Here is a 72,089-nt window from a genome sequence, read left to right on the forward strand (position 1 = left end):
TTCAGGTGTGCCGCCTCACCTCTCTTCCCATAAAGGACGAGCCACAGACACACAGGGTGACAGGCGGGAGAGAACAACAGACACACAGAGGAGCTGAAAGAGGCAGTGGCGTCTGAGGGTGAGATTTTGATTTACTTTAATGAAAGAATGGATTCGGAAAGCCTTGACTCTGCACCTCTGTGGGTGAACCCGGCAGTGGCATGCACAACTGCTACAATCGTCTTGTCACCAGTTTCTTTATTTCCAAAGTGGGATGGTCCAAAAAGAATGAGCACGGGCCCACAAAGTCCGCTTCACTAAAGGAAAACAAAACTCCGTTACCGAGTCGATTATTAAAAATTAAACTGTATTCCTCCCATTGGAGCAACACAGTTATGAGGATAACATGTTATAAAGTATATATTGTCATTCTAAGTTTGGAAGTGAGAACTTAAAGAATGACTACAGTTTAAAATAGTAACACAATTTCAATGACAGCATTTTGCAGTAACTCTGATCAGCCATGAAAACTGTTGGAAAGCTGCAGAGATGTTTCTTTCTGTTCTCAACATGTTTGCCTGAGCATGAAGCTCAGTTTACTGTTTACTATGTTACTGTGGCACTAAACTCCTGTTTACAGAAGTAGGTGCGCCTCATTCTGTGCTGACATACATACATAGGGAGAACGTGCAAACTCGACCCGAACTCTGGCTACGAGGCGGCGGTGCGAACCACCACGTCAGTGTGCAGTCTTTGATTTACTAATTACTTACAGTGACGAGTTGGAGCTGTATTCAAGAAGGTTTGTGCAAAAAATACACAACAGCAAAGGCTACATGGTTTTCAGATTTAAATAAATGGGCTCCTTTTCATCACAATTTATTTATAAGTTGGCAGATTACTGGAAATTATTCTAAAACTCAAAGAGACATTCTTTTGATTAAAATTATGAAAATAAAATGTTTAAAATCTTTATCATTTACATTAAGTTTTTAATAAGTGCGCAACATTTTGCTCATGTGCTGAAGTTTGACCCACCAAAAACAACAACAAACAAACCTATATATTAGCCACAGTTTGTGTCACAGGAATTTACTTCATCTGCATTTCAGTCTCAAGCTCTTCAACGTGAACGTTGCACAAAGTGCCCCAAAACCCCCATTGAGTCAAAACTTAGTTTCTTTCTTAACTAAAGAGCCATCTGGGTTGTGTATGGATTAAAAGCAAAATGCATAAAGTGGATCAACTGTCATAACCGCTATGCAGGCAAAATAAGCTTATTTATTAATGAAAGGTTTTGATATGTTGGGAGCCTTAAAGGATTATGAATACAGCTCGAAACAATAAAATCTGTTTAAAAGATGAGCTCTGAAGGATTGCAGTGTGTGTGTGTGTGTGTGTGTGTGTGTGTGTGTGTGCGCGCATGCTGGGTAGTGAGTCCTCTGTTGGGAAGGGCACAGTCCATTCCTCCTGTGTGCAGGTGTCATGGCTGGACCTCTTCATTTGCATAAATTTGCATGCTGTCAAACGGAACGGCCGCTGACAGCTTCCAGAGCCGACTGTCTTCCTGGACCGCGGCCCAATCCTGTCGGCATGGTTACACGGCTCGGCAAAATGTGGTGCGGCAGCCAGATCAGCCTTGACGAGCGCGTCAGCAAGTCTTTTAGTGGACAGGCATCAACTCCAACGACCTCCAAATGTCAGCGAGTGAGAGTCGACCAACAGGATGCACGTGTATGTATCCCAGTGTCCAGCAATATAGAGGCAGAGTTGACCCTTTGTGACCCGTTTGGACCGTTCTGATTATTTCTAAACCCTTAAAATTACTGAGATAATTCCATCCATCTTTCTATTTTCTCATTCGTCCAGGTAGGATGTGTCTCTGAACTTGGTCGCATGTGAAAGATCCAGTATGTCCAGTCAACTCAAATTTCTATTTTCTTCTTCATATAAGACAGCAAATAGATGAAAACACAAAGTGTCGCCATCTCGAAGCAAAACCCTGATTGTTTAGCCCAGTGTTACGTTCATATTCACCCCAGGAGCAAACAACACACATGAGAACAACAACAGGAGAAAGACGAGAAGAGGATGCACGCTTTCTCTGAGACACAGAGACAATTTATATCAAAGAACCACAAGTTCTTTGATAATATTTCTGTTCGGGAAGGGGTTTTCTCACCAGTTTGTACATCACACATAATGATCATCACACCATAAAAAAAAAAAAAATCTAAATTCTTCAAACTCTTCAGTGTCTCAATATCTTGTATTTTTGGCGTCACCTTATAGAAGCACTATGGAAGCGACCCTTCGGCCCCTGAAGGACTTGGCCACAGGTCTTTAGTCATGCTTTAAACATATAAACAAAACCTCTTGCTATTTGAAATGACATGTTAAATATACTGTACACTCAAAATCATCATTGCTTCAAAATATGTGACTTTTATTTTCCAAGTTTCAGTTCAGAAACAGTGACAAAGCCACTCAGCTGATCTCAGCTAACTATGGTTATAAGAGGACATCACAGGACAAATACAGAGACAAACATTCAATTTATGGTCCCCAATTCACCCCACATGTACGGAAAGTATGCACAGGAAGAACATGCAAATATTGCTGTGCTAAACACTACACCACCTCAATAAACATCTTTTGTCTGAATTATGAACCCAAAGAAAAGTGATTTCCTGATTAAACTTCCCCAACCCCCCCCCCCCAAATATATAGTATGTCCAAAAAAAACAACTCAAGGTCATTCCAGTCTCTCTCAAATGAGCCCCCCCCCCCCCCCCCCCCCCCCAAGGTGAGTCCAGTTTTTAACAAATGAACTTCCCTTTCCCCCCCACCAACCTCCTTCTGGCCCCACACACACTGCTGGCAGTCCTGCCGGGACCTTTCTGAAAGACTTGTTTAGTCCCAGATTTCTGGACAGAGGCGTCAAGAGACACAGAAGCCAAAGAGTCAAAACGGGCTCTCTCTTCAGCTCCTCCCGCCCTCTCATCTCGGCCTCCTCGGCGGGTGTTTGTCATCCCCCGCTGAGCCAAACAGACGTGTGTTTACCAGTTTACTGTAGCTGGCCAGGGAGGCTTGTCGGTGTGGCGGCCAGCGCTTTGTCTCTCACACTGTGAAACACAACAGCAGTTAGACTTCTCCCTGACAGCATGCTAATCGTCTGATTTAACTCTCCCATGTTTAATCATGAGGAGAAACGAAGAGAGAGAGAGAGAGAGAGAGAGAGAGAGAGAGAGAGATTATGATAATTGGTTCAAAGTTCTTTTGTGCTGGATCCCATCTGCACACTTCTACAATGAGGTGTCACTTTCACTGTGTCTGTTTCTTCTCAGGAAAGAAAAATACCACTGATATTTATGGAATTTGGGAAATGAAAATTACATTTCTTTCTTTTGCATTCCTTACAGCTGGAGTCAAATCATAGATCACCAATTTTCTACATAGTTTTAACCTTCTAGGACCAAAAGCCTTGTGTAGTGGACTAAATTCTTCTGAATACTGTACTTTAAGAATTATATTCTAGGCTCCTGGGCGAGATGGTTGTATACTGTTTAGCACTCTTGTTGGTTGTGAGTTGTCCTCCTTGACCAAGCCTTCCTGTGTGGACTTTATCCCCCAGTTTCATCCCACAGTCCAAAAACATGAATGTGAGCTTAACAGATGATTTCAGATCGGTGTGAAATAGTTTGAATGAGAGAGAGAGTGTGTGTGTGTGTGTGTGTGTGTGTGTGGTGTGTGTGTGTGTGTGTGTGTGTGTGTGTGTGTGTGTGTGTGTGTGTGTGTGTGTGTGTGTGTGTGTGTGTGTGTGTGTGTGTGTGTGTGTGTGTGTGATGTTTGGCTGGCGATCTGTCTGCCTTTCCTTCACCCATTGTCGTCTTTGATGACCTGAGGTCCAACTGGACTGGATGGATCAGTCTGATGGACAGATCCTGGTCTTGATAGACGGAAGGTAAGAACTTGGGATTTTCACAACTGGTCTGTAAAACACGTGGAAATCCGGTTTAATTCAGATTGCCAGTATTTTTTATGTAGAAAATGAAAACAAGTATAAAACCTGTAAAACGTCTCCAATGGGACAGAAACACACTGACGTCACCCTGGAATGACGGAGGGAACGCAGCTCGACATGACAACGACCAAAGATTCTCTTCAGCTTGACTTTGTTTAAAGTAAAAAACTTTATGAAATGAATGAGATACGATGAGGCTGACAGCACTGGGCTCACCTGAACGGCTCAAACTTCAGCTGCATTTAAAATACAATATTTAGGCTTAAAGATTCAAAGGCCTCTTATACACAGTATTTTAGAATTTTACATTCTCCAACTAAGTTCTGACTGTTTTGATTTCTTTTTTTAGACTACACAACTGATCTGGTGGTTTGAGTCCAGGTTGGGATTAAGTGATGGACCGGTGACCCGTCCCTGCAAGCTGCACAAGCAGTATAAAGGAGGGACGGTGTCTTCATGTGTTAAATTGTACTGCTGGACACCCCCAAAAAAAACTAAATCCCAAACAACAAAATGGAAAGAAAGAAATGAAAGGAAATAGAATTTTTACCGCTGAAGTCAGAGAACCATGATATCGTTTTCACTCTGGATGAATTAAAAAAATCCCTTACAGGATCCAATAGTTGCTTTCTGGAGTTGCGGCTTCCTTTAACTTATCATTCTGGTAATTGTTAAATACTGAAATAATAATGAATGCATGAATGTGCATGATTACATGAGGCAGAAGCCTTTTTTCTTGAATTTAGGCTCACTTCATAGTATTTTATGTTGTTTTTGTGGAGACAGCTCTTTATATAACAGCAACAATAGTGATTTTCTTTCTTTTTCCACAATCATAGATCATGTTGATGTATCAAGTCCTCATTGACCCTCCCATCACCATAGATAATATACGTTACATTTACATACGCTGTAAATATCATCCTCTCAGACTTAATTCCTAATCTCACTTGGACACTTTAACTCGCTATGTTTTGCACAGTTTTTTCATCTTGTTGCTCTATTTTACCGTGTTTACTGTTTTACTATGTTGCACCAATCTCATCAAAACAAATTCTTTATATTGTGTAAACTGTACCTGGAAATAAACCCCTTTCTTATTCTGATTCTGAAGAGACATCATTTTTTCCAATTGTGGTACTTTGCCAATCACTGACATATGATCAGTTCACTGAACATTCCAACACTTGGATGTTATCATTCAGAAAATGCTGTACACTTAACCTGAGCTCTTTCTACATTCTGGTGAAGAAGTGCCTGGCTAAATAAGTTAATAAAACCATGTTTGGGAAGCACAGTGAGTAGCAGGGAAGGTAGGAGGTCAGCCAAGTCGTGCATGACAAAAGATGCAGCAACAATGAGGATGTTAGTGTGAAAACCGGGTCGCGTTTGGAGTCTTTGGGGTCTTAAATCTGTCCTGAAAGCCGCGCTTGTAGATAAATTATGAGTTGGGATGAGTTGACGTAATTGTTCAGGGGGTGGCGGCGTCAGTCCGGGTTTGCAGGCAAGTTTTGGTGTGAGATTTACAGACACTACAGTGTGACCATCGGCCACAACAGTCCACACTCTTTGCCACGCAGACAATGGTGGGACTGTTCAGCCACAGACATACAAGTGTCCCGGCCATCTGTCTGCGTACCCCCACAGTACAAACATTGTGCTGCATGCAGACACACACACACACACACACACACACACACACACACACACACACACACACACACACACACACACACACACACACACACACACACACACACACGCACACACACACACACACACACACACACACACACACACTGCTGTCACCCCGCACAGAAAACTACCCCCACCCTGCCCTAAATGTTAACTTTACACACTCCAGAACCGGCAATCTGAATAGGTGATTTTATTGTTAGGATTTTAATTCATCTCAGAATAATTAGAACAAACATCTTTCTTGTTGCACTGCCGACTTGTTAGAGATCCACTTTGATTAACGCCGAGACTGAGGCTCCGTTTCCACGACGTTTCAAGTGAAAACGCATCATTTTTGCATTTTGGTTTGATAAATGTTTTGTGTTTACGCAGCAACATTTTGAAAACTATGTCTGTTTTCATGAAAACAGCAGAAACTGTGAAAATGTAGTTTTCATGTTGGGCCACAAGTTCTTGCTTTTGGTTGCTTTTATAATGAAAACACACACACACACACACACACACACACACACACACACACACACACACACACACACACACACACACACACACACACACACACACACACACACACACACACACACGCACACACACACACACACACACACACACACACACACACACACACACACACACACACACACACATGCCTGCAGAGAACAAAACACTGTAAACATTAACAATGGCAGAACATGAACATTCCAATGGTTCAGCTGATGAAGTTGGATTCTATTACAGTGACTGTCGACAATAAAACTACCAAGTATGAGGAGAATGTGGACCGAGGGCCATGACTGTTATTCATCCATCCATCCATCAATCCATTTTCTCCAGCTTATCCATTTCCGGGTGGTGGGGGTGTCAGTCTGAGCACCGTCACCCAGATCACATTGACCCATTAAGAACCTTCCTGCAGGTGGAGAGCCCACAGGAATGTCTGTTTTTCAATTCAACTTTATTTATATACCACCAAATACAAGACAGTCCCTTCTAGGTGCTTTATACAGAGATCCATCTACTGAGCGTGTGCAGAAGAACTATTTAATGTGACTGTGGTCCACCGAGCAGCAAGTAAGAAGAGTTGCATTTCCCCCGTTTCCATGAAGACAGAGTCAGAGTGTCTCCGAAAAGTTGTGTTGTCGGTGACGCCGAGCACCGATCCGCCAAATCCAACAAGTGAGGAAGATTTCTTATATAAAATCTACAGGAGTTATGAGTGAAATTCCCATTTTTGATCAAAGAAGAAAGTTTCTATACTGCGTACAAAACATTTTCATTATATTTGGCATTAACTGCAAAACCTCTAAATTACAGACTATTCTTTATTACTCTGGGCATTCCGTAGAAAGCTTTGTGGCTACTTCATGACAAGGCTGCAGGATCCTTCTTATGTTACTGGATGATGAGTCCAACTATGAGAAGCATTAATTCAGCCTGAACAGCTCTTCCTTTTTCTTTCTGTATTATCTTTATGGATATTTTCCCAGTATAGACAAAGGGTAGTGGGCAGCATGGCTCGGTTGGTAGAGCGGTCGTCTCCCAATCGGAAGGTTGCAGGTTTGATACCCATCACTTCTTGGCCGCATGCCAAAGTGTCCTTGTGTAAGACACTGAACCCAAACTGCTCCTGCCTTGCACGGCTGCAGCCTCCTTTGGTGTGTGAATGTGATGAACTCAGTAAAGTGCTTTGTTGCTGCTCACACAGATAAAGGTTTCTATATCAGTGAAGTCCAGGTTTGGGGTTTTTTGGCAGCAGCAAAGTCTGTATTTCTGTACATCTGTATAACTCACAATGAGCCCCAACAAGGCTGGACGAACTTAGTATGAGAGAGAGATGGATGGAGCAGATCCTGGGGCTTAGATGGCAAAAATGATGAAATATATGATAGTAAGAAAAATAGATGCATACAATAAATACACAAACACATCTCTCTGAGCTTTACAAATATGAGAACAATACATTAGCAGTTGTTTCAGCAGGTTGTTTGTGGAAGAGCTGTGAAAACACACATTAATTCCTCTACCAACAATCGTATGCTGAAAATCAGTGGACACACACACACACACACACACACACACACACACACACACACACACACACACACAAAGCGCTTTACATCTTAAGAGACTATTTACAGAGTTGAGACAAAGGACGAGTGTGTTTGTGTGAGCATGCATGTGTGCACCAGCAGAATACGATCGGGTCACCATACAGTCGTGGTGACAGTTGAGTATTGAAAAGGTTTCTGCAGAAGAGAGATGCCTCTGTTTCTGTGTGTGTGTGTGTGTGTGTGTGTGTGTGTGTGTGTGTGTGTGTGTGTGTGTGTGTGTGTGTGTGTGTGTGTGTGTGTGTGTGTGTGTGTGTGTGTGTGTGTGTGTGTGTGTGTGTGTGTGTGTGTGTGTGAGGTCTGTCACCTTCAGATGAATCCTCCGTCTCTGTCGGAGGCGTCACGTTGTGTTCGAGTCTTCTTCTTCTGCTTCCCTTTGAAGGACACACATCATTCATTCTAACACTCCAAGTCAGGAGAGACTGAAATAACAACATTTAACCTGGTTGTTCTCCCAAAAACTAGAGTCATGTGTGTTAGTTTGACTGGTGAAACAGCCAACAGGTGTAAATGTGTGTATCAACCTGCCTTGAGCCCAGTCGGCTGCCAGCAGCTGGGTTCCTGCATAACGTGCTTAAGGACCGTCCATTTCTGTGATTCTAAATCTAAATGCTACAGCGACAGTATGAGATGGACAACATGTTGTAGAATTCTTATTTGGTGGATTATTGCAAACATATTCAGCACAAGAAGCCCTAAACTAGAGTCGTACTGCATCGAGAGAAAGGCAGGCAGTGCTAGAATCGTGGTTTGCTTTTTACACAGTATTACTTCAGGAGCTGTTTTTTTTGTCATAAACTGAACCTGGTATTCATTCTGTAGAGAAAGCTTACAAACAAGGTATAATATGCGTGTAGTGAAAAATATGAAAACCTGTGGAATTCTCTGTTTTCAAAATAAACTACAAACCCTCCAGATCGAGGGCACCAATTTAATAAATGTTACAGGTTGCAGATTTTACTCACAAAGGAAAAGTCTGAACTCGTACCTCTCAATAAACGTAACTTATTCTCCATAAATCAGCCATTTGAAATTTTGTCTTTCAGTTGGAACTCTCAGGCTGTCCAAGTTCCAACTAAAACGACAACGTTATGTGAAGCAAACACTGTGCTGCCGAGATTTACCTGGATTTTAATATGTTTTGTTTTTATAATCCCGAAGAAAAGCTTAATTGCATGTTTTCTGATTTAAAAGTATTGAAATAGAAGGGGGGGGGGGGATATCTCACCCACACCTCCTGGGAGATAATGAAAGCTTTCAGAGTCTTCTGCTGTCTGAACGTTAGTTTAAATCATTTTTCTGTCACTTTCACCTGCACAGGATCTAACACACACACACACACACACACACACACACACACACACACACACACACACACACACACGCACACAAACACACACACACGCACACGCACTTGCACACGCACTTGCACACGCACACACACACGCACGCACACGCACGCACACGCACACACACACACACACACACGCACACCCGCACACACACGCACACACACGCACACACACACACACATGCACACCCGCACACACACGCACACGCACATGCACACGCACACACACACACACACACACACACAGTAAACATAGGCAGGTCTTGTTTTAAATGTGCTTTTTCACTCTTATTCCTCCATCATATAAAAACAAAGCAGCAGAGGCTGCCGGGGGGTCGACTCCACAGAGGAGACACTCATGTGATGACCTGAATAGGTCCACTTCTTTCTTTGTGTCTCTTTATTTTCTTTATCTTCTCCTGACTTTCTTTATTTCTTTCACTCTTGCAGCGACAGGCGGACCACTATAATCAGTGTACCGTCAGCACGGAGGAGTATACAGAGGAGTCCCTGTTTTCAGTATGCGAGGCAGTTGGCGGTAACAGTGTAATTCACAGCGAGTGCTGTCACAGTGAGGGAAGCAGAGGCACATTCACTGTGTAACAGATGGCTCATACACGCTGCCGAGGCTGAAAACCTTCTATTCTCTCACTCAGATGTTTTGAGGAGCAGCAACTGCTTCAATGCTTGTTTGTTTCACACAGAAATGACAGAAAACATGTTTATTCCTGGAAAGTTCAGACACTTTGTCGCTAATAAATGCATTTTCTTGTGAATTTAACTCCTGTGATTGTTGGAAAAATCTCATTTTGATGGTGGATTTAATCATTTTAAGCCACTCTTTTGTTCACGATGTCATCTTTGCGACATTTTGGATGATTACTGTTGCTCCTTTAACACCTGAAAACTGTCTAAAATTCACAGAACGTTGTGGAGGGCTGTGCTGTGCTCCATGTGATGCTGTTCAATGAGAAAACGTACACATCCAATCTGTATGATGAGGTGATATGATTAACATGCTTTGTGGGTATATAAACAAAAAACCACCTCTTGGGTTTAATGATGCAAATATAACATGTGAGCTGAGGACCAAACCACTTTCCCAAGCTTCAACATATATCAGTAGAAATATAATTTATTAAATGTAACTCAATGAATTTGTCGCCCTAAAGGATTCCCTTTCAAACTGTATTGAAGTAAAGTCAGTACTATTCTTTGGATTAAGACCATACAGTAGATGGTAAACCAGACCTACAAAACCGACATTAGTTTGTCTCGTATTGATGAACAATCAAACCCAGAGGTTTTAGCTGTGAGGACAGGTCTAGTCCAAAACTAGTCCAAAACACAAAACGTGTGGAAATCAGCTGATGTAGAACTTTCTGAAAACGCTGCTACTGCGCACGCACACCATAGCTGTAGTAAATACTTCTTTTGTACATGCAGAGAGCAGGATTTCTACGTCAACAATGCATCACAGTAGGATAAAACTAACCTCAGGAGTCTCCAGAGTGTCATGACTCCCAGTCCATATTCTCCTGGGACTTGGTGGTTTTATTTTGACAGTCACTGTAATAACAATCCAACTTGGTTCTTTTATTTTGACAGTCACCGTAATAACAATCCAACTTGGTGGTTTTATTTTGACAGTCACCGTAATAACAATCCAACTTGGCAGTTTATTTTGACAGTCACCATTATAACAATCCAACTTGGTGGTTTTATTTTGACAGTCACCATATTAACTATCCAACTTTGTGGTTTTATTTTGACAGTCACCGTAATAACAATCCAACTTGGTAGTTTTATTCTGACAGTCACCGTAATAACAATCCAACTTGGTGGTTTTACTTTGACAGTCACCATTATAACAATCCAATTTGGTAGTTTTATTTTGACAGTGACCATAATAACAATCCAACTTGGTGGTTTTATTTTGACAGTCACCATAATAACAATCCAACTTGGTGGTTTTATTTTGACAGTCACCATAATAACAATGCAACTGAGTGGTTTTATTTTGACAGTCACCATATTAACAATCCAACTTGGTGGTTTGTCCACTAGAATGTTATGTTCTCCTGTTGTTAATGTTTAGAGCTCATTGTTCTCTGCTGCATGTGGCCCAACATGAAAACTACATATGTTTTCAACATTTCTGCCATTTCCGTGTAAACAGACATTGTTTTCAAGGGAGTGGTTGGTGGTGGTCAGAGGGTGAATGTAGTGAGAGAGTGAGTGGTTGGTGGTGGTCAGAGGGTGAATGTAGTGAGAGAGTGAGTGGTTGGTGGTGGTCAGAGGGTGAATGTAGTGAGAGAGTGAGTGGTTGGTGGTGGTCAGAGGGTGAATGTAGTGAGAGAGTGAGTGAGTGGTTGGTGGTGGTCAGAGGGTGAATGTAGTGAGAGAGTGAGTGGTTGGTGGTGGTCAGAGGGTGCATGTAGTGAGAGAGTGAGTGGTTGGTGGTGGTCAGAGGGTGAATGTAGTGAGAGAGTGAGTGAGTGGTTGGTGGTGGTCAGAGGGTGAATGTAGTGAGAGAGTGAGTGAGTGGTTGGTGGTGGTCAGAGGGTGAATGTAGTGAGAGAGTGAGTGAGTGGTTGGTGGTGGTCAGAGGGTGAATGTAGTGAGAGAGTGAGTGAGTGGTTGGTGGTGGTCAGATGGTGAATGTAGTGAGAGAGTGAGTGAGTGGTTGGTGGTGGTCAGAGGGTGAATGTAGTGAGAGAGTGAGTGGTTGGTGGTGGTCAGAGGGTGAATGAAGTGAGAGAGTGAGTGAGTGGTTGGTGGTGGTCAGAGGGTGAATGAAGTGAGAGAGTGAGTGAGTGGTTGGTGGTGGTCAGAGGGTGAATGTAGTGAGAGAGTGAGTGGTTGGTGGTGGTCAGAGGGTGAATGTAGTGAGAGAGTGAGTGGTTGGTGGTGGTCAGAGGGTGAATGAAGTGAGAGAGTGAGTGGTTGGTGGTGGTCAGAGGGTGAATGTAGTGAGAGAGTGAGTGAGTGGTTGGTGGTGGTCAGAGGGTGAATGTAGTGAGAGAGTGAGTGGTTGGTGGTGGTCAGAGGGTGAATGTAGTGAGAGAGTGAGTGGTTGGTGGTGGTCAGAGGGTGAATGTAGTGAGAGAGTGAGTGAGTGGTTGGTGGTGGTCAGAGGGTGAATGTAGTGAGAGAGTGAGTGGTTGGTGGTGGTCAGAGGGTGCATGTAGTGAGAGAGTGAGTGGTTGGTGGTGGTCAGAGGGTGAATGTAGTGAGAGAGTGAGTGAGTGGTTGGTGGTGGTCAGAGGGTGAATGTAGTGAGAGAGTGAGTGAGTGGTTGGTGGTGGTCAGAGGGTGAATGTAGTGAGAGAGTGAGTGAGTGGTTGGTGGTGGTCAGAGGGTGAATGTAGTGAGAGAGTGAGTGAGTGGTTGGTGGTGGTCAGAGGGTGAATGTAGTGAGAGAGTGAGTGAGTGGTTGGTGGTGGTCAGAGGGTGAATGAAGTGAGAGAGTGAGTGAGTGGTTGGTGGTGGTCAGAGGGTGAATGAAGTGAGAGAGTGAGTGAGTGGTTGGTGGTGGTCAGAGGGTGAATGTAGTGAGAGAGTGAGTGGTTGGTGGTGGTCAGAGGGTGAATGAAGTGAGAGAGTGAGTGGTTGGTGGTGGTCAGAGGGTGAATGTAGTGAGAGAGTGAGTGAGTGGTTGGTGGTGGTCAGAGGGTGAATGTAGTGAGAGAGTGAGTGGTTGGTGGTGGTCAGAGGGTGAATGTAGTGAGAGAGTGAGTGGTTGGTGGTGGTCAGAGGGTGAATGTAGTGAGAGAGTGAGTGGTTGGTGGTGGTCAGAGGGTGAATGAAGTGAGAGAGTGAGTGGTTGGTGGTGGTCAGAGGGTGAATGTAGTGAGAGAGTGAGTGGTTGGTGGTGGTCAGAGGGTGCATGTAGTGAGAGAGTGAGTGGTTGGTGGTGGTCAGAGGGTGAATGTAGTGAGAGAGTGAGTGAGTGGTTGGTGGTGGTCAGAGGGTGAATGTAGTGAGAGAGTGAGTGAGTGGTTGGTGGTGGTCAGAGGGTGAATGTAGTGAGAGAGTGAGTGAGTGGTTGGTGGTGGTCAGAGGGTGAATGTAGTGAGAGAGTGAGTGAGTGGTTGGTGGTGGTCAGAGGGTGAATGTAGTGAGAGAGTGAGTGAGTGGTTGGTGGTGGTCAGAGGGTGAATGAAGTGAGAGAGTGAGTGAGTGGTTGGTGGTGGTCAGAGGGTGAATGTAGTGAGAGAGTGAGTGGTTGGTGGTGGTCAGAGGGTGAATGAAGTGAGAGAGTGAGTGAGTGGTTGGTGGTGGTCAGAGGGTGAATGTAGTGAGAGAGTGAGTGGTTGGTGGTGGTCAGAGGGTGAATGTAGTGAGAGAGTGAGTGGTTGGTGGTGGTCAGAGGGTGAATGTAGTGAGAGAGTGAGTGGTTGGTGGTGGTCAGAGGGTGAATGAAGTGAGAGAGTGAGTGGTTGGTGGTGGTCAGAGGGTGAATGAAGTGAGAGAGTGAGTGAGTGGTTGGTGGTGGTCAGAGGGTGAATGAAGTGAGAGAGTGAGTGGTTGGTGGTGGTCAGAGGGCTGATGGTGCAGATGAGCAGCCTCTCCTCAGTCAGTGTGCCCCAGAGCAGCTGAGGCTACATACGAGGTTTACCACCATCCAGTATGGAGGGAATGAATAATGTAATTTAAAGCATTATAAAGTTATATAAAACCTTTGCATCATTATTATTATGTTGACTTTAATATAATGAATGACTAAAACTAAAGATAAGCTTTCAGTTACTTTGAGTACTGCAAAATGAACAAGTTACCGTGATCTAAATTCTTTAATTTGTTTGAATACTGCAAACTCAAAAGAGGTAATTTAATAAAATTTAACTGAGCTAAGTTAACATTAACTAGTTTTTGTAAGGCAATGAGTTTGCAATTTGTTTTTATTAAAGTCAACAGTATTTTTTACAGTGCACTTTGAGTGATCGCCGGTCCAACACAGGGAGGTGGACGATGAGACAGACAGACACCTCCAACCGAGTATGGACGGGAACCGATACCTGGGAGTCAGTATCGGTGCCCAACAGTACCAGTTTCAGTACTTTGTGTGTGTTTATGTGGTAATAAATGTTTGTTTGTTTAATGATAAAATCTTTTTTTTTAATTCAACACTTTTCTATCTCAATATATAAACTTTAACAAATATATCAGAACAACATTCAACTGCTTGTACTGTAGCATCACTGTTGTTTCACAGATTCCTGCAACATGAAAACCTTTAACTACAACGGCAGTGTTTTTTCTTAATAATGCTCAGATTAAAAGCCAGCTCCACCTCCTCCTATTCCTCCACCCTGTGGAAACATTGTGTGACGAGGCTCCAGGGACACAAACTTAAAACAAATGAGAATTTCTTCAGCCTGGAGGAAAATCTACTGCCTCACCAGGAGCTTCCTCAGATTAGAAGTATTCTTGCCGCTGGCCTTGCATTTCATCTCACAAATACTGCAGTGAGCTTAATCTGCATCACAGTTTGAAAAGTGGAGCCGTCCCGTCGAGGGGTTTTTATCAGCCACGCTTGCTTTGTTGACTGAACCTGCAGCTACTAACGTTATTAAGCTCATTACACTCCTGCGCATGCAATGTTGTGTTCAGGTCCGGCTCGGAATAACGCCTACTTTTCCACTATCACAGTCATGATGATGTACTTAATTACCGAAACATGCTGCTGTGTGATTTTATGAGAATTTGTGCACGTATCAGTAATAATAATAATAGTAATAAAGCTTTCTAGTTATTTAGTACGGTGCATCCTCAAGTCAAACAATTTAAAATCATAACCCCTCCAGCATCGATCGTCCAAACCAACACTATGTTAATGTGATTAAAGCGAGGACACAGACCAACGCTTGTTCTGTAACTATAAATCTGAGAGTTATCCACGTCTGGATCCTGTTTCCCAATCAGCCAGAACAGCAGTGATTTCTACAGAGACTGGCAGCAGAATCTGAAACAACAGCCACTGTATTTAGCAATTAGCCTCGGTGTGGCCCAATGGGAGTGGGAGTGTCCTGGCAGAGAGAGCAAACATCAGGGGTGAACCTGGAGACTGAGCAGGGTAGAGGCGACTAATTTCCCTCAGGAGGACTCGGATGAGCACAAATGCATGAATACCGAATGCAGACACACATATACAACATATGCACACAGACATGCATTCAGCCAGCAACACATACACACATCACCCCTTTATGTCTTTGAAAGGATCCCCGGGGAGCTCGGGGCCTGTGGCTGCACACCGACCGTCCACCAGTGGGTTTTTACTGTGTCTTGTATCTCTTGTCTAATGAGGAGGAGGAGGAGGAGGAGGAGCCAACTCCACCAGTTCATTTAGCAGAAGACAGTGGCACACTGACATTTATAGGCAATTAGAACCTGCAGGAGAAAAGTGTGTGTGTGTGTGTGTGTGTGTGTGTGTGTGTGTGTGTGTGTGTGTGTGTGTGTGTGTGTGTGTGTGTGTGTGTGTGTGTGTGTGTGTGTGTGTGTAAAATGCAGCAGCCATCAGCTCAAAACTGACAGAAGAGCCTCGGAGCTCATTTTGCTATCAGCTCCGAGGTAAATAATGTTTGTAAATAATGGGGAGACGATATTTTAATTGCATTATGTATTTTACAAGACTTGGGAAATGGAAATGTAGAATTGTTTTAGACAAATTTTCTGTCATGAAGTTTTCTTTTGTCTATTTCCATGAAAAGTGACTATTATGTGTAAATATAGTTGTGATGTTGAGGGCTGCACTGTGGTGCTGGGTTAACATCATAGTAACACGGTTAGTCACTTCAATCTGACAGTTCTGTGTGGAGACTGCATGTTCTCCCTGTGCATGTGCATGTCTTCCCTGTACATGTGCATGTCCTCCCTGTGCATGTGCATGTCCTCCCTGTACATGTGCATGTCCTCCCTGTACATGTGTGTGTCCTCCCTGTACATGTGCATGTCCTCCCTGTGCATGTGCATGTCCTCCCTGTGCATGTGCATGTCCTCCCTGTACATGTGCATGTCTTCCCTGTACATGTGCATGTCCTCCCTGTACATGTGCATGTCCTCCCTGTGCATGTGCATTTCCTCCCTGTACATGTGCATGTCTTCCCTGTACATGTGCATGTCCTCCCTGTGCATGTGCATGTCCTCCCTGTGCATGTGCATGTCCTCCCTGTGCATGTGCATTTCCTCCCTGTACATGTGCATGTCCTCCCTGTACATGTGCGTGTCCTCCCTGTGCATGTGCATGTCCTCCCTGTGCATGTGCATGTCCTCCCTGTACATGTGCATGTCCTCCCTGTGCATGTGTTTTCTCCAAGTCTCTTTTCTCCAAAAACAGGCATGTGAGGTGTCTTTATGACTCTAAATTACCCTCAAGTGGGAACATGAGAGGGAGGTTGTCTTTCTCACTGTGCTTGCCCTGTGATGGACTGAAGACCTGTCCAGGAGGAGAACTGTCCTCAGGGAGAACCTGCAAACTCCAACACAGAAGGGCCCAGGACTCAGAACCATGACTTACACCAGGATTAAGCTTGGACTTTTATAAGGCCAACGTTTTCAAGTGAAAATAGAAAACTTTCAATGTGTTTTTATGCCCGTCTACACAACTCTGCTTGGAGCCACTTTTCAAAAAAGTTTGTCAGTTTCTCTCCATGTAGAAAAGGGAAAACGCAATCTTGATAGAGCTTCTGTCTCTCTTGGTCCTGCTGTTAAATTCAGCATTACCCAGAGATCAGGCGAGGACATCGTTTTTTGCAGCGACCCTCCAGTCGTCATTTGGACGGTCAGTTTTCAGAAGAGACAGATGAAGAAATAGCACACGTGTTGCTCAAAGCCTCTAACATACTCTATGTGTATAATGTCCATCACTACTTGTCACCCTCTAATTTTATCCAATGAATCTTTTTTCACCAAAATATAGTGAATTATCGTCTCAAGTAAACAACGAGCAAATGATTCCCGGTTTGTATTACGCCCAGTAAGGAGCAACGTGATTGGTCAATTGATTCCTTGTGGTCTATACTTTTTGAAAGGTGGCTTCTGATTGGTTCATAATTCTCTGACTCATCGTGATGCGTTCAAATGCTGAAGCAGAGAGGAGGAATTTCCTTTCCACGATGCTGAGGAATTCTATCTGCAGAATATCTATGGACCTATGATCGATCAAATTTTTCTTTTCCAAAATGTTGACACACGTTTGGATACCTGCACATCATTCATGTTTTTCATTGAAGAATACAATTTTCTTGATTATGCGCTTGTTCCATCACCAAATGTGTGACTGTGACGTTGTAAAGTGTTGGACTGAGCTATAGGAGGCCTGCAGAGAACAAATAAGATCTAATATTCTATTAAAAACTAATAAGAGGAGAAGAGAAACTACTTCACAGTTCAGAGTCTCCAGCTGCTCAGGTTAGGCTGCAGAGAGAAGCAACGTGAAACTACAGGGGGAATAAACAAGGACATGTAGTGAAGTTTGGAGTGAGGGGAGACAGGTACAGGGACAGGGACAGGGACAGGGACAGGGACAGGGACAGGGACAGATACAGGGACAGATACAGGTACAGGGACAGGTAAAGGTAAAGGTAAAGGTAAAGGTAAAGGTAAAGGTAAAGGTAAAGGTAAAGGTAAAGGGACAGGGACAGAGACAGGGACAGGGACAGGGACAGGGACAGGGACAGGGACAGGGACAGGGACACAGACAAGGACAGGTTCATGGATAGGGACAGGGACAGGGACAGGGACAGGGACAGGGACAGGGACAGGTAGAAACCATCACCAATAAAAATTACCCATTACCTTAATAGAATAAAAAGACAACACTTTAAGAAAGCAAGAAAGGATATAGGCTGCATCAATAAAAATGAGAGACAATAATAAATATCTTACTGTTAAGAAGCATGAGTCACAGACCAAATACATTTTGAACACCCAGATTTTTTGTATGGACACCCAAAACACCAATATCTGCCTAAAGCCATGTGCTAGGGAGAACCCCCAGGACACACGGCTTTGCTACTAGTTATACTGAAGGTCTTGATGGTTGTTAAACTACGAAATGTTTTTCAGATTAAAATACATTGCAATTGGCGCAAAAATCACGAAGAAATCAACTGAATTACATTTAATTTCTTTTATTTGATACCTAAAATTAACCACTGCTCCAAAATTAGACACAGAAACAATTAGTGAAAATATTTCTTCATGTTTTGGCTGACAGTTTATACGACAACGGTGCTCCAAGCCCTGAAAATACAACTTTTTGAAATTTCATACGAATGTCTATGTACTTGCTTGTTAACATTTATGACATATAGTTGTCTGTATATATGTGTGTGTGGTTATTGTCATTACAAAAACAAACAACAGCACCAACTTGTGGTCAAATGACTACATTGTTGTCGTGTAAACATAAAACTTTTCTAAAAAGAAAATGCAAAAACTGCATCTTGACTGGAACTGTTGTATAAACGGGCCACATTGTCATCAATATCTCTGCTTAACGTTCGCGTTCTCAGAAACTTCTTCAGGTGGCTTTTAAACAAAGTTGCGGTTTGTACTTTTAGTCTGCAAACGACCCCATCAGCTCTGTTACAACCGGTCAGAGCTCGGCCGAATGGAGCTGAGCGGCGCGGTGGCATTTGCCTGGAGGATCGTATGTGATGTAATGCTGCTTGCATCACACTGTATCTCCCCCAGCTGATGACAGTCAGGCCTGTTTCCCCTGCCAGAACATCCCAGCTGCTATGAGGCAATGGAGTCTGCCAGGCACAATACGGTGTGTCAGCCCTCAACAATGGAGGACTTGTGCTCCCTGGATGGCATCATTGTCACAGCTTTTTTTTTGTTGTCTTCTTTTAGGAAGGAGGGCTTTGTTGGGTTGTTGTTGTTTTGTTATTGTTATTTTATACGTCTCTCTCTCTCTCCAGGATAAGCAGCCATTGACGCTTTGCATTGTTGACTGGGAGACAATCCCTGTTGCACGTAGCCTGGATGTGGGTCATGGGAAGAATCTCTTCTTCTATGGTATGATGATGATGATGTTGTGTGATTGTAGAAACTCTGAACTGGACGTTTTAAGAGTGTCAAACAAGGTCAGCAGAGATTCTGGTGGAGCTGAGGGGGATTCCTCTGGTCCAGGTTTCTGCTGAACTATTTTTAGCACCAGTGGATGCAAAATAAATTCCTCACTTATAATGATGGATAGAATATTATGTGCAGACCAGATAAAACATGTAGGTCCTGATCACTGGCGGAACAAATCAGAGCCGGGCCGGGGGCGGGCCACATGACCCGGTCCTTTAAACCCAAATAATAAAGATCATCATAACATCATTTTACAACAAACACATTCCCTCAACAGCTTCAGCACCACGAACAGCAACTACGTCATTTTGAAGTCCATCAAACAGACATGAAGTAGAACAAACCAAGAGAAGAACAAAAACATTAGGCTCCATGGCCTCTAATAATAAAACAAGACAAACTCAAAGCAGTTCAGCACCACGGATAGCGACTACATCACTTTAACTAGTCCAACTAATGAGAACACCGTCGGCTCCAGCCTCGATCAATCGCTATAAAGTTTAATACAACTGGCCCACATGTTCATGAACAAACACAATTTTAACATGAAGTACTATAAGCCTACTCACCACTATTTGAAGGACACACGACGAGCTTTGAGCACCGCGAACTCGTCCACGATGCTCTGTATGTCCATTTTCTGTGCTCTCTCATTGGACAACATGGCAAGTCCACTCAGTGTCTCCTGTCCCATTGTGCTCTTCAAGTGGTTTTTAATGAGTTTTAACTTGGAGAATGAGCTCAGAGGATGCAACGGTGACGGGAAGAGTCAAAACTAAAACCTCACTGAATGTAGAAGTCACTGCTGGGTGGTTGACAAGGAGCATTTTTGCCAGATCCACAACAGACTTTTGCTTTGGTATGTGTTCCCTCGGAGAAGTTCTAAAACAAAGCAGCTGGCCAGTGACGCTGGGGCTGATGTCCCGACTGTAGTGCACCCTGAGCTGCCGGGCAGCTTGCTCTAACTCCTCATCTCCTGCTTGCAGCAGGGTGTTGGGGTGAATTGGGTCAAACATATTCACAGTTCCATTTAAGCTGGTGAATCTTTGGGACAGTTGCTGGATGATGATATCAAGACAAGCATTGAAAACGTTCAGCCCAAAGTTTCTCTCTGTGTCAGTGAGGCGACTGTCTTCTGAAAGTTCATCAAAGTGACTCTTCACTTATCTGGCCCTGGTTGCTTCAAACTGTGTTTGACTTCCCCACGTTGTAGAGTGGCAGCCTGAGCCTCATCAAATTGCTCCCTGAACTCCATCAAAACACTGATGGCGTTCTGCAGAAGAGCAGATGCTTTCAGAATATCTGCGTCCTCAGCTTGCAGTAACTGTGAGGCAGCGTTTATACATTCAAGAATCTTGGTTTGCATGTTGACTAAAAATATGAAAGAAAATCTGCTTCGGGCATTCTTGAGCGCACTGGCTTCACCACACTCATCTTGTTTGTTCCTGGTCAGGGATATTTTGACGAAGGCTTTAGAATGTCTCCATATCTGTGCCTTAACGCGAAAAGCGTATCATGTTGAGATGACCAGCGAGTGGGACAGAGGCGTTTTAATGTGACAGCTCTGCCCTCTGCCGTCATCAACACACTGAGGAGCGCCCATCGTTTGATACTGTGACTAAAAACGTTGTAGAGGATCTCTACAGCGTAAAAGAGCTGCTGCACTCCAGGGACGTTTTTAACAGAGTCGTTGAGAGCGAGGTGGAGATTATGAGCAGCACAATGAACACAGCAGGCAAGGGGCTCCTTCTCTGTTATTCTTGCCTGGATGCCTGAATACGCACCACTCATATTCGCGGCCCCATCATAGCTCTGTCCGCCGCATTTTGACAGATCTATTCTGTTTTTTCTCTATAGAGCCCAGGATTTGGTTTTTAAGCTCTGACGCTGACGAGCCCACAGTCGCTTCAAAACCCCAAAACACTTCATTGATCTGTATATCCGTTGCAATATCCAGGTCATTCTTAACAACAGGTACGTAACGGTACACCTGGCTCAGCTGGTCTATCTTTGACACATCTTGTGATGGAATAAAATGGGGCTTCCTTTATTTCATTAATTATGTCAGCTTTCATACGTTGAGATAATATGTAAATAATCTCTTCTTGAATCTGGTGACTGAGGTATTATACTGACCCTCCTGGTTGGTTGATTTGCTCTTTCAAAACAGGGTCGTAGCGAGCTAATAACTGGATTATTGACAAAAAAGTTACCAGCATTTCCCGGACCGAGAACTTCCCTGAAGACCAGGTTGCATTACACACATTCCTCTCCATTTCGTCGTCTATTGTGTTGTGGAGTTTCCACTGCCTGTAGACTATGCATGCAGCAAGATGTATTTGTGTGGATTCATGCTTCTCAACTTTGGCAGAAAGATGTTTCCTGTCTCTTATTCCATTTCCCCATGCATTGTTGTTATACGGGGCATTTCGGTTGGCAAAACGCCAGCAAGGCTCACAGTAACAGCAGTCTAATTTGGGGGAATAGCACATCCAGCTTTAGTGGTAGAGGTGTAATAACGGTCCGAAAAACAGTGATTGTGGTAATCAGTGGGAAATGGACCTTTGGGCCTGCGTGAGCCATCTTAAGGATATATCTTTTAATGTTGGCGTCCTGGATGTTTTCAGCTAAATTGGCCCGATCAGTGGGAAAACACTCCAGAGAAGGGTTTTCATCATCCACGGTCTGCGTGTCACCTGGAGCGTGAGGAGACCTGCTTTTCATTTCCAGTGTCCAGCGGTGAGGAGGAGGGCTGCTGGTCAGGCACCAGGTCTGGTTCTACCCTGGAGCAGCGAGCAGCCGCTGAGTCCCTAACGTCACCGCTGTACAGCCGAGAGAGAAAGAACTAACTCACTCATTGTGTCTGGCGTAGTGATGGTTAGAACTGCTCACTGTAAATCTGGCTCCCTGACTGCTGGCGGTATTGGCGGGTCTGAATCGCTGCCAACAACAATGTCGGGTTCATTTCCAGGAGGACTTTGTCCACTTTTGGTAATTTGGCTTTTCCTTGCTCTCTTTCTTCCTGTTCTTTGCGCTTTGCCGCTCCACTTTTATGCTTATATGAACTGCCACTCATGTTTACTGTGATAACCACCTAGCTTGTGCTCTGTTGATGATGGTGGACGCTTGATGACGATTTTACCCAAAATACACTTGGCGACAATGTCAGCCATCCACTTGTAAATGTGCACGTCGCAAAGTGAAATGTGAGAGTGAAAATAAAGCCAGTCATACAGCACAACATCTTATTCAATATTTTACCCCGACTCCATCACTAAAGTCTTGACTGGGGCAACCTATATATTCCCACATATGTCCAGCTCTCCTGATAGTGCTGATTAGAAAAAAACTGTTTGCATGATCCGAGCTCCTCCGACCAGGGGCGGAGCTTCGAAAGTGGCTTGGAGCGTGGCACGCCCCTCGCCCTCCCCAGCCCGGAGCCGGGGCTCCCGAAGTCCCCGCTTCGGCCCGGGCCAGGGGCGTGCCACGCTCCCAGCCACTCTTGAAGCTCCACCCCTGGTCCTGATTAGGATTGCAAAGTGGTTGAAAATTTCCTAACCCTAACCCTTTCCTGGAAAGTTTCTGATAAATTTCCATGGCAAGTCAAGCAGGGAAACTTTTGAAATATTCATCATAAACAATAAAGTTTTTTCGCTGCATCGATGCAGAATTATCCATGTCCACGTCGCACTGCATCGTAGAAACAATTGAATTCAACAACCCAAACTTTTATATGTGATATTTGTAGGTTCGACATGAGTAATACATCAAAGTTGTAAAAGGTATTACCACATAATATCATCTAAACTTACTTCACTTTGTGTCACTTCACTTTCAATAGTCTTGTGCTTCGGGCTGAAGGTGTGATGGTTCAGGATTGTAGAAATCAGCTGTGCGGTGCATGCAGGGGGGCGTGGCCTCAATAGTGATGCAGTAAGTTGTGTGCTATGTCCACATGACTGGGGAATGGCATCAATATTCAGATGTTCTCACATAAAACTCAGGTTCTTTTTTTCTGAATTATGCTAAAATATATTGTCCCCAATGATATTTAAGTTCCTTATGAAGAGCCACACTTCAGTTTAGTAAATTCCTGGTTTATTCCCATAAATTCTCGTCCATTCCCATGGAAAGTTTCTAACTTTAAAAACTCATGAATTTTTTCAACCCTGCTCCTGATTTAATGAGATCTTCTATGTGACATGTTGATGGAGCAAGTTACCAAGCGTGTAATGGCGTGACAGCTAATTGTTTTTGTGTGAGGAAGCTGCAGTACCTGAACAAACTCTGAGAGAACATGTGACTTCTCACAGTAAGGCCCTAACTTCACCAGTGAACACCAGCATGCAGTGAGTCAGCGTTGTGATGAGCTTTACGTTCCTGTCGTGTCGTCTGTGCTGTCCTGCAGGGTATTTCTGAAGGTACAAAACATATCGGGCATCCACACATCTTGTTTGCAAAATGTGTGGCACTACAGGTTGGCGAAGCGAGCTTGTGTATGGAAGTTCACAGGTTTTAATCTACTGTGGGTCCCTGAGCGAGACCTTCAGCAAGGTCCCAGGAGCCGCACTGCGCCAGGTAAGGTTAACTATGCAGAGGATTGGTTCAAGTCAGAAAAGTTTTCTCCAGAAGATTAATAAAACTTGTCTTATATACAATTTAAAAAGTTCAGGGATACAGTGGATCAGAACACCGGTGTGGTATAAACAGACCCCCAGAAGGGAAGAAAGTTTTGCAGATAGACTCGTATTCGTTGTCGTGTAAACGAGGCCTCAGTCTGTAGGAGCCTTTAATTATAATTCCAAAATACTGTTGGAGAAAGAATTTTGACTACAGTTGTATTTTTTCATTCCGACATGGTCTTTACGGACACCTGAAGAAGAAACTCACTTCCTTTCTTCCAACTACTTCTCACAATGTAACTCCTGCCCCCCTCCCTTGATGTTAAAGTCACACTCCCTCCTTCCTTCCTTCACCCCTCCATCTCAGCAGGTCCCTTGAGCTTTGCCCGTCCTCATTAGCAGGTATTTTTCCCATGTTTGTTAATTGTGTCCTGCTTTCCACACCACCTGCCCCCCCCCCCCCCCCTACCCCCACCCCCCGTTACCTCACTACCCCCCCCCCCCCCCGCCCCCCCCCCCGCTCATCTGTGCTCTCTAACAGCCACTAATTGTCATCATAAGGATGTGTTCGCTGTCACAACTGGAGAACAGACTGTGGACCGACAGTGTGCAGCCTGGCTCCTCTGGCCCCCGGAGGCCTCTGCCTGGCGTCTGGGGGCCCTGCAGGACCTTAGCAGGCAGGAAAGCTCCCTCTGCAAGTGTAGCTAATAAAGACAGGGTGAGTATTTCTACCTGGCTGACAGAGACAGAGAAGTCGTTCACCTCACAAGGGCAAACGGGGAATTAACACAAGGACAGGTACAGTGGCTGCCTAATGAGGCACGACCATGTTTCAGCGATACAGTAGTCCAATAGATGAACACGTAATGACTCCCACTGTTGATGATTTCATCACCCAGGTCTTTAAAAAGGCTTAAGTCAAATTTCCTGTTAATACTCAACTTATCATTTTTAACAATGGGAGAGAAATCCTGAGATTTTGGGACGAGGTTACAGGAGGCCCTTACAGACTCGAGTCCCATTTACACATCAGTGCATTCAGTTGGAAATTCATTATATTTGTTTCTAAAAAGTTTTGAAAACAATTTACACGAAAAAGAAAGAAATGCTGAAAATGATCTAGTTGTTGGGCCACGAGTTCAAGCTGTTGGTCGCTTTTGTATCTTTTCTTTTGGTCTGTCCGTTACTCTCTCAGACACGGGGGACTGGATCTGGTCCAAGCTGGAGAAAGGAAGGGTGAGCCCGCTAAATGGACACATGGACAGATTGACAATAACCCAGTTTATGTGTTAAGCCTGTTGATTGTGGTTTAAATGTAATGTAGCTCCCGTTTAAAGGAGAAGAGCTTTACCTTTGAAGGGCACGTTCATTAATACGGAGAGTTAAAAAGAACTCTAATGAGTCTTACACCTTCGATCGAAACAATCAAATGAGTGATTGAGTTTTTAATATACCAGTAAAATGAAGCAGTTCTGGTTGCATGTGTGTCTATCCAGTCTTATCTTTATATCTTAACATGTCTCAATTATTTCATCACGTATTTGAAACAAATCTCTCATGGAGAAAGGGTTTGTTTTAATAAATGAAGGTTGAGGTTGCTGACGGATTTTGAAATCCCTGAATTAATCCACATGAGACCAGAATTTACCTCCAGGCTTTAGAGACAGGCCACAAAAGTACGATTGTTAGAGCGGAGGGAAATGATGGCTGAATAAATATTTCAAATTAGCTTTGCTTCTTCTTAATTTTGTTCCAGTTTGTTGTAACAATGCAGATGTCCCCACTGTGGGACGAATCAATGATATCTTATCCTTTTTCAGACATAAATACTGTTTGTGTGCATTTGTGAGTTTAAATAGCTTTAGGGATATATATACTTAATATATAACTTGTGTTTATAAATGTAAAAATAAAATCAAATAAAAACCTAAAAAATGTTATGATATGCCTTAAATAGAAATTCCTTCCACATCAATCAGCCAGCAGGACAGGTGAAAATGTTTTACGTATAGAAATATCAATTCAGGATGCTCATTTATTATTTCAATGATTATTCTTGAAACTCCAATAAAATGTCCAAGTATCATAGAAGGCATATTTCTTTGAGTAAAATATATTTTACATTGAAAAAACGTCCTTGCACATGTATTATTATGTTAAAGATGAAAGATTTTGCAGCTTTTTCTGTTGGATAAAAGGTATTGAAGGGTTTCCATCACTCCAAACTCCCTGCTTCAGTTTAACTGAAACGTTATTTCTTCAAGACGAGGTTGTTGTGTCTCCGCTCAGGCGAGCATGTGTCTCATTCATGCACATGTTAGTGTATGTGTGCCTGCTTGTGTGCAAGTGGGAATTTGTGCTTTGTGGCATGTGTGCCCTCAGCATGGGGCCGTGGCGGGCCCCGTGCCGGCCAGCTGGAGGCTCAATCTGTTGAGGGGGCCCGCCGCTCAGTGGTGGGAGGTCGACCGGACCCACAACGCCGGCCCGACCATTTGCCCCGGCCTCCCCTCTGACCAGGACGTGCAGCTTGGCAGGCCCAGCCAGGGACTGACAGCTCTGCACAGCCCAATCCACGGAGGTGGAGGGCGAGGGGGTGGCGGGGAGGTTAGACGTGCAGGAGAGGAGTGATGGGATGAGATGTGGAGGTGGTGGCAACTTCAGAGGAGGAGAGGAAAGAGGGAGGGAGGAGAAGAAGGAGGGGGGAGAGGAGGGAGAGAGGGGAGCGAGGGAGGGGAGGGGAGGGGAGGGGAGGGAGGCCCGGATCATAGCAAGGCAGCAAAAACAGCAGCAGAGCAGAGAGCAGGCACGGTGCCAACAGCAGAGAGCGGCAGAACCAGACAGGGAGGCTGAGAGGAGCAGGGGGAGGAGGAGGAGGAGGAGGAGGAGGAGGAGGAGGAGGAGGAGGAGGAAGGTTACAAACATCTACGATAGACACCTGGGAGGGCGCACCGAGGCCTTTGTTTGGAATAAAGTTTGAAAAGTTTCCTACAGTTATCTGATTCCTATCACGTTGAAATGCTACTTTTAGTTCCTTGTGACAAGAATAAAATCAAGTGTTTGTCATTTCGCTTTTCAGGGAGCTGCAATAGTGACCTGACAGCATGATGAGGATTCGAAACTGTGACCTCCAGTCACAAGCTTGCTTCCTTGACTTCCTAACTGCGATCACCCTCACAACACTGAAAAACTATGTTTTCCTACACAGTTTACAACCCCTGCTGATATACAGATAAGAGGTTTGCAGTATCTATTATACGTCATTAGAAGCGGGGACTGGCCGGCAAGAGGCTCCAGTCTGGTCACCAAACCATCAAGCAAATTGTAAAAATTTCAAAGAAAACATTGATTTTTTAACAAATTTCCTCACGACACAACACTAAGAGCAGAGCTGAGAAGTCAGGGAGGCTGCCATGTGAGCTACCAAACGAGCCTCAGAGCCAAGCTGTCAGGGTGAATCTGTAAAACATGCACAATGCTGTAGGAGAGGTTGTTTCTTTTCATTTTTACATTTCATTGTATTTTGCACCAGAAAGTTTCATTAAAATTGGTTTTATGTTGCAATTGTAGTCTCATGCGGGAGTAATCTTTTGGTTTTTGCAAAAAAAAATTGACATTTTCATTACATATACTTAAAGAAAAACTGTAATGTCAGCACTAGATTTGATAAATACTAGTACTAACTTTAAGAGCATTACATGTCCAAACACCAAATTTCCAACCTCCTTCATCCGCATGTCTGGCCAAGCAAAGCTGCTTGCGGTTCCACACACCGAGCTGAGAACCCGAGGCTCTGGAACCAAAGCTTTGGAACGCTCTTCCCCTCCAGCTGAGGTGTGTTGACTCAGTTAAAAATTTTACTTTTTGTATAGCTCTGTGTGTTTTTCTTGTTTCTGTATTTTTACTGATCGTATCTCTGTTTTATTTTCATTTTATTTATTTTTTATTTGATTTTTTTCTGTTTTTAGTGCTGTAACTCAGTCCTGGTGACTCATATCTGTGAAAGGTCCTATATAAATAAAATTCCATTCTATTCTATATGGTTATTATGGCACTATTTTGCACTATTTTACCACTAAATGTGAAATTGGACCTTATTTAGCCCATGAACAAAACTGTGTTTGACACCCCTGGCTTCCAAACAGTATTACTGTGATGCATTAGCAGATGTTCATAGAAATTAATAAAATGTTATTAGGAAAGCAGACAAAATATATACAAATACTGTAAAAATGAGGGTCTGACTATAAAAAGAAAGAGGAAAGAAAGAGATTTCATTCTGAGTGTGTCGTTGTGTGGGGTGATAAGCTGTACAGGTAATCTGCATCATTTCCTTAAGTGTGTGTGTGGGTTTGTTTTCTGTGTGTCTTTATCCAACCCGTTTGCTGCTCTCTCTCTCTCTCTCTCTCTCTCTCTCTCTCTCTCTCTCTCTCTCTCTCTCTCTCTCTCTCCCTGACAGTTTGATGCAGGGCACCGAGGTTACATCTGAGGGAGTGTTTTTAGCGGTCACCAGTCCACTGAGGGGACGTTAGCTGGCACCATCTGGTCCTGAGATCCAACGTTTATGTGGCACAGTCTTGGCCAATGTCCATACCTGCTTGTTGTGTGTGTGTGTGTGTGTGTGTGTGTGTGTGTGTGTGTGTGTGTGTGTGTGTGTGTGTGTGTGTGTGTGTGTGTACACGCACTTTGTGGGGGTCAAGCTACCCTAAACGGCAGGCTGAGAGCAGATGTCCGTCAACCCTCCCAGTCCAGTTAATTAAGCAGCATCACAGGCAGCAAGGAGATAACTCTCTCTCTCTCTCTCTCTCTCTCTCTCTCTCGCTCACACACACACACACACACACACACACACACACACACACACACACACACACACACACACACACACACACACAGTACAAGCATGTAGCCGGACAGTCCAACGGCTGTTTGTTCTCAGGCCCCGTTTCCACGACAACATTTCAAGTTTTTGTTTCAGAAAAATTGTCATGTTTACACAACAATGTTTGAAAACGATTTACATCACAGCAATGCTGTTTCCATGTTGGGCCACTAGTGGGTGCTGTTTGTTTCTGTTAAGGACCAACACACACAAACGCAGCAGAGAGCAATACGCTCTAAACATTCACGCTGAGAGAACACAGACATTCTAGTGGACACACCACCAAGTTGGATTGTTATTATGGTGACTGTCAAAATAAAACTACGAAGTCCAGGAGAATATAGACTGGGATTCATGACACCACGGAGGAAACAAGGTTCACAGCAGTACTTGAGAGCAGGGTTTTTTTCCAGAAAGGAGGTTCAACAAACTCTGATTCTCTCCATGAACTCTGAAATTCAAACTCTGAGTTTCCAGTTCCAGAACAGCTGATGTGAATTAGATCAATCAACTCTCAGTATGTGAACCTTGAGTTGAGTGCCTGAACAACCAGAATAAAAAGCTTCATCAATGGAGCCCCATACCACCGGTCACTATGGCAACAGACCCACAAAAAGTTAAAAAAACAAATAAATACTTTTTTACAGCGAGAAACATAAAGCCAGGCTTACCTTTGCTGTTTTGTGATGAAATGTAATATTCGAGAGCAATAAAGGTTTTCTGTCTGTTTTCTGTCCAAAACTTTGGAAAATTAGTGAACTTTCAACTTTCTTCCATAGAAAGGTTATTTTGCAGGAACCGCTGCAATTGGCTGGCAGTGCATGGACTTCCTTGTAATTAGCCAATGGAGTTATTGGGCGGGATTTGGGCACCACGACACAATTCCATCAGCTCTGGTGGTTTGATTGAGGTGTCAATCACCAGGATTGGCCAATCCGCTGCCGAGATACCCATGGGGGTACTACTGCCCTGCGCATCTGTGGAAAACACATTTGCATGCAGACCAGATAGAATTCAATTTAATTCTGCTTTTTTATACAGCACCAAATACAACACAGTCATTTGTAGGTGCTTTTTACAGAGAGAAACCCAACAAATCCAGATAAAATGTATTGAGATCTTATAGATTTAAGGAGAAACAAAAAGCCAAAAACGGTTGTATTTGGATGTAAAGTCACCAGTAGTCATATATATTTAAAATATGTACTTTGGTACACGAGTAATTTAAAATGGTACAGATGTTACCAAAATTCCACCTGACCAGTCTGGAACTAAGCCCTCTGGTGTAGGTCTATCTGAGTCACACTTGACAGGAAGTATGTTTACATATTGGACTGAGGGCGCGCAGCGGGGGATTGTGGGAAATGCTTCCCGTGACTTTGTTTGGTCGTTGCCATGGTAATGCGTAGTAATTCTGTGTTCCAGTTATGGTGTTGCTTTTTGTTATTGTTGCTTTATTGGTCTTATGTCTCTGGCGGGTTGTGTTGAACAGGTTTGTGTTGCACTGTGGGAGAACAAACTCATTATATGTTGGTAAGATCTCAGTAAAGAATCTAATATTATATCATCATGCACTAATGGTGCTCCTCATTTATACTGATGTTATCTAATAACTTCAGGCTGCACATCCTTTCCAAATTGATTTTTATATTAAGCAGTAATAAAACATTAAATTTATAATGTATGCAATCTTCATGTCCTCTGACTTTCTCTCTCTTTTTGTTTTGTTCTTGTTTCCCCTGTTTTCCTTTCCTTTTCTTTCTTCTTCTTTTGTCCTGTCTTCTTCATTGTTCTCCCTTTTCTCTTTTCCCTTTTTTGTTTTTTCTATTTTTCAGCCCTTTTTGCCATCAGTGGAATGCAAATAACAATGAGCCCACAATGCTTCCCTCAGTGACATATTGTGAAGCTCCATGGAGCTGCTGGAGAGCCACATGTGGCTCCAGAGTCGCAGGTTGCAGACCGCTGCTCTAGTATTATGTGAAGAGGTTGTTCCAGTTGAAGAGCAGCCCTGTTAGTGTTTCACTTCCCTTCTGTTTACTGGAGGAGGAGGCGGCTCATTGATCTTGAACTAACTCAATGCTCTTGGAGGACGAAGCATTAACATAATAAGACTGTAATCAAAATCATGTTGAGACTTTTTCTCGGTTTGTTTTGTCCTTCATAAATCGGTTTCTTTCAACGAGTGCTGAGGTCCGGATTACAGGTCCGTCTGTCCAGGTGTGTCATCATCTTTACTGCTTTAGACTTAATTCTCTCATCAGATCGCATCAAATACAACTGGAACACTTTCTGTCAACACGGTTTCTCTCATTAGCGGCTTTACTCAGAATTGAGTGTGTGTGTGTGTGTGTGTGTGTGTGTGTGTGTGTGTGTGTGTGTGTGTGTGTGTGTGTGTGTGTGTGTGTGTGTGTGTGTGTGTGTGTGTGTGTGTGTGTGTGCAGTCGGCTGTGGCATCATATCACAGCTCGTGAAGGGCCTCAGTGTTCGTGCCTCCATTGTGACGGCGGCGGGCTGAAGCGAGGGATTGTGTGATCCGATGAAGCAAGCTGTTATCAGAGACGTGAGGCTCGGTCATGAAGCTGACATCACCCCATTGCCTCAGTTCAAAGCTGCGTGATGCCCGGCAGGCCGCTGGGGGAGAGCCCCAAACCTCACTGCAGGCATTCATGGCCAGGAGCGCTGTTTGGTCCGGGGCCGGCGAGAGGCGCCAATGTGTCCCGCTGAACCACCAGACAAAAGGTAAAATCTCCAAGAAAACATTTTTACCACATTTCTTAAGAGCCGTGGACAAAACAGAGCAGAGAGACCTGAGCTGAGACATCGGCCATCAAAGATGAACCAACCAGCATCAGGCTCGGAGCTGAGCTGCAGCAGCACCCAGAATGCAACAGATTCAGGAGAACGGCGTTTTTTACTTTTATTTGATATCTCACTGAATTTTGCATCATAAATATTGTCTTTATGTTTAGACCTCAATCATTCTCGGTGGTAAATGTTTGGTTTGTAAGAATAGAAAGATTTTCCCCACATACACTCTGCTTGGCAACAAAGAAAAGCTCTAGAGTTTATTCTGGCCTTATTGTCCCGGTTCTGCCCACTCCAGATGAAACCAGGCTGAATGTGGCCCCTGAACTAAAGGGTTTGGTGAGACATGAGTTTCTCATAGCTCTCCATCATTAGCAGTGTTCCAGTCTCCAGATCTGTTTGTTGATTTCAGCAGGAACAGATTGTGTGTGTTTCAAATGACATGAAGAAAATCAAAGGAGAAAAAGGAGTTTAATGTTTCATCAAAATTCATATAACCAAACTAATTGTTTTTTGTATTTTGTTTTCAATTTATTATGAGATATCCTCTCCAAAACTGTCACATCACTTAATGCATCAGGTTTTAATTGTAATATCAGGTAATATTTTTCACATGTGACCCACATTTTGTTGAAGTTTGGGTTTAACTGTAAAGAGAAATAAGTCCATTTTTGCCATAAAACCCCAAATAACTTGATAAAGCTGCACATTTATTCAATTTACTTACTCATTGTAAAGCCAAATTATCAGAATATTAAGATCTGTAACGTGAAGGCCTCTCGCCCTGGTTCCAAACTTAAAGTTCCTGCAGAAGCTGAATGTTTGTATGTGCTTGGTATTCATCCAGCAGACATAAAGCAGCAGGTTTCTTTCTGATGGATGTCGTGTTGATGTCAGCTGCAGTCGGTCTGTGGGAGTTGACATGAGGAGGACGTTGACATCCTCACAGCGCCCTGCCGTTACAACAAATCTCCCTCCGTGTGGAGCTGAGAGAAAAGATCCACACACCATCACACCTGCTCTGACTTATCAGTGCTGCTCAGCTGGAAAGAAATACCAGAGATTTAGTAAAAACTGAAAGAATATGTTTCAACAGCACAACTTTCCTGGGGAGGAACTCTTCCGCCCTCTATTGGTGGAAAACCAGAATGTTGCCTGTACTCAATTTACTGATCTCTGTAAGTTGATCATTACTATTGATTAAGCTGCTGGATCCACACTGCAAGTTATAAATAGTGTGTCTGGGCATATGACCCCCAACCCTATACCAACACCTCACAAGGGTCAAGATGTCTTTGAAAAGAAACCGTGAATCAATAAAGTAAAATCTTTATTTTTTATGTTTTTATGTTTTAGGACATACTCATAAAGCCGTACAGTGGAATCTATCGTGTATTTTAATGTTATTAAAGCAATATATTGCTCACTACATCCTTGATTATTGCTAATGAATCATTGTCAAGTTCCCAAAATGCCCTTTTGTGTCTTAAATTTCTCGTGTGGAATCAGACTTCATTGTTTTCTCTGTTTGAGAAACATCCATTGCAGCAACTCACAGTGTAATAATGTCTCATTAAGTAATAAGTGCTCATAGGTGTGATTAGTCCATAATGGATTGGGCTGATAATTTAATTCAAATCATGAACACATAAAATTATCATGTAATAACTCATTAAACTTTGAGCTTTACCGTCATTCTACCTCTTAGATTAATGTAAAAATAGTCCAAAATCATGGTTTTCGGTGCATCAGTACAGTTATTGAGTTAAATCAAGTTTTATTGAACATTAATTCCTTTCTTACTTATCTTTCCCTGCTCGGTGCCTCCGGTCAGCTGATCAGCTTCTTCTGGAGGTACCGAGGTCCAAACCAAAGCCCAGAGGGGATAGGGCCTTTTCTGTTACAGCCCCTCTGTTGTGGAATGAGCTACCACTGCCCGTCAGACAGTCCCCCCCCCCCCCCCCCCCCCACCACCACACCCCCTCACTGTCCACTTTTAAAACTAATCTTAAAACCCACTTCTATTCCTTGGCTTTTAACCATGTTTGAGACTCTGTCCCTGGTTTTATTGTGGCCAATCTATTGTTTGTTTATTGTATTTCACTGTTTTTACTCTTTACTGTACTTTTTTATTTTGTCTTTTATTGTAAAGCACTTTGGCCTCAGCCACTACTGTTTTAAAGTGTTGTATAAATAAAGCTGACTTGACTTTCCAGCTCTGCAGAGGTGAAAGTTTTGCTCTCTGAATTTTCATTACACTGAGGTATTTCATTTCTGAGTTGCTTCATCTTTTAAAGCCGGGGTGTGAAACATGAGGCCTGTCGGCCAAAGCAGGGCCAAAGAGACGCCAATCCGGCCAAGCCACCAAGTAAACTGCAGCCGTTTCAAAGAAAGACAGATCTTTTCAAAACAAGCTGAGATATTAGTGATGCTGCCATGAACGATCTCAAACGAGCATTAGCCTCCGAGCCATGTGGTCAGCGTGAGTTGGTAAAAACTCCCACAATGCAACAGCTAGAGGAGAAGTTTGTTGGATATTTCACTGTATTTTGCACCAGAAGGTCTCTAAAAATTGGCTTTAAGTTAAGATTGTAGTACTTTTTAGTTGTTGTTTTGTCAATTTAAAGGTTTTCATGGCACTAGTTTACCTGTCTGCTCCACTCAGTGACAAATTGTGCAGCATGTGACCTCTGGACTAAAATGAGTTTTGTTCCTTAAAAACAACCACAAAAAAATGCACTGTGATGCTTGTTGTCAATTTTCTTTATTCACACCAACACTGTACAAAATGAATCAGAGAAAAACGTGTAGTTGTTGGGAGCACTTTGCACCGAGGCCTGCAGCGGATCGTCTTAAGAGTCACTTCAAAAAGATTAGACTGCTGATGTGAGAGGAAACCGTGTGTGAAGTAGTGAAAGGTCCTGTGGTCTTCTGGTGGGCTGCTCCGGCCCGGTGACGTGTTGATGATGGTTTCTCCATGTTTCACTGTGTCGTGTGTGACTTCCTGCACAATCCACTCAATCCCGTCATCACGGCACCTCAGTGGTCACAGCCGAACATCTCCAGCGGCACCCGGTGCTGCTCGGGCATCGCCCGGCCGGCCACGAACAGCATGAGGCTCTGGAAGTGGTAGAAGTGGTTTCCCACGACCACCGTCACGCCTTTGGGGCCGCACATGGCGGCGTTCATCGTCTTAAAGACGGCGATGGGACGTTCGTTGGTGGCGGCGCGAGGATTGGCGCTCATGTCCACGTCATAGATGTTGCTACCTGAGTGAGTGGAGACAGAAACACGTAAAGATAAAGATTTAAGTGGTCGTGTTTAACGTTTGAATCAGCAAAGAGATCACATCATGTTTAATTACACTGAACGAAAACTGCAATTTATTCAAGACTGAAATGCAACAAACTCCATTCATTTGTTGACGTACACTTATACTTTTGTTAACTTCCTTCCTTAATTTCAATGTTCACTCTTTAGTTTTGCTACTACAAATTTCTTTTTGTTTTTTGAAGACAGCTCACGACTGGGATGATGGTAAAGCTTCCTCTCACCAGCATCACATTACAGCCAAAGTCAAACATTCTCAAAACCACTTAGAAAACATAAAATCTTCTGTGTGCCACCCAAATCTCAAATCTAAAATCTGATTGAAATACAACATGCAAGTAAACAGAGCAGTGCTGATAGTAAAACCTTTACTATGAGAGTGAAATTTGAGAATATTGATCACAGACATGAAGAAACAAAATGGTAAAATTACACGGTCGCTCCATGTTTCTCCCCATAAAGTGATGAAGACCCTGATTCAACTTTGCTCCCGATGGTCCAGTGTTATAATGAAGTTGGTTTCACATTCACAGGGAGACTCGCCTTCCAGTGAAAAAATTAATTTCAGGACAAAACTCCGTCTATATTAGTCAGATATGAATGACACAGCATTTAATCACACGAGATGATCAGTTTTGGTGATTTTTTTTAATCAAGATATTTATCCGTATATATTATTGTCGCAATACTAAATTCAATCATGAAAATGACTTTTTTTTTGTTAATTGAGGGTAAATGACCTTGCACAACCTGCCTGCAATACTGAATCAAACCTGCAGGGGGCTGTAAGAAACTGGAAGATCACTGTTATATTTAACCAGTACGGTGGCCCTGAAGTGCAAACGACAACAACAAATCATTAAACACAAAAGCAAATTGAAAAACACAACAACAAATTAAAAAGCTCACAGAGCAGCTATGAAAAAGTTTAAGAGTACTGAGGTGTACCAGTATCTACAGAGGAAGTTCAAGAGTACTGAGAAGTACCAGTGGAGGAACTTTAAGAGTACTGAGGTGTACCAGTATCTACATAGAGAAACCTTAAGAGTACTGAAGTGTACCCGTATCTACAGAAGAACTTCAAGATTACTGAGGTGTACCAGTATCTTCCTAGAGGAACATCAAGATTACTGAGGTGTACCAGTATCTTCCTAGAGGAACATCAAGAGTACTGTGGTGTACCAGTATCTACATAGAGAAACCTCAAGAGTACTGAGGTGTACCCGTATCTACAGAAGAACTTCAAGAGTACTGAGGTGCACCAGTACCTACAGAGGAACTTCAGGAGTACTGAGGAGTACCAGTATCTACAGAGGAACGTCAAGAGTACTGAAGTGTACCCGTATCTACAGAGGAACTTCAAGAGTACTGAGGAGTACCAGTATCTACAGAGGAACATCAAGAGTACTGAGGTGTACCAGTATCTACAGAGGAACTTCAGGAGTACTGAGGTGTACCAGTATCTACAGAGGAACTTCAAGAGTACTGAGGAGTACCAGTATCTACAGAGGAACATCAAGAGTACTGAGCTGTACCAGTATCTACAGAGGAACTTCAGGAGTACTGAGGTGTACCAGTATCTACAGTATCCTCCTGTTCTTGAGACGAGCATCTGTATCTTGTTAAAAGACGCCATATTGTGTCGCGCCGACGTTTCAATAAACAAGTTAACAAATCAACCAGTGAGCACAAAGCGGCGTATGTAAACAACAACAGGAGGGTTTACGCCGATGGAATAATTAAATATTGCGGCCAAGTCGAGAGTGACGATCGTCACTACCAATCAGCAGACAGCTGCGTTGTAGCTCCTCCTACAGACCCGTTCCTCGGTGCTCGGTACCTCAAGGAGGGGGAGCGGAAAATCATAGCCGGTGGTCGCAGGTTCTTTCCGTACATCCACAACTTTTCATTAGGACTGTGCGAAAACCCGCCCCGCGACCAGTACCTACCTAGAGGAACTTTCAGAGTACTGAGGTGTACCAGTATCTATATAGTAGAAAGGTGAGCTGTGTGCCGTCATCCAGAGACAGAGAATTCACCCCTTGAAGGCAGACAAGAGTCCCAGCAGGTCAGCTAGCGCGAGTCACCATGCTAGCCACCATGCTAACCACCATGCTAGCCACTATCCTAGCCACCATGCCAACCACCATGTTAGCCACCATGCTAACCACCATGCTAGCCACCATGCTAGCTTCTCAGAGTGGGTGAAGCAGATCAACCAGCTTTTTCTGCAGCTTCAATAAAGTGGAAGATTCAAATCTCATTATATGAAATAAGCCCAGATGAAATCCTTTCAAAATTGATCTTCTTGATTCCAGCCATGAGCTTCACACAGCGACACGCGTGCACATAGCAAGCCGCGGACAGACATAGTTAGCCACACAGCGAGCAAGTACTCGACACGGTGCACCGATCAAAGCGGCTACAGGCGGAACAACCTTTGGCCCAAAAGCCGAACTGCGTTGTTGTCCGATCAGCGATATCTGTAGGGGTGTCAAACTCATTGTACTTCAGGGGCCACATACAGTTTACTTTGATCTTAGGGACCAGCAAATAACCACATTATCCTATATTAACAACTAGAACTCCAAATGTGTGTCTTTGTTTTAGTCCTCCAAAGTGTTAATATATCATTAAGTAGTTAAACTATCCTGCTACATCACATGACAAACCAGGAATTTGAATTAAATACTGCCATTTCATCAATATTCTTCCTTAGTCCACCATGTGATCACAGTGGAGTCTTATTACAGTGTCTTCAAAAACATTTGGCCACATGGAGCTGGACCTCAAAAACAGAAAAAAAATAGTTTATATTACGATCAGAATAACTATCAAATTCTATCTTTGATTGTCGACACATTTCTACTTGTGTGTCGCAATCCTGATTACCTGAACTGACTCGTCACATCATACAGACCACAATGCGTCCCTGGTGGTCATATAATTAAAGTGCAGTCATGTCATAATTTCATCTTGACGGCCAGATTGGACTCTGGTGGGCTGGTTGTGACCCACAGTCCGTACACTTGACACCCTTGTATTATAAGTTCATTGAACCCTAAACCATATATCGTATCGTATTTTAAGTTAAAGTGGAATTTAAAGTCATTTCTTGGATTGCTGTTACCTTTGATGACGTGAACATGCTGATGATCGTCGCAGCTGAATGCGGCGTCGATGTGGCCGTCGATGCCCAGCACCTCCTTCAGAGGTTTGGGGTAGCCATCCAGGTGCGTGTGGGTCTCACCAACTTTGTACGCGAAGACATGATCGTCCTAAAGGTGAGAGGAGACGAAAACAATTAAAGTTCATTCAAGCTTTCAGAAAAGGTGACGACAGGATGGATTAGAAGTGGGCTTCATTTTACCTTGACCATGTAGAGATGGTCCTGGAAGGAGAAGACGGCATCCACCTCACTGTGTACCTCCTTGAAGGCGCTCTCGATGGTCTGCGCCTTCAGGGTGTCGTTCAGGTCTTTGTGGAGGAAGTAGTGGCCTGAAAGGGATGGGAGGATTTTAAGGTGGTGATAAAGAAAGAAACTATCATGAACTTCACATATAAATTCACATGGTCTGCATATAAACAGACCTCATGCACCAGCGGGGCGCTTACTTTCTTCTGTTCAAACATTGGCCCCCAAAACTTCCTGGAATTCTAACTGCACAGATAATTGCTGACCTCTGAAGGCGTACATGTTTCCCTCATTATCCGTGGTGACGGCGTCCAGGTGAACACGGCTGCAGCGCTCCCGCTCCACGTGGTCGCTGTCATTACCTGAATAGAAAGCAGCGTGGAGGTCAGGATCTGAGGTAACGCTCAGTTGGGAGTATGTTCACTGTCACCAGGAGACGGCGGTGGGCAGGAGATAATTAGAAAATTAATACCACTTTGTAATTTGAGTCACAGTTAAGATTAGTGAGCATTGATTTGTCTTACAGGAGAGTCTCTCTCTCTCTTGGTGGATCAAGAGAAAATTGTTGACGCTTCTGCTCCATTATGTGGCTCTTGTAGGATGAATTCACTTCTTAAAGGACGATAATGTGACCTCTTATCAATCAACATGTGTTTTTTTCATCACAGAAGAACAAATGTTAAATTTGTAAAGACGGTATTGCTGATGCAAGTCACCTCCTCCACGTCCCGGGGAGTCCTAAACACCCCACGAGCATCACGTCATGAACATCCTTTCCTTTCCTTTCAGTGTCGCATCAGTAAGTGCAATCTCAACTTCAGCTTCTCTCAGTTGTGTATAGAAATTGAAATGGGCAGTCTGTACTGACGGTTAGCTTCAGTATCAGCCTGCACTGTGTCAGGTCTCTGTGTCTGTCCTCGTGTGTCTCACCTCGTGTTTCCAATTAACCAACGGCCTTATCCGTCTGTGTGATGCATCGCTGTGTTCCACGTGTCCGTCCCTTCCTTGTGTCTCTAGAGCCCTCTCCCTCTGTTGTCCTTGTCGGATTGTCTTGTCTACATGTCTTCACGTCTCTCCTCTCATCGCCCTCATGTCCCCTGCGTCTCCTTGTGTTCCCTGGTCTTCAGTAAACTCTGGTTTTTATGGAACTCTGTGAGTCTGCACTTGGGTCCATCCACACACCACCTGCAATCCCTGACACACTGTTGTCCTGACAGTTACTATTTGGCTGGACTCCTGTTTATAGGAGGAATTAACTCTGTGGCTGTAATAAACAGTGACTTTAGTCTCAAACTACAGTCATTGTGATGCATTAGCAGCCTTAAAGAAACATTAGAATAGCTTACTGCAATACAACTGGCTGTTTCTTCTCATGGCTGTCCATTCTGAGTCTCTGCTTGCATCAAGTTTATAGTTCATCTTCCTCCAATGAACTCGCATGACGTTTCTATATGAATGAGATTATGCTCAATAGCCTCAAAAGCATTGCAAAGAAGCCTTCACAGATGTAAGGATTTTGATGATCCTTTTAACAGAATGAATATCCAGACAAAAAATCCAAAATTGAGCATTTGTAAAATCAAGACAAAAATCTTTAATGAGATTGTAAAGCTGACTCACTGAACTTGGAGCATCTCATGAAGTAGTCGCGTGCCTCTTTGGGGTATTTGCCGTGCACCTCGCCGGTCTTGGGGTCAAACTTGGAGAACATGTGTCCGTGGAGGCAGTAGTAGTGCTCCATGAAGCGGAAGGCGGACGTGCAGTTCGGCATGGACTTGAACTCCTTCATGTCTATGGCCTTGGTTCTCACGTTGAAGTGGTAGATGTCATCTCCTGCGAAAGAAACCCAGAAAAACAGAACGCTAGGAATCTTGAAATCACGCCATAAAATCCATTGACAGTGTTTGGAGGTGGTCATACCCTTGAAGAAGATGACAGAGTCTTCATCGCACTCGGGTTTGGGACACTCCACAGCTGCATCCAGGTGATCGGGGATTCCAGGGAAGACTTCAGAGATGTTTTTGGGGTAACCTTCTTCAAGCTTGTGTTGGTAATAGCTGAAAACTTTGTTGTCCTGCAGCAAATAAGCATAAGATGTGACCCACAGTGACTGTACCACACAGGTCAAGTCTCCAAAACATTAGGAAAGGAAAAATTTAAGCTAATATCTTCTTGCAAATAGCCTCATTCAAGAACTTGTCTCATTTCACAACATTAATCCTCATTGTTTTCAACACTTGAGGCTTAAAATCACATGGAAACTACAAATGAGACATTTGTTTATTGATCTCTCTCCAGTAGGAATGCCACCCTCAACAGGTCAGTGCAGTGAAGTGTGGAGCAGTGGTGCCGCCAGCCGGAATCCTGTACAAACTGTGCGTACAATTTTTTTGAAGGTGTGAAAAAATTTAACGTTTTAAAGAGGTGTTTGTTTTTGTCTCTGCCTGGTGTGCCGTCACCAGAATGTTTTGCTGGACTGCTGTCATCTGTGTTTTTGTACACGCCCCAACCTTGGATTAAGACCAGGGTGTAAAACATAAAGCCCGGGAGCCAAAACCAGCTCCAATCCAGCCAAACCACCAAGCAAATCATAAGAGTTTCATGGAAACATTGATTTATTTTAAACAAATTTCTCAAGAGGAGCAGACACAACACAACACTGTGACCCAAGCTGAGATATCGGTGATATGTATGAAAACCCGTTGTTATCGAACTAGCCTCAAAGCCAAAGTTTTATGGGGGAGATTTTATTGTATTTTTACACCGGAACGTTTCATTAAAATTTAAATGTTTGACTGTAATTGTGTGGTTTTGTGAACATATCGACATTTTCATCGTGTATACATACTATAACAAAGAAAATCTATGACACCATTTTCCTTTTCCAGCCCACTCAAGAGATTATCCACAGAAGAGCCCTGGCTGCATCAGCTCTTCAGTCTCTCTGGAAACCACTCTGATGGCACCAGACCATCTCACGCAAGACGAAGCTCCGGATTTAGAACTCTGCAGTACTCTCCATCCTGCTTTATGGCTCGGAGACTTGGCCCTTAAACAGGGTTCTGGCGGCTAAAATCCATGGCTTTGATAGCAGGGCTCTCAGAACCATGGAGAACATCAGGTGGCCCCAGCGGGCTTCCAACAAAGTGCTTGGAGCCCGCACGTGCCAGCCCAGAGCATCCCTCCTGGCTGCACAATGTCGCACCTGATGACTCGAAGTCATTACCGGCGACCTCCAACAACATGGAGTTGATGTGGAGAATGCAGAGCAGCTGGCACAAGCCCCCCCCCCCCCCCCCCCCCCCCGTCCCCACTGCCAAAAAATGTTAAGCTTTTCTTTTAAGCGTCAAACACATATACCACCAGGAATAAATAAAATAACAAATCCTTCTCCACTTTGCATGTTTGGATCATCCTGAATGTTTACCCGGGCAGCTTAGCTAAACGTGCTCGTACCAAGAAGAAGATGATGTTGTTGTGCTCGCTGGGATGGTCTTCATAGTGCAGGCGGAAAGCAGCATCCACATGGCCCAGGTGATGATGCTCGTCCAGCTCAGTGAAGGTCTCGTTGGCCTTCTCTGCCAGGCCGTGGAAGCCCTTGAACAGGTATCCATCTGAGTGGAACAGGGCATCAAAGTCAAAGCAACGCAACACATTTTCTGCTTCAGTTTGTGGACTAAAACTGGATGAAGTGAAACAGCACACAGAATGATTTTACTAAAAGCTGCAGCTGGATTTGGCCAATTGTTCTTGATTTCATTGTATTCATAAATGAACTGTACGTTACCCTTGAAAAAGTAAGGGATTCCTTCCTCATTTACTGCAGCAGCATCCATCTCAAGGCTGAGGCAGCGGTCCGGGACGGCTGCAGAACAACATCATTACGTGAATTCAATAGTAAAGATTTAAATGGTCTGCTTTATTGTTTTTATATTTACTCACCTGATGAAGGATCAACTTCAATCCTGGTCAAAGAGAAGAGAAGATATTCAGCGATTGGCTGTAGAAAAAGCTCTTCACATAAATCAATGACTGAATGAATATGAAAAAGAAGTTTTTCTGTTTTACACAGGTAAATATATATGATTATTTAGTGTCAAACATCAAAAACACTAAAGTGAGACCCTGACAGTCTAATAAAGCAGTGCACGTTACAGAGGTTGAACCCTCCCACATTACTTTTGCTTTAATGATATTGATGTTATCAACAGATGAGATCCAGTAAAAAGCTCAACTTCTATCTGGCAAATCGGATGATTTAAGTTTGTCTGTTAGGAATTTATATTGAGAAACAACTGTTGTCTGTTACACTTTGCATTCCGTTAGTTTATTGTATAGTCCCTTCCAGTGGCACAATATCATGATGTTATATTTCAGCTCCATAAATGTGTGTTTTCTTTTATTCTAATTTATTTAACTCCTTCTCAGAAATCTATAGGGAAAAGTCAACAATCAAAAAACCTTTGATTTTAAACAAGTCATCACTAAATTTACTAATGGAAATTCAATTCAATTCAATTAGACTTTATTTATATAGCACCAAATACAACACAGTCATTTCTAGGAGCTTTTAACAGAGAAAAGAGAAAAACCCAACAAATCCACATGAGCAGCAGATTTATTGTGGAAAGAAAAACTCTTCTAACAGGAAGAACCTTTGTAGAACCCAGAGTCAGAGGTGGAGGCTTCCTGTTGACTGATTGGGGTGAGGGGATAGAGGAGAGGAAGGATAGAATAGACAGAGAGGTAGATTGGGGGGATAGAGGAGAGGAAGGATAGAATAGACAGAGAGATAGATTGGGGGGATAGAGGAGAGGAAGGATAGAATAGACAGAGAGATAGATTGGGGGGATAGAGGAGAGGAAGGATAGAATAGACAGAGAGGTAGATTGGGGGGATAGAGGAGAGGAAGGATAGAATAGACAGAGAGGTAGATTGGGGGGATAGAGGAGAGGAAGGATAGAATAGACAGAGAGGTAGATTGGGGGGATAGAGGAGAGGAAGGATAGAATAGACAGAGAGATAGATTGGGGGGATAGAGGAGAGGAAGGATAGAATAGACAGAGAGATAGATTGTGGGAGAGCTACAAACCTTGGAAACACCCCCTGGTTTGGGTAGGGGAGGCAGAGAGAGGTAGAGAGAGGTAGAGAGAGAGGTAGAGAGAGGTAGAGAGAGGTAGAGCGAGAGGTAGTGAGAGGTAGAGAGAGGTAGAGAGAGGTAGAGAGAGAGTGAAAGTGTCTTGAAGCAGTCCTCACTGTAGCTTCAGTAAATAGAAAAGTCTTGAGTAGAACCTTAACAGTAGAGCCTGTTTCAGCCTCCCTAACTGAAACTGGGATCTGATTCCACATCAGAGGAACCTGAAAGCTGAAAGCTCCGCCTCCATTCTACTTTTAGAAAAGCTAGGAACATCCAGTAAGCCAGCACTCTGAGAACCAAGTGTTCTTCTGGGGAGATCTGGGACTAGCAGTTCTTTAAGATCTGATGGAACCTGGTTGTTAAGAGCGTTCTAAGTTAGAAGGAGGATTTTAAATTCTCTTCTAGATTGAACAGGGAGCCAATGAAGCCAAGTTAGTTTTGGAGTGAGCTGATCTCTGGTGCTGGTTCTTGTCACGACTCTGGCTGCAGCATTTTGAATCAGTTATTGTTTCACCCTGATAATAGGGAGTTACAATAGTTACTCTGGAAGTAACTAATGATGGATTACTTTTTCAGCATCACTCTGAGTCAGCATGTTTCTAATGTTGGAAATATTACGGAGGTGAAAAAAGGCAGTCCTGCAGATTGGTTTAATGTGGGAGTTGAAGGAGAAATCCTGGTCTAAAAGAACTCCCAGGTTCCTCACAGTGGTACTGGAGGACGAAGTAATACCATCTTGTGGTACTAGATCTTTAAATCATTTCTCTCTCACATGTTTTGGGCCAAAAATAATAATTTCAGTTTTATCAGAGTTCAGGAGCAGGAAATTATGGCTCATCCAACCTTTATGTCTTCAAGACTAGCATTGAGTTTTGGTATTTTCTGATCAAATTTTCCTTCTACCCAGTGGCGGCTGGTCAATAGAAGGCGCCGGGGCGCCTCTCCCCCCTGGTGGAAGCAAGAAGAATGTTGGTTTTTTTTATTATAAAATATATGAATAAACTGTAATACAATCAAAAAAATTTATGCCAACAAACTAACAATGGGCCCTGAACTGTATTTGCTTCATTTTCTACAGATATTCTTCAATAAAAGAGAAGATTTCTCTTTCTCTCCTAGTGTGTGTGTATGTGTCACCAGCCGCTACTGCTTCTACCTCTAATACTTGAATACTTGAGTCCTGGTACGAAAGATATCTGTCAGTCCTGTGAGCAAACTTGGCATATGGGGCTTGAGTGACTCGAGTTATCCCTATCTTGGTGATGTAGTGGTAAATATGGAATTTCCTTGGAAAGTGGCTGGAGCCCCCACCACTATGTCTGTCCTAGCATTGATTTGTCCTGATCCAGAATGAATCTTTAACAGAGGCAAGTATACCAGTTGGAACGGTCATAGGTCAGTTGTGTATTGCTGATGTCGCGACCACGACCTCACAGCAGCCAGGGACTGAGTTTAATGAAAGCATGATTAACTTTAGGGACCTACCTGTCAGTGAAGAGTGGAAAGTGAGACTTCATCAGAAATTGTCAGAGAGAGCAGGTGTTTTTTCTGTATATGAATGGGAGGTTGGACTGCCCAGGGGTGTGGAACACACAATTCGTATGTCAGACCCCCGACCTTTTTGTGAGCATTCTAGACGCATTGCTCCGGCAGATATTGATGATGTATGACGTTGCATCCAAAAGTTGTTGGCAGCAGGGATCATTCCAGAGTCCAGAAGTCCATCTGCTTCACCAATAGTGATTGTTAGGAAAAAAAATGGAAACGTGAGGATGTGCATTGATTACCGCACACTTAACAGCCGTACAGTCCCCGATCAGTACTACACCATGCATTGACGCTCTGGACTGTCTATCGGGCAGTAAGTGGTTCTCTGTTTTAGATCTCAGAAGTGGCTATTACCAAATCACTATGAATGAAGAGGACAACGAAAAGACTGCTTTCATTTGCCCTCTAGGATTTTATGAGTTTGAGAGGATGCCACAAGGAACCACAGGTGCCCCCGCAACTTTCCAACGGTTGATAGAAAAGGCAGTGGGTGATATGAATTTGCTCCAAGTGCTCATCTACCTCAATGACCTGATTGTCTTTGGGAGGACAATAGAGGAACATGAGGAGAGACTGCTGAAAGTGCTTGACGGACTCAAAGACTTTGGGTTAAAGATTTCATTTGACAAATGCCAGTTCTGTCAATCAAAAGTGAAATATGTGGGTCACATCGTCTCGGCACAGGGTGTCGCAGCCGAGCCAGCAAAGATTGAAGCTGTCACCAAGTGGCCAGAGCCCACAAACCTGAAGACTTTGTGTTCCTCTTTAGGATTTTGTGGATATTATTGATGCTTCATCCACAATTACTCATCCATCGTTTACCCTTTGACTTATCTCACCAGAGGGTACGGCCCCACTCCCCATGGAAAAAAACTGAATCAAGAAAAATCGAACACTTACCTGGATGATAGAACTCCATTTGGAGATAGGTAGCACCAACTGTGCACAAAAGCTTTCGAAAAAATACAGCAATGCCTTACCAATGCCACGGTACTAACTTTTGCTCACCCCAGCAAAACATATGTGCTACATGTGGATGCCAGTCTAGTTGGCCTTGGCGCTGTTCTTTATCAGGAATACTCAGAAGGACCCAGACCAGTAGCATTCGCCAGTCGTGAACTGAGCAATTCAGAGAAGAACTATCCTATTCATCAGCTGGAATTCCTGGCTTTCAAGTGAGCTGTTGTCGACAAATTCCATGTCTACCTTTAAGGAGCCCGTTTCACGGTACGCACCAAGAACAATCCCTTGACATACGTCCTGACCACAGCAAAGCTTAATGCCACCGGGCATCGTTGGTTAGCAGGTTTGTCAGTGCAAAACTTTGACATTCTCTACCGACCTGGAAGGAAAAACGTTGACGCCGATTTGTTGTCAAGAAGAGATTCATGCAACAGAGAGACTGGATGGCAAAGCATCTCCCAGGCTGGAGTGAAATCCATATGTCAGCGAGTTCGGGTTCTTCATCCTGTTAACAACTTGGCTCGCTATACAGAACAGCTGGGAGCTCCTCCTGAATGCATTCCTGATGTGTATGCTTGTCCTACCCGTATACAGTTTAACACTGGGTCAAATGTCCAGGCAGGAGTTGATGGCATGTCAAAGCAAAGATTTGTTGATTGGACCAGAAATCTTCGCTGTATAAAGTGGCCAATGGCCAGATGATTTAAAGTCAAACCCTGAAATGCTGGCTACGAAAAGAGAGAAAGGAAAGTTGGTCATGACAAATGGACTTCTTCACCGTGTGAGTACTGGTCACAGTGGAGACAAAACTCATCAGCTGGTGCTACCCGCAGAAATCAGGAAAGATCTACTCAAATCCTTGCATGATGACTTAGGTCATTTAGGAGCAGAAAGGACTGCTGACTGCTCAGACATAGATTCTTATGGCTCAAGATGTCTACAGATGCTGAAAGATACATAAAAAATTGTGGAGTGTGCATCCTAAGAAAAACACCATACAAGAGAGCCGCTCCATTAGATTTGGTTTGCATTGAATTCCTCTCCATGTAACCTGATTCCAAACGAATCGTAAATGTGTTGGCCATCACTGACCATTTTACCAGATATGCACAAGCCTTTCTTACAAAAAACCAAAAAGCCCTTACAGTTGCTAAGGTCCTGGTGGAGAAGTATTTTGTGCATTATGGACTCCCTACTCAATATCCATTCTGACCAAGGGAGGGATTTTGAATTGCGATTCATCAAAGAGCTGCTGAGGACACTGGGCATAAGAAAATCTTGGACTCCCCCTCTCAGCTGAAAAGATTCAACCGAACATTACTATCCATGTTAGGTGCACTTAGCCAGGAGAAGAAACAGCAATGGAGCCAACATGTGGTACACCTTGTGCATGCCTACAACAGCACTAAATGTGATGTCACCGGCTACTCACCATATTTTCTGATGTTTGGAAGAGAAGCCAGACTCCCAGTGGATGTCTGTTATAGCACAAATGCTGATGGAAATGGAGAAAAGCACTCATCGTATGTTGCCAACCTGAGAGAAAGTCTGCAAAAGGCATACAAGATGGCTACAGAGACTTCCAACCAGACACACCTGCGCAACAAAACGGCATATGACAAGAGGCTTGGGTTCCAGAACCTAGAGCCTGGGGATGTTGTGCTGAAGAATCTGGGCGTGAAAGGGAAGCACAAAGTTCAGAATCGGTGGTGTAACGTTCCTTATGTCATCGGGGAGAAGATGCCGAACTTGCCAGTCTATAAGCTGAAGCCTCAGATGGGAAAAGGCAAGTTAAAAACATTGCACTGAGACAATATTCTGTCATTGGGAGACCTGGTGCGCCTCCCAGTGTTGTAGAACTTGGAAGAGAGACAAAACCGCGCCTCGACTTGAGTGAATGCAGGGTCGAGGGTTTAAGTCATCAACACAGTCTTCTGAGCTTGAGTATGTCTGGCCGCGGAGGACCTACAGAACCTATCTGGAGGAATTGATTCAAAGAAGGCGCAAAACTAATACCAAACAGGCATGAAGGGGCTGAAATCTGCCTTTCTCCAGATGACGATCTTCCTGGGAGAACTAATCTTGTTCTGGAAGATCATCATGCTACTGACGCTGATTCAAAAAGTCTGAACCAGAGAGTAGTTCAAGTGAAGATCTCAAACAGAAGCTAAGCAGTTCTGATTGAAAAGTGACTCAGACACAGACGAGGCTTCAAAGATCAATCAATGCAGTGGTGAGACTCACTTATGATGAACCAGGAAAATCTCGAGAAAAAACCCTTACAATCGTACACAGATGTGTTAACATTAGTATCAGGAAAATGTCAGATCTCGGCTCATCGAAACCGAACCCGTAATGTTAACTAAAATATATATTGTTCTTCAAGTCTGAAGACGACAACAGACATTTAGAAGGGGGAGGGTGTAGCGAGGTTGAAAATGGCTTAAAATGTTTTTTTCCAATGTATTTCATTTGAGTTAAAATGTTAATTTCAAGTCTGTGACTTTTAAGTTCATTTTATTTCATTGGAGCAATGCTTCATGTTATTCTGTTTTTGATTCATTCTGTGAACTTTCACCTGTGATGGGGAAAGGGGCGTCAGAGATCAGATAAAAGGAGTCTCATCATTCAATTACGGGAGTCAGCTGGAAACTCGAGGGCACTGGCGATCGGCACACCCAGCCCCTTACACAGAGAAGCAGGCTCGTTAAAGGCCCCTTCATGCTGCCCATGTCCGTGAGTGTCTGTGAGTGCGACACGATTGTGGCCATGCTCCACTCTGGGCTCACTTCCATAACGTTCCAAAACGTAACGATCCATAACGAGCCATAATGAGCCATAACGAGCCATAATGAGCCATAACGATCCATAACGAAACGTTCCATAACGTTCCATAACGTTCCATAACGTAACGATCCATAACGATCCATAACGTTCCATAACGTAACGATCCATAACGTTCCATAAAATAACGATCCATAACGTTCCATAACGAGCCATAACGTAACGTAACATTCCATAACGCTCCATAACGTTCCATGACATAACGTAACGATCCTGAAACTATCTCCACTTCTGCTGCCCGGCGTTCTCCACCTTTCCTCAAGTAGTTTATGTTTCACTTCAGGAGTTCTGAGCCTCTGGATCTTTATTTTATTTAAATTGTGATTGTTCAGACGGGAGACGGAGGATCTAGAACCCAGTAGCTCTGGAGCATGAGCAGTCAGCGAGCACAGATCGCACTGTCACTAAATTGGGTTCCACCGAAGAGGGGTCGGCGCGGACACTCGCGCACGGGAGCGGATGACGATTTTGACGTCACGACCACCTTTGCGTACTCGCCGACACTCACGGACATTGATAACATGAAGGGGCCTTTAGTATGTTTGCGGGCTCTGGTGGACAGATCTGTCGGTGAGACAATCTGTGAGAGGACTGTAAAGGGACAGCTTGATGCGCAACAGATAACTTCCACCTAAAGTTGTGATCTGTGGCTTTGACAGCTGGAGGATCACTCACTAGTTCAGTGATTAGTTCACCTCACCACTGGACAGCGGCTGCTTCAGGTGCAGCTACCGCAGCTGACCAGGTATCTCGCCCTGCTGTTTCCCACCTGGAGACAGCGAGAGGAAACAAGACAGCGCTCTGAGTGAGCAGAAAGCTCAGAGATCCTCTGGCAATGGGGGAGAATGAGGAGAATGAGGAGAATGAGGAGAATGAGGAGAATGAGGAGAATGAGGAGAACGCTTCGCTGATGCCTCCGTGTCGCCGATCAGCTGTTTTCGGGTGACTTCGATCAGCTGTTCCCAGACTGAGCCTGTCAGACTGGTCGGAGTGAACCTCCCAGCTCCGTGGGACCAGGTGCCACTTTGTTTAGTTTTCTTTTTCTCCTCATTGAGGAAACAACAGAATTTTCCACATTTTGCTGTGTGGAATCCCGGCCAACAACGCAGGCCTGCGCTTTGAGTTGTTTTGTTTAAAATGATTACAGACTAATTACCAGTGTGCACACTTTGACAGAAAATACCTTTTATTCAACCAGATCATATCAATTGTCTAAATTTAAGTTATTGTGAATTGTTTCAAGCATATTTTGTTTACGTACCTGTTTAATGTATTTTGAGTTTTATTAATGTGAGAAGGATTTTAGTTAACTGTTTTCAAGGAAGCATTCATTTCAAATAAGTAGTTTTGCTTTTAGTGTAAACAACATTATTTGAAGCCCAAGCACAGAAACACACAAAAGATAGTCAAGTAAGACTTTCAAAATAGTTATAGTTATGGGTCACAGAACTCAGAGCCCTTTCCTATAGAAAATAGGGATTGGTGGGTTACACTATGGTGCAGTTTTCAATGCAAACCTGCTTCACAAATCTTATTTGCACAAATGCTGATTTGAATGGATCACATGACACAAGCTTGAAGCCTTCATAATGGTGAAGCCAGAAGTTTTCTGCTACGCATGTACAAAACCTCATAAAATATGCATGAATTAAAGAAAAGTCCATTCCTGATATTGTCCTGTCAGGTGATGTTTTGGAGTACTTACTCGTCTGACCATGCCAAAGCGATGGCCAGGAACAAAGACAGGACGTGCAGCAGTTTCATGATGACGAGTCCACTGAGCCGACAGGAGAGGGCTGGATAGGATGAGCGAAAGGTGCCCCGGCTGCTGCTGCTGCATTCATTTATATCACGGTTCGGTCTGCGGGGGCTTTGCCACATTGGGCAACAGAGGAGGAGGAATGATGTGCACCAGAGACGCCCACTGTGTTTGATGTGACTCAGAGATGTGACACCCCGCCCCCCCTTCCCTTCCCAGGTTAGACTGGTTCCATGGAAAGTGTTTTGTGGGGTCGCAGCATTTCAGAGAATTCAGCAGGCCCCTCAGTTCACCATAATGGCCTAATCAATAGGTTATATGTAATGACCTTAAAATGAGTTAAATTCACGGATTCCTCCACATGTGATTGGCAGCAATATTTACTAATCATATACATTCAAAACAAAATCAATCTGCTCATATCACCTGAGGAAAGACTGTATGTTGACTGTAGACTGTAATTGAATTGAATTGAATTGTAATTTATTTATATAGCACCACATACAACACAGTCATTTCTAGGTGCTTTTAACAGAGAAAACCCAACAAATCCACATGAGCAACAGTGGAAAGGAAAAACTCCCTCAGAGGTGGCGGCTTTCTGCTATTCCAGTTGGAATAGCAATAAAATTGAAGAAGGACGTTTAAAACAACATTCTGAACCCTACATGCACGGTGATGTGTTGTACTCAGATGTACATAATAAATGTAATCCAGAAGTTTGCAGCTGTTGTGCTCTGGCTTGGCCTCGCTGCTGGACCTGATCCAGTTCAATGACGTAACTAACCCAGTTACCCTGCGAAAATAAATAAAAACTGCTGACTACTGCACTTCTAAACCCCCCAAAACAGGCATTGCATAAAGCTTGTAGTGTGAACATTAACAGAGAGTCACGGTGTATAAGACTTATCTGTACCACCACCAGCTCTCCACGCTCTTTGTGTGGGTAGCGTGTTTGCTCTGCCTCGCATTATAAACCAATATTTGCTATTTTATACAAACATTGTATGACATAAACACAAACAGGCCACAAAATGTAGCAGATGAAACAGCAAGCAACTGTTTTCTTTTAAATAGGAAAGTGGGTGAAATTCAGAAATGATGATGATGATCTCTGCTGTAACATGGATAAAGCTAAGCTTCTTGGTCCTTGGATTAAAGTGCAGCTTTTGATAAAAGGAGATTCCCATATAGTTTTGAAAAGATTTGGTTGGCCTCTCTGGTGCTGTCCTTAAGTGATTCAGTTCCCATCTCACAGTATGGACACTTCAGTCAACTGATCGTTGAATGATTGTTAATAGAATGGTTTGAAATGGGTTTACTCTGCAGGTTGGAGGAGGCTCAGTCTCTGTAATGGAACTAACTCATGGACTCCAAGTGGAGCAGCTGCTCCTCCACATTGAGATGTGGAGGCCAGTGGAGGTGTTCTGGAGTCTGATTATGAAGCCCCCTGGTCCCCTCCCATTAGAGGTTTACCAGGCACTTCCAGCTTGGAAGAAGCTCCAGGAGCTGAGACCAGCACCTGCTGGAGACATAACGTCTTGAAGTCCTACCAAAACAGCTGATTGAAGGAATGTCAGGAGAGAGGATGGATCAATGGATGGCTTGAATCTACTGGCTGTCCTGACATCTTTCATATCACAGCAGATCAACAGCAGATATGCATCATCCGGGATCCTACATACACTCCCCTCCCTGCATCCAGAGGGTGTTTATCAAGTTAACAGGTTTTGACATGGTTCTAGGGAGGCACAAACAGGTTATATCAAGACACAAAAACCAAGAAGGCTTCAGAACCTTCAACCAGAAATGCAACAAAACAATGGAAACCCGAAAGTTTGGTTGAAAAACAAACCAAAGTCAAAACAGCAACAGACACAAACCAGAGCAGGGGGGTCAAACAGGGGGGTTCAGGAGCCACATGCTGAACTGAACATTCCTCTTCGGTGGGCCGGACCAGTGAAAGAGTACCATGATAACTTTTAAATTCAAACTTTAAAGTATATCAAGAGTATACATGAGGAAAATGTCTATTTTCACAAAACCAACAATTACTAACAGAAATGACAACAATCTCGACATAAAGCTCATTTTAACGAAACCTTCTCGTCCAAAAGTCAGTGAAATGTCTAGAAAATGTCCCCAATAGTTGTTGCATTATGCTTGTTTTTCAAAACTCAGCCTGACAGCGTGGCTTTGAGGCGAGTTTGATCAGAACGAGGCAGCTAGATTTCACGGCAGAATCACTGATATCTCAGCTTGAGTCTCAGTGTTGTGTTGAGTTGCTTCTCTTGAGAAACTTGTTTAAAAAAATCAATGTTTGCTTTGAGATTTGTATAATTTGCTTGGTGGTTTGGCCAGATTGGAGCCTCTTGCAGGCCAGTTTTGGACCACGGGCCTTATGTTTGACACATTTGGACAGATGTGTGAGAACATCTGGAACAAAAACTGAGGACGATCCATATAGTGTAAACACATGGGCAGTGGCCAAATAACTAGGCACACCTCACACAATCAAGGGTGAGGCGTCACGGGCGAGGACACAACATGACACATGAACATGCAAAAACATAAACATCCACTTGGCAAGAATCTGAATATTATGGATAAATTAACCAGCTGGTGGTTGTAGTCATGTTGAGGGAGAAAGAACTACACAAACAATGAGACTCTGTTGAGCAACATTAGTGCATAAAGGTCTGTAGACACATGCGGTACCAAGACTGGAGCTTTAACCTTGACTCAGGCATGCAGTGTCCATCATGTTGTGCACGTACTGCACAGTATAGGCTCTCAAGTGCATTTTCAATCAGCAATAACAAAGATCTGCACATTAACGTTGAGTTTTTTGATTCCCAATACTGTCAAGTTCTTCAGATGAAGGACTTAAACTACTCATACATCCAGAGGCGAATCGTTCTACAGCGTGGGAGCGTGACAACAGAAGATGGCCTTTTAGTACTTTTATAAAACACAGTGGGATTATTTGTGGAGTGGAGAAGCTGTGTCATCTCTCTGCCTGGGACATGAGGACAATCCTAAGCTTTGAAACAAGCCTGAGAACTTTAAAATGAATTGTTCAAGATGCTGGGAGCTGTTGTTAAATGGCCCTCACTGATCATTGTCTTTTATATTAAATACGCTTTTAGTAAGATAACCAAGTTAACTGGAACGATAGCATTGTTCAAAACCTTCAAGAACGTTCAAGAAATTTTGACTTTTCAGCCTTAAAAAAATGACAACAAAGTTCAATAGAAGAAGCTTCAGTCAACAAAGATAATTTAACAGACATTAAAAAAACAGAAATCTGGGTAAAAACATGATGAATAGATTTCACCTATTATGTGCATGTTCACCTGTTCAGGAGACTCAACTTACTTTAAAGGTCACATTATGCAAAATTGACTTTATGATAGTTGTTAATAGTAATATGTGTCCTATTGTCTGCGTATGAGGCCCCAGAAGTGAAGAAAGTCTCTCATTTCTCGCACTTTCTTCACCTTTTAGCAAATGTGTGCTCTTACAGGCAAAATCTGAGATTTTCCCTTCATGACATCATGCAGGGAAATAACCACTCCCTCTGGAAGTGGATACTCACTTTAACCCTCCCACAGGTAGATGAGCTCTGCCCTCTAAAATTTTGAGTGAACACCATCTTTTCTCCCTGAGGGGGCTTTTCCACCGGAAAGAACCAGGTTCTAGTTCTGATCCAGGCCCAGACTGAGCACCAGTTCTTTGTCTTTCCACCTCCAAAGCCCCGGCCTATCAGGGGCTAAACTAGTGCTTAGCTGGCCCCACATCGTTTCTGGGCCAGAGCGGAGCCAGACCGGGGCCATCTGACGTGTCATCAGCTGGGGGCGGAGTTATCGCTGGAGTTATCACTACCTACAAGGCGGAAGAGATTCTGAACCACCATTCTGAAAACCACAGCTAACACGGAGCCCCAGAGTGGTTATAGAGAAAAAAATAAAAATAACGCGTGGGAACGATATAATAAGTCGTTCCCTGAAGTTAATAATACGAGGGAACAAGATCATTTATTCCGCGATCGTGGAGCCGTGGTTCTCCAGAGTCCTGCAGAGCTCCTCTTGTCACACTACATCAGCTGGTGGATCTAGAATCTAGAATCAGTTCTTTTCAGGTTTTTCATGGTAACATGATTGTAACTAACTTCACTTCCAGGTCTTGTCTGGTGTTCTGACCGCAGGCTGAGGTCTGCATGAGGCAGCAGGGGGCGCTCCGCTATGAGACGCTCTACAGAACTTCTTTATAATGAAGCCAGACTTTTGGTTCCTCAGGAACTACTAAACAAACTACAAACTACTGGAAATGAAAGCTTGGAGTTTTTAGAGCTAAAATGAGCCTTTTAACGGCTTCATGTGAAAGAGAACTTTAATCAGAGTGTTTAGCTAGGTTGCCATGGAAACAGCTTTCAGAGCAGCGTTCTATCATTCTACACCTCCATTCCTCCATGTTGAAGCTTTTGATTCAGACACGTCCAGAAATAAAGTGAAAGGAGCAGAAAGTCACTATGGAATGTTGGAATGGTGGAAAAATAAGACCAAAACTCTTTCACATTATTATTATTATTATTATTATTATTATTATTATTATTATTATTATTATTATTATTATTATTTTTATTATTATTATTATTATTATTATTATTTGTCCCAAAGGCAACCAACCACATTTTGTTCTTTTGTGTCTATTGAAAATTGTCTTGACAATGGATTTCCTAAAATATTAGAACGAAGCCAAACACTGGGCACGCCCACTTTCACCAACATAAAAAGCAGGAATCCTCACAACTGGAAGGCCAGTTCCTGTTTTAAGAAAGAGTTGTATAATGGTTCATTTACACACAGGCAAATCTAGTTTTAAATTTAGAATTTTTATGCCATTTCAACAAGAAAGACAATACCACTGCAATCGAAATACCAGAAACACACACACGCACACACGCACACACACACACACACACACACACACACACACACACACACACACACGCACGCACACACACGCACGCACACACACACACACACACACACACACGCACACACACACACACACACACACACACACACACACACACACACACACACACACACACACAGAGATTAGATCATAATGAGTAATTTATGAACGGCCGTTATCTGGCGAGGCAGAAGAAAATCGATGTGCGTAGAGTTTTTGGCAGCGTCCTCTGCACAATCAGATATTTGCACCCACATGCAGGACAAGAGTGAATAAACTGAGCGATCACATAATCAGAGCTTTAGTCAACTTGAGACTGCAGACAGTGTTTGCTTTCTAAAATATTCTGCCTGGCGTGCATTGGAAGTCAATTCTTATCATATTGCCACCGTGCTTTTTGATTGTATTGAGCAATTAGACATGAACTTAAAACAGAAACCATCATAAAGTCTTGTAGGTTAAGATCTTTATTTTATGTTTTCAGCTTATCACACAGTTTACATGTTTGATTTGATTAATAGTAAGAGTTGTTTACATCCATCCTCTGTACCACTTAAACCAACTAAGGATTGAGACAGAGACAGACAGTAACACATACAGTGGCTTTCAGAAGTATTCATAGCCCTCGGACATTACAGCCACAAATGTAATTAGAGTATTGATCAGAGAAGCAGCCCAGAGGCCTGTCGTAACTCTGGAGGAGCTGCAGAGATCCACAGCTCAGGTGAGATGATCTGTCCACAGAACAACTATCAGGCTGAAATCCACAAATCACGGCAGGAAGAAAGCCAATGTTGAAACAAAGCCAGAGGAAGTCCCGTTTCCAGTTAGTGAAACGCCATGTTGGAGACACAGTAAACATGTGGCGGAAGCTGCTCTGCAGAATACTCTGTGTGGTGAACTAGCGCTGCACAACAACCCGAACACACCATCCGCACTATGCAGCATGGTGGAGGCAGCATCATGCTATAGGGATGCTTTTCCTCAGGGGCAGGGAGGCTGTTCAGAGCTGATGGGAAGAAGGATGGAGCTAAATAAAGGACAATCATGGGGAAAACCTGTGTGACCGGGGTAGAGGTTCCCCTTCCATCATGACAACCAGCCCAAACATCCAGCCACAGTAACTATGGAAAGATCGAGATCAAAGAACGTTCAAGCCAAAGTCCAGACCTTCATCAAAATTAAAATTTCTGGCATGACTGGAAAACACGTCTGCACATACATCTGTGTACTTGCAATTCTTGATTTGCATAAAAACGTTAAAAAAATATATGTGTGTTTTCTTTGTGCTGCGACAGCCACAGGCAGCACACTGGTACAGAGGCTGTCACCGCCACGCTCACGTTGGTCTTATTTGTCATTTCGATGACTGATCGTTGCCCCTTACCCCTCATTGAACAAACATAGGAGGAGAACAACAAGGGTTGTATTTGCCCGTGCCGACGACATATAGTGTTAAAGTTTCTGAGTTCAAGAGGTAAACCGGGGTTGTGCAGGCTGGGTGGAGTGCACGCTCTGTTTGGAGAAGCAGGCATTGTGGAGCTCTCTCCTAAGTACACTGGATTTTATGTCAACGTGCACGTTCACATCCTGTAAATATAGTATCTAGTCTATTGCATAAGCACGGAAGGATTTTTCAAAGAAATACAGCTACTACAGTAGTAAACAGCTCTGCTGCTGTGCACACTGTAGCAAAGGATTGTGGGTAAATTCAGAGCTACAACAAGTGAAGTCAACTTTTGAAAATGTCACAAAATCAACTTATGATTCACTAGAAATATACAAACATACACATTCTTCAAGATGAGTGTTGAAAACATTCCTGCGGATGAGGCTTCAGTTCATGTGGTTCCGGTCTTCCTGGGCCGGCGCTCTGACACCTTCAGGACCAGAAGAGAGGTTCTGTCACTTTACATGGAATCAAATTCACACATTTCCCCTTAAAAAGGAGGTGAACACAAAGTATATAAAGTGCTGATCTATGAACATAAACTGTTCTACGTTGCATTTATGAAGTTTCATTTACGATTTAAGATGGTAAATATTTCATTACCATTTCATTTGTGTGTGTGTGTGTGTGTGGGGGGGGGGGGGGGGGGGGCTTTATTGGACAAGTGAAAACATTTGATATCTTCCACAGTCACAGAATTAGAGCTCATACATGCTGAAAAAACACAAAGCAAGTCAAAATCCTATTTTGGCTATTTTGTTTTTAATGCTGCTTCATATTAATAATTATGAGATATATAATATAAGATTAATATAAGATTGGAACAGTCAGTAGTGCATAGGATGTGACAACAGGCGTAAACAACCCCAACAGACATCCACTAGGGAATATTTTGAATTTAGAGGCATTTTTTTTAAACTATAAATTATTTTACAAAGTATGGATTTAGTCTTTTTGGCACTTAATAGATTTGATGATACAATGACGTTCATATCTCTCCCTACAACCCAATGTCTTTGTTTTTCGACTGTGTTTAAATATCATTATCTATTGCTTTATACAGGAGTCCTTTGTGAATGTAATCTTTAGTAGCTTCTACAATTTTCCTGAACTGATTTCCGTAGATATTATTTCAACCTGAGCTTGGTAAATATTAGAAAATATCCACTAAAGGTTTGGATATAAGAAAAGCTTGTGGCCGACACTCAGCATAGTTTGAGCCCAGAACATCCAAACTATCTTTTAAATGAAAAAAAAATAAATATATATATATATATATATATATATATATATATATATATATATATATATATATATATATATATATATATATATATATATATATATATATATATATATATATATATATATATATATATTTTGCTATATATATATAGCAAGAATCTATCCATCCATCTATTCATTTTCCTGCAGGTGGAGAGCCCACAGGAAGGTGGCGCCCGGCGTGGGACTTGAACCTTTTATGACTCTGGTGGCATCAGCCATTTTCCATGGAGTGGTCTGCTGGAGCAGCAGCACTCCGGCTGCAGACAGGAACCAACTGAACCAACTGGTGAGGAAGGCCAGCTCTGTCCTGGGCTGCCCCCTGGACCCTGTGGAGGTGGTGGGAGACAGGAGGATGTTGAAGAAGCTTTCATCCCTGATGGAGACCGTCTCCCACCCCCTACATGGTACCGTCACATCACTGGGCAGCTCCTTCAGTGACAGGCTTCTCCACCTGCGGTGTCTGAAGGAGAGACTCCGCCGGTCCTTCCTCCCTGCTGCAGTCAGACTCTTCAACCAAGCCTGCTCCCAGGAGACCACTGCACACCACCACCGGACAATATCACTCCACTGCAACTGGGCAAGAAGTGGTGCTATAACTACAATAATCTATAAGAACGTATTTACTATGTAAAATACATTCCACCCCCATATTCTGTACATGTCCACACTTATAGGCACCGTGTGCATATTCTTCTATTATATTGTATTTTTATCTGCTTTTTTTAGTTCCTGCTATGTGTACTTCTTTCTCTTTACTATCCTGTTGTACCACTGCAAATTTCTCCACATGCGAGATAAATAAAGAGATATCTTATCTTATATCTTATCTTAACCCTCTACTTTGAGATTGAGAGTCTCATGCTCTACCAGCTGAGCTAAAGCTGGGGAACATTCGTCTGTAAAAGAGGGTGAAGAAGAGGGAAGAGGGGGAAGAAAGGGAGGAGGAGGGGAAAAGAGAGAAAAATCCCGCTCAGTGCTTGCAAATGTTGTTGTTGTTTCTTGTGAAAAGCTTGCATAATATGTTTTAAGGTGTCAAAGTCCAAGTAAAATACAATGAAACAAAACAATTTATACTCATAATACTACTGATGTACCTAAATCTGCCACTACAGTACTAGTAACTAAAGTCGGTGTTTTAAAGGTGCTGACAAATCAAATTTAGCACGCGATGTTCCCAGTGTAACACTGCCGCCTTCTAACAACCCAAAAGACCCTCAGACACGCTATGAATCACTATTTAATACAGATATATCACACATGAAATATACTGCACAATATTACTAATGTTATTTATTATACACACATTTAGTAAAATAGTTTCAATATATAAAAAAAAAAATGTTTAAAATGATAATAAATATATATATATAGATATATAGATATTTATAATAAGAAATAAACCTATTATATACATACATAGTATGAAAGTGGCAATAATACTGTAATAAGGTACAATATACTGCAGTACAGGTTTCTTGAAAGCACACAAATTAAAACACAAAACTTCAAGAAACCTGGACTTTAACGATGCACAAATTAAAACTTAAGAGGTTTTCCTTATTGCCCCATCAGCCTCAGACACTCTTTAGTGATTCGTTCAGTTTTTGTTCAACATATTTTGTCCTTAAACTGACGACGTCCCGTCTCTGCTGCTGCACATCAGCAGCTTCTGCTCTGGTTGGTGTGACGCTTCTGATGGGTTTCCTTCTCCCTGCACAGCTGTGTCACTGGCTGGGGCAGTAGCTGGGGCTGGGGCAGTAGCTGGGCTGGGGCAGTAGCTGGGCTGGGGCAGTAGCTGGGTTTGGGGCAGTCGATGGGGCTGGGGCAGTAGCTGGGCTGGGGCAGTAGCTGGGATGGGGCAGTAGCTGGGCTGGGGCACTGGCTGGGCTGGGGCAGTAGCTGGGGCTGGGGCAGTAGCTGGGCTGGGGTAGTAGCTGGGGCTGGGGCAGTAGCTGGGCTGGGGTAGTAGCTGGGCTGGGGCAGTAGCTGGGGCTGGGGCAGTAGCTGGGTTGGGGCAGTAGCTGGGTTGGGGCAGTCGATGGGGCTGGGGCAGTAGCTGGGCTGGGGCAGTAGCTGGGTTGGGGCAGTAGCACTGGTGGCACAGGGTGGAAAAAGGTCAGTCCCTGCTGAACAAAGGTACCTGGATCAGGGACCTGGATCAGGGACCTGGACCAGGGACCTGGATCTGGGACCTGGATCAGGGACCTGGATCAGGGGGATTTGCAGTGGAATCAAGGTGACTTTGGGATGTCTGAATCTGGGTCCATGTCAGAGGACATTGTCTCTGAAGGTTCAGGTTTGGTTTAGCTGCTCAGACATTCCTCCCACCAAACCTTCACCTTTCAAACTTGAAAGAGAAAAAACAAAAAAACCAACATTCACATGCTTCTGGTAGGTTTGGTGAGCTGAACCATGGATAATAAGATATTTAAAGACTAGAATGGTGACGTAGGAATGGCTCGTAAAATAAGTGAGTCTCCAGCTTACTCACCATTGTTATAGTTCATTTCCACACACACACACACACACACACACACACACACACACACACACACACACACACACACACACACACACACACACACACACACACACACACACACACACACACACACACAATTCTTATCAATTCCCACCCCGACTCACCAAGTATCAGCCCTGTCTGATGTGGCATGTCAAAATAAGAGCCCACTGAAAGGGCAAACGTGAGCTTCATCAATGCTAAATTTGAACTGAGATTAAAAAGAATTTCCCTGATATCATTGAACCATTCCAACTCAGACTGATAGTAGGTCATCTCAGGATGTCACTCACCAAGTATCAGCCCAATTTGATGTGGTATTTCAAAATAAGAGCTCTTTGAAATAGCTCATCTGAGCACATATCACTTTAACTTTTAACTGATATTAACTGGAAATTCCCTGTTTTAAAGTTTGATTAATTCCATAATTAATAGTTATCATGAAGTCATTTAAGATCACAGTGATGGAGGGCCATCCCAGGATACCACTCAGTTAATATCATCGAATTCTGATGTGTCATTTCAAAATGAAAGCCCTTTAGAAATTCACCAAAAAAAGTGCTTTCATCTGATATTGAATGACTTCATGTTAACTAGGGATTATGGAATTAATCAAACTTTAAAACAGGCAATATCATATCAAGTGTTTGGTCATATTCAAATTTTTGAATGCCTTTTATTTTGAACTGACAAATCAGAATTTCCTAATAGTGACCAAATGGTATCCCAGGACAGTCCACTATCACTATGATGTGGAATGACTTCATGATAACTAGGAAATCTGGAGGTAATCCAACATGAAATCAAGAGATATTACCATGAGTGTTTGGTCATATTAAAACTTTCAATTGGCTTTTATTTTAAAATGACACATCAGATTTAACTGGGACTTTGTGAGTGAAATCTGGGGGTGGCCTACTACTATGGGTCTGAGTTGGATTGGTTCAATGATAACAGGGAAATTCTTTTTGATATAATTTCAAAGTTAGCATGGATGGGGCTCACATTTGCTATTTTAGTGGGCTCTTATTTTGAAATGCCACATCAAATTGGGCTGATACTTGGTGAGTGACATCTACAGGTGACCTACTATCAGTCTGAGTTGGATTGGTTCAATGATAACAGGGACATTCTTTTTAATATCAGTTCAAAGTGAGCATGAATGGAGCTCCAATGTGCTATTTCAAAGTGCTCTTATTTTGATATACCACATCAGATTGGGCTGATACTTGGTGAGTGACATCTACAGGTGACCTACTATCACTCTGAGTTGGATTGGTTCAATGATAACAGGGAATTTTCTTTTAATATCAGTCTGAAGTTAGCGTGAATGGAGCCCAGATGTGCTATTTCAGTGGGCTCTTATTTTGTAATGCCACATCAGATTGGGCTGAGACTTGGTGAGTGACATCAAAAGGTGGCTTACTATCAGTCTGATATTGAACAATTGAACAATAACAGGGATTTTCCTCTTAATATCAGTTTGAATTCTTATTAATGAGAGCCCAGATGCGTTATTTCATTGGGCTTTTATTTTGATATGACACATACTGAATAAGTCAATCAATCTTAAATTAAAGTTGTTTATGGCAACAGAGGGATCACATTTTTTTCAAAGATTCTGTTTTGTTGGCTTTTAATTTTAAAGACGTCATCAGAATGGGCACATGGTTATTGTATTAAAGTAATATTAATACACCACTGACAGAAAATGACTTTTCTATTTATTTTTATTTTTTGTGTTGCTTTTTCAGGCAGTAAATTTTATAATTACTTGACTCATAATCGTTGTCCAAGTATTAATGCATTCAGTTATTTGCTGTCTTGTTGCCTGTTATTAGCCGTAATATTAATTTGTGTTCTATTAACTGTCTGAATGAAGGCGAGGTCTCGTTCATTGAAACGCCACTTTTATTTTGAAATCCGCTTGAGAATGCTCTTACGGTAATGCATAGTGTATAGGCGCACCGCTAAACGGAGTGGCGGCTGGCTTGACACCAGTGTTGAACTGAAGACCCGTGATTTGCTCGCGGGGACAATCTTTGACGCGGCGGCGTGATTGGCTCGTGAAAGATGATCGAGGACATTTGATTGGAAGTTGAAAGACAGAGCGGGCGTCCTGATTGGTTTAGATAAGATGATTCAGCGAACGGAATAAGTCTCGGCACTACCGAACCGACGGTCCTCGGGTACCGCCATCCCGCCGGGTAACATCTCGAGAACCACTTTCACTCTGTCAACTTTTTCGACTTCAGACGTCTGCCAGTAATACATATAACCGCCACTAGAGGTCCCCACAACTTCATAAAGATCCATCTATGAGCATCGGTCTGATTTCAGATGCATTACAGTAAGATGTGGCGTTTATTTTCACAATCTGAAGTAATACTAATGTATTTGAGAGTTTAGGAAATTATAATAGAGAATCTGCATATTTTTCACTCTAATAATCAGGACACACAAACTTTCATCTCACTGTTAATAGATTTGTGGTCCACCAGTTTTATTATTGAACAGTAATTGTTGACAACTGGTGTGATGATGAATTTTGCTGAATTTGCCATTTCTTTGCAAAAAAAAAAAAAAAAATGGATGTGCTGAGATAAGCTGCACTCGTACTGTCAGCATCTTTAAGTGGACATATATTTATTATCATTGTTAATTTATGCAGTTTAAAAAAAAACCTTTTGACAAAACCAAACATGTGAGAGCGGAGGTTTTTGGTGTAAACTCTCAGCTGATGTCAGAATGTGAAGAATTGGTGAACAAGGTGAAAAGGTCATTTCTCATCTCACTGTCAGGTCATTTTATGTGGCGGGACAGTTTCCAGGATCTGGTGGCTTCAAACACAGTTTGTGAAGTTTTCACCCAAAATATAATGTGTGTGTGTGTGTGTGTGTGTGTGTGTGTGTGTGTGTGTGTGTGTGTGTGTGTGTGTGTGTGTGTGTGTGTGTGTGTGTGTGTGTGTGTGATGTAAAGAAAAAGGTAAATGTCCATAATCATGTAAATCAACAGATAAAGAAAGAAAGAAAGAAAGAATATAGTATATAATGAAACCATGTCTATTTGTTATATAACGTTAAAATCAGGTCGAGTTTAACGGTGTTTTAAAACGACAAAATTGCTGAGTTCGAATTGAAAAAGTCGAATTGATGAATAGATAAATGCATAAACAAATGAAAGGATGAATGAATGAATGAATGAATGAATGAATGAATTGAATGAATGAATGAATGGATAGATGGATGGATGGATGGATGGATGGATGGATGGATGGATGGATGGATGAATAAAGAGGCAGCCACAATCCTGAAGTGACTTGTCATTATTTGAGCCCAGTCTGACAGCATTGAAGCCTTGTCACAGAATTGGTTCAGCACATTTGACTGTAAATATTCAGTATTAAATAGGAAGAGCCATAATCCTGGCGGGAAGATGTGTTAAAGTGTCAATTATGTCCATAGAAGTGATTAATATCTGAATATGTCGCGTCATATTGCACTCACTGCGGGTCGGGTCGGGGGCCTAACGACTTAAAGACTCTAGAAATGACTTGCTCGTTATTTGAAACAGGTATTTTCTGTTATTTCGGTGTCTGTGTGAGATCCACTGTGACGCGTCTGTCTGCCTCGAGCTCTGCGCGCACCGGGATCTCCGCGCGCCGACGGACTGAGAGGAAATGGCAGAGTATGAAATTTAAATACCACTCAGCAGCAACAAGTTCCTCTGTAATGTGCAGGCATGGAGAGATGCGGGAGGTGAGGTGAGGAGAGGAGATCCGGAGGCTGTGTGCGTGAGATCAGGTAACAATCCGCTCTTCTTTCCCCTCAAACTCTCACGTTTGACATGTGCGCATTTCTTCTGCGTTTCAGCCGCGATCCTGCGGACAGCTGTTTGTGTTGTGGCAGTAATAATGGCGTCGTGTCTGTGGAGAAGCTGAGGAACTGTTGTTTTTTCACGATGTCACACTGGAGATGACTGTTTGCAGGGGGTCGTGCAGAAGATCCCCGGGAGTCCCTCTGATGTGGTCAGATTGGCTGAAATGGTAAATCTCATTGAGGAATGCAGTAAAACAATGGATTTCTATCATTTAAAACTAATTCAGAGACGAGATGGACTTGACCCACATTGCACCTCCCTAACTTTGTCTCATGCTAAAGTATAAATTGTAGTAGAAAGCTGGATTCTGTAGTCTTTGTCTCATGACAAGATATTGATTGTATACAGCTGTTATGAACCAGGATTCCGGAGGTGCTCTGGCTTTATCCACCAATAGTGACATGATACTGATCCTTCATTCAAAAGCCTTTAGATTTATGAGGCTTATGCAGCTGGTTTATATGAGTTGTTGGAATGAATGCTACTCTTTCTATTTTGATTGTTGGATGGTTGGTTCTTTGTTTTATGGTTGGTTGGTTGGTTGGTTGGAATGTTGGTTGGTTGGTTCTTTGTTTTGGTTGTTTGGTTGATTGGTTGGTTTAATGGTTCTTTGTTTTGGTTGGTTGGTTGGTTGTCTCTTTTTTTCTTTGTTTTTTTGGTTGGTTGGTTACATAGTTAGTTGGTTCGATGTTCGATGGCTGGTTGGTTATTTGTTGTGTTTGATGAGTTCATTGATTGGTGGGATTGATTGTTTCATTGTTTTGGTTGGCTGATTAATTGGTTGGTTGGTTGGATAATTGCTTGGTTCTTTGTTTTGGTTGGTTGCTTGGTTGGATGGATAGTTTGATGGTTGGTTGGTTGGTTAGTTGGTTGATTGGTTTATTTGTTGGGTGGTTAGTTGGTTCTTTGTTTTGGTTGGTTGGTTGGTTGGTTGATTGGTTTATTTGTTGGGTGGTTAGTTGGTTCTTTGTTTTGGTCGGTTGGATGGTTGGTTGGTTCTTTGTTTTGGTTGTTTGGTTGATTGGTTGGTCGGATGGTTCTTTGTTTTGGTTGGTGGGTTTGGTTTAATGGTTCTTTGTTTTGGTTGGTTGGTTGGTTGGTTGGTTCGGTGGTTGGTTGGTTATTTGTTGTGGTTGGTGAGTTGGTTGGTTGGTTGATTGGTTGGTTGGTTGGTTGATTGGTTGGTTGTCTCTTTTTTTCTTTGTTTTTTTGGTTGGTTGGTTACATAGTTAGTTGGTTCGATGTTCGATGGCTGGTTGGTTATTTGTTGTGTTTGATGAGTTCATTGATTGGTGGGATTGATTGTTTCATTGTTTTGGTTGGCTGATTAATTGGTTGGTTGGTTGGATAATTGCTTGGTTCTTTGTTTTGGTTGGTTGCTTGGTTGGATGGATTGTTTGATGGTTGGTTGGTTGGTTCTTTGCTTTGGTTAGTTGGTTGGTTGGTTGGTTGATTGGTTGGTTGGGTGGTTGGTTGGTTGTTTTGGTTGTGTTAGATGGATGGTTGGTTGGTTGATTTGTTAGTTGGTTGGTTCTTTCTTTTGGTTGGTTAATGCGTCGGATGGCTGTTTGGTTCTTTGTTTTGGTTGGTTGGATGGTTGATTGGTTAGTTGGTTGGTTGGTTAGTTGGTTCTTTGTTTTGGTCGGTTGGATGGTTGGTTGGTTCTTTGTTTTGGTTGGTTGATTGGTTGGTTGGGTGGTTGGTTGGTTGTTTTGGTTGTGTTAGATGGATGGTTGGTTGGTTGATTTGTTAGTTGGTTGGTTCTTTCTTTTGGTTGGTTAATGCGTCGGTTGGCTGTTTGGTTCTTTGTTTTGGTTGGTTGGTTGGTTGGTTGGTTGATTGGTTTATTTGTTGGGTGGTTAGTTGGTTCTTTGTTTTGGTTGGTTGGATGGTTGATTGGTTGGTTGGTTGGTTGGTTGGTTGGTTTATTTGTTGGGTGGTTAGTTGGTTCTTTGTTTTGGTCGGTTGGATGGTTGGTTGGTTCTTTGTTTTGGTTGGTTGATTGGTTGGTTGGTTGGTTGGTTGGTTGATTGATTGGTTAGTTAGTTAGTTGATTGGTTTGTTGGTTGTTGTTTTTTTGGTTGGTTATATAGTTAGTTAGTTCATTTTTGGGGTTGCTCACACCAATACAATCTGGACTTTTGGTAATCTGGCATTTGTGTGTCTCATATAAAATAACTGTCACGTCTCATGTACTACTGCACATTCTCACCACGACGAGAGTAAATAGTTCCTCTGCACATGCTCAGTAGATGAACAAGTTTCCTCTGCGGTGTCATGACTTCCACTCCATATTCTTCTGGACTTGGTACTTTTATTTTGACAACCACCGTAATAACAATCCAACTTGGTGGTCTGTCCACTACAATGTCCGTGTTCTCCTGTTGTTCTCCTGTTGTTCTCCTGTTGTTAATGTTTAGAGCTCATTGTTCTCGAAACACGTGTTTGTAGTTTCATTACAAAAACAAACAACAGCACCCACTAGTGGCTCATTACATCGTTTTCAGTATTTCAGGACATAATTTTCGAAATGTGTCCATGGAAATGCAAACCTTTTTAAGGACAATGCAGCGTAAACGGGTCCTTCGGGTTGCAGAGCAGCGACTCTTTGTCAGGCTGATCTGTGCCAATGGTTCCGTGGCTCAAACTGAACTAAGACATGATTAATACACAAAGATTGGGACAGAAATATTCGTCTTACAGTAATTCTTACTCTGTTTTATGAATCGAACAGAGTCCATCATGTTTATGAGCTCTGGAGGTGTGAGCAGGGAGACACAGTCTTTTTACTCCACTAAGTTGAGGTGCACTACTCCTTCTGCCTTTGAAATTAACATGTCAAAGTGCTTCTGGTCCTACTTTCTAAAAGGCCAAAGAGCAAGTAAACATGTTTAATAACAGAAAAACTGCACAACAATTTCTTACGCTGTAAACAAATGTGGAAAAGAAGCATTTTGTGTGTGTATTTCTTCTTTTATGTGGGAGCCTGCTGTTGTAAATATTTATTGAATAAACTGTCTCTGTTGGTTGCCTAGCAACATCAACCACCACTATTGCACTTTCCAGTCCAGCCGACTTCTTCTTGTAAGTCGATGTGCACCAGAATCTGGGTTTGTCTAAGTGAACTGGTGGTTGGGGGCTTGGAAAAACACAATTTTCCAAGTCGGTGCCACTTTCTGCCATTTTTTTGCTTCCTTCTTTAAATGACCACTCGTATTTATTTCCTTCTGAACACAGGCTGCCACATCAGGCTGGCAGTTTCAAAGTGAAGGTTATTCCATTATATCAAAAATACACAAGATGATAATCAGTGAATAAAAGTGTTTGAAGCCAAATGTGCACTTACCCCCCCCCCCCCCCCCCAAAAAAAATTAAATAAAAAATAAAAGTGGCAGCATGTTGCAAGCTAATGAAAACTAAACTTAATTACAGTAATTTCCCTCTTGTCATGTCTGGAGTTAAGTCTTGATTTGGAGTGTTAAGGAACAGGGTTGTGAACAATATGCTGAATCGTGCCATAGTGACCGGTCTACTAGAGGTTTGCAGGAATTACAATGGGCACAAAATAACACCCATTTTCACCCATTTGAGCACATTTGCCTTCATGGATATGAAATATCAGACAGTTGATCCAGATCTCTCAAAAATACTAGGTGCTAGGAGATTAATGTAGAACATGCAATGGATTCCCTTTGTTATATATTGCACCTGTTATTACCACACCACGTTTAAAAATGTGGATCAAATCAGAGATGCTCTTAAGCAACATTTCACTACAATTTTTGTATTTTTGCTTCTGAAAAGTTTTGCGTTTAAACTGCAACCCTTTGAAAACAACTTCAGTTTACACGGAAACAGCAGAAACGCTGAAAAAGATGTAGTTAGCACGCCATATCACTAGAGGGTGCTGTTGGTTGTTTTTGTAACGAAGCCACACGCACATGCCTTCAGAGAACAATGAGCTATAAACATCAACAATGGGAGAACACTGCAATTCATATGGACAGACGATGAGTTGGATTGTTATTACTGTGACTGTCAAAATAAAACTACCAAGTTGGATTGTTATTACGGTGACTGTCAAAATAAAACTACCCAGTTGGATTGTTATTACGGTGACTGTCAAAATAAAACTACCAAGTCCAGGACAATATGGACTGAGAGTCATGACACTCTGGAGGCAAACGTCGTTGTTATTGTCCATCTACAGAGCATGTGCAGAACAACTATTTACTATGGCCGTGGTGCACGTGTACATAGGCAACGTTTTCAAAAAATCTTACCATGGTGACGGAGTCGGAGTGTTTTCAAAAAGTTCCACCTTGGGAGCCGTTGGGTTTTCAGTGACTCTGAGATCCGTTGTCATGTAAACAGACATAAAACGAAAGTTCTGCGTTTTCACAGGAAAACGTTGTCGCGTAAATGGGGCTTCATTTGTGTGTGTAAAGATAAGATAGTTTTCTCAGTCAGATTTGAATTTAGTGAGAAGTCATTTCAAATTTGTATTTATTTATATTTTCATTCTGTCATATTCAGACTTTTTTGCTATAACGTTCCGGTTTGTTCGATAACTTCCTCCAACTTCGCTTCTTTGTGTTTGTGCTTGGTGCTCAGCGCTCCATTCAATCACTCCATTCAATCACTCCATTCAATCACTCCACTCTCGTCTCGTCTCGTCTCGTCTCGTCTCGTCTCGTCTCTTCAAGGATTAAACCACTAAAATTGGGTACAAAAACAGCTGAAAATGTTATGAAATGTTTTCCATCCTAAATTGTTACTGAAATTTCATAAATGCAACATAAGATACAGTTTTTGTTCGTATTTCAAAACTACATATACGAGCCTTTAGAAGCTGTGTTAGTCTCATTTTAAAGGTTAAACGTGTTTTATGGCTCCAGGTAAATTTGATTTGAAGGAAAAAATCACAAAAATGTCTCTTTTGGTAAAAGGGTTTCTGACCCCTGGTCTACAGTCACGCAAAATCCTCATCCAAGTGCTTCTGTTCACCTGATCCTTCCGTTTTCCGTAGCGCGGTGACATAAACACTGAAAGTAGGTGGTGCTCTGACGCGACGTCAGCAAAGGCCGGGGCTTTGCTCCCTACACCAGCGTCTCTCAAGGCTACATGCAAACTTCAGAGGGCTTGGTAAATACCACAAGTAATGACAAGAATGTAGACAACTTCACAGCTTGGTGCCAGCGCTCCCGATTACCATCATCAGTGTGCTGCTAAAACAACACATCTCTTCATTTTTCAGCCGATTGTTAGTATTCAGCGCTCTTCAACCCGGCAGAGGAAGCGTGGAGTTTGAGTCTTTTGTTTCTTCACTCGGAGGATTGGGTTTCGTTTGAAGTCAAATGCTGTGGCGAGGAAAAGGCATTAGTTTATCTGAACATCAGCTGGCTGATCTTTACTGAGTTTCCTGGTTTGCACCGTCACCAGGCTGACATTGTGTCGCTGATAGGTGGAGCGAGGAGGCTTTTTCCACTGAGTTCTGTTCAGTCATGGTTGTAATCTGTCAGACTCAGTGCGGCTGATGCTTGATTAATCACTGACTCGAAATGAGAAGCAGTGCACCTACATTTCACTGCACCCACAGAGGCCTTTGACTTTCTTTGCGTGGATCTTTTGAAGGCTTCAAGCCATCCATTCCTCCTTCATTCTTTTCTCTTTATGTATGAAAATGCCAGCAGCTTCTTAAGATACTTTTTCACATGACGTGAAATATGAAGTTTGCTCTCATCATGCAGTTGGAAAGAATATAGAGGGTGAGACAGCTTGTAAAACCCAAAAAATTACATAATTACTATAATTCTCCAAAGGTATTTGCTAATAACAGCAGCAGCGTTTCTTAATTTAAAGTTGCCTTCCCAAGTTGTTCAGGAGCTTTAATTTGTCAAGAACTTTCTCAGAGGTAAAGCTTCCTTTCATGGTGTTCTCTGGAGGTTCATGGTGCCGTTCAGGTTATTTAGTTTGAGAACAATGTTGCTCATTTATGTGTTGTGTTTTCATGTTCTCCCTGTGTGGATTTTCTCCACAATCCTGTGCAAGATGTACTGTGACAGTGTAAAGGAAATAGATCCAGTTCATACAAATCTTCTCCAGCTTTCTCTGCCCCTGCAAAGTTGCATAAATCTGGTATAGAAGATAGATGATTGGGTTCATGAGGGTTTAGCGGGTCAGTTAGTTCTTTATGAATAAATGAAAATGGTAAAAATCCCCACAGTTGACAATAAAAAGTGAATTTGTGAGACAGAAAAACATTGTGAAACACCCAAAACATTTCCTGGAGTAGTGATGGACCCCATGAATGAGAGTAACTAGTCTCAATATCAATAAATAGAAGCATTGCTTTGGACAATAACAGCGCGAGAGAGGTGGTTGTTGTTTACTTGGTAGAAGATAATATCTTCCAATCACAAGATTTACAGTATGATTCTCATCTCCGCGGGTCCATGTGGTTAGAGTTAGTCTTTGACTAACCTCAGCGTGCTGTCACTCACTGATGTTGAGTGTAAATGGGTGAATGACCGACCAGCTAAAGGCCGCTACGCACTGTGCGACTTTCAGCCGTCCCGGACCAACAATAGCGATCATGACAGAATCGTGGTGATTCTGATGTCTTTGGTCTTGGCTTTAAATCGGTGGTCCTACCTCACCCTGTGAGACCGGTTCAAGGACCACAGACAACCTGCAATAAACTTCAGACTGTCAGATATTTGGATGGTGACGGCTGCTGCGACCTGTTTGGTACGTCTACACGTAGCGTGTTTTGTTGGAAAATGAAAGACCATGACCGCAGACGCTAACATAAGATGCTAGTAGATGCTAACAAGTACTTACTTCAATCTCCCTTTGCAAAATCTTCATCCCAAGTTGGCCTCTCTTTCTGAGCCACGACCGCGTCCATACTCTCCTCCTCCTCCTTTTTGGAGCACTTCTCTCCAAACACATAAATGCCACAGCGTTGAGGGCTCCGTCCATGCTTCATGATTGTGACGCGTTATTGTTGTGCAATCACGTCGACTCAGCTTGCGTTCAATCTGCACACAGCAAACTTCAAGTCGAGGTCTAAAGTTGATTAGATTTGTGTTTTACAGTGCAGCGAGCTGTGAACTTAGATTTAATAGAATCACAGTCTGTAGGAGCCTAAAGGCATGTTGACACTGCTGAAGCAACAAAAGAGCCACATGTGAGCAAATCTATTTACCACAATGTCCTAAAGAGGAATTTCAACCAAACAAAACCATCATGATTCACCTCTGCATGGACGAATAACCTGAAGCTAAAGTCTGAGGTTGCCCGGCGCCTGAACCTTGACCCCAGGTAACCCCTCCCACCTGTTAGCTGTGGATTCACTCACAGCCACACGAGTGCTCCCTCCCCTCGCCGGCTGCTCCAGTTCATGTCTTGACATGCCG

At 42.9% G+C, this 72,089-nt stretch overlaps 1 protein-coding gene across 1 annotated transcript; it reads right to left on the minus strand.

The window, feature by feature from the left end:
- Positions 1-34,291: 34,291 nt before the first annotated feature.
- On the minus strand, positions 34,292-50,649 carry hpxa (hemopexin a). The gene is made up of 10 exons (XM_080479204.1): positions 50,498-50,649; positions 42,243-42,265; positions 42,088-42,165; positions 41,757-41,914; positions 40,221-40,374; positions 39,921-40,133; positions 38,567-38,662; positions 38,256-38,383; positions 38,016-38,163; positions 34,292-34,824 (listed from the first exon to the last, which is right to left on the minus strand). The coding sequence occupies exons 1-10, from the start codon at positions 50,554-50,556 to the stop codon at positions 34,595-34,597; spliced, it is 1,287 nt and encodes a 428-aa protein (XP_080335330.1). The 5' UTR covers positions 50,557-50,649; the 3' UTR covers positions 34,292-34,594.
- Between the last annotated feature and the right edge of the window lie 21,440 nt (positions 50,650-72,089).

Source organism: Lipophrys pholis (assembly GCF_963383615.2).
Source record: "Lipophrys pholis genome assembly, chromosome: 13".
Classification (NCBI taxonomy): Eukaryota; Metazoa; Chordata; class Actinopteri; order Blenniiformes; family Blenniidae; genus Lipophrys; species Lipophrys pholis.

Bases quoted from the DNA above. Each gene is read 5' to 3' on its own strand.
- hpxa (XM_080479204.1), bottom strand. From the start codon at position 50,556: ATGAAACTGCTGCACGTCCTGTCTTTGTTCCTGGCCATCGCTTTGGCA. The intron at 38,663-39,920 runs GTGAGTCAGCTT...CTTTCTATTCAG, and splicing joins CATGAGATGCTCCAAGTTCA to GTAATGACAGCGACCACGTG. The intron at 38,164-38,255 runs GTAAAATGAAGC...TCTCACCTTTAG, and splicing joins ACCATCTCTACATGGTCAAG to GACGATCATGTCTTCGCGTA.